The 72,089-nt window shown below is 38.4% G+C and overlaps 1 protein-coding gene and 1 pseudogene across 1 annotated transcript; both read left to right on the top strand.

Moving 5' to 3' along the window:
* The first annotated feature begins 25,906 nt into the window (after window positions 1–25,906).
* Window positions 25,907–29,818, top strand: LOC134757945 (testis-specific chromodomain protein Y 2-like; annotated as a pseudogene).
* Window positions 29,819–31,649: 1,831 nt separating this feature from the next.
* On the top strand, window positions 31,650–33,771 carry LOC129530297 (testis-specific chromodomain protein Y 1-like). Its single transcript, NM_001435451.1, has one exon. The coding sequence runs from the start codon at window positions 31,974–31,976 to the stop codon at window positions 33,597–33,599; it is 1,626 nt and encodes a 541-aa protein (NP_001422380.1). The 5' UTR covers window positions 31,650–31,973; the 3' UTR covers window positions 33,600–33,771.
* The last annotated feature ends 38,318 nt before the right edge of the window (window positions 33,772–72,089 follow it).

Raw genomic sequence — 72,089 nt, 5'->3', positions numbered from 1 at the left:
CCAACGGGGGCAGATAGTCCCACTCAGTAAATATTTCACAAGCTGAGATAAGGAAAAAAAAAAAAAAAACGCTTTCTTTGAAAGAGTTATAGAAGACGGCATAGTATTAAATTTTCATGTGTTAAACACAGACTTAACTTTGATCATTATGAGTTTACTCATTAAAAACTTTTGCACTTAAAATGATTGTATTCAATTCATTGCCGTTAGAACTTTACGTTAAAAAATGAGAGTTTTCCAGGTTTTAATTGAGCACTTGCTTTAAGTTATTGTTCTGACTCATAAAGCTATAACTTTCATGTAAAGATCTGCTTCTTTCCTCAGCAAATAATGACAATCACTTTGCCTGCACTCAGAATTTTGTTGTGAGATGAAGTCAATGAGATGGTGTGTTTAAAATTATGGTGAAAGTGTAAATTCTTCTTTATTTAGTGTAAAACTGAATACCACTTACACGTCAATCCATCTCAGCGGTGGACTGCATAAATTAGAGCACATTGAATTGCAAGTTATGCAGCTACAAACAAAATTAAATGGATCTTCATATACTGACAGATGTGTGATGAAGTACAAAACAAAGTTAACAATATAGTCTATTGTATATATTCATTTGTGTGAGAAAATAAATAAATAGCTAAATATATGGATTACTGCAGGCACAGAGATAATCTCTGGAACAGGAATATAAAATTGGTGATCAGCTAATAATTTTGAGTATATATCATCCTGTATAGTGAAAATATATATATTAACTATGTAAAACAGTTAGCTAAAGCATTTAACAACAGCAGTGTTTGTTAAAAAAACTCATTTGCAAATATGTATTTACCATTTCAATACAATCATTAAATAAATTAACAAAAACAGTGTTTTTTAAAAGCAAATCTTTCCCTCTACATGGATCTCACAATGCAAATGAAGATTTGATCTTTTAAGCAGTGAGTTAGCTGGAAACTCCTACAACGTGTTAAAAAAATACTTACATGGAAATATATATATATATGTATATATATATAATTTCATATTTACTAATTACAGGCCTATACTGAATATGTTTGTTAATTACATATTGAACACTTAGTTTAATCTTGAAATACACTAAGTTTTATGTTACTGTATGTTAATTTGCTTACATTACCTCCCACTTTGAGTTTCAGTTCTGTGTAAGTTTAAACATTGCTACCTTTTTGTGGAACATATTTGGACATTTAGAAGTAATAAAGTGCACTCAAATGTTTCCCTCTAATATCACGATTTTCAAAACCATTCCTCTTTTAGAATTTAATTCAAATAACATTAAGCAACTTCATTGCATACATTTTAAATATAACATTTTATAGCATTAAGTTTGGCCCCTCATTAATGTAACATTTCTGTATTTTTTCACATACGATAAAAACAACTCATGTGTTAAGTTACCAAAACCAGCTATAGGAAACCATTAAAGAAAGGCATCTTCTTCAAAAAAATTGTATTCTCTCACTAAAGTTCTTCTACTTACATACCTGATGACTACGAAATGTTGGGCTAGTTGACCAAAAACAAACAAACAAAAAAAAGTGAGTTACTTCTTTTTCTAAATGAAAAAGTAGTATTTCAAACCAAAGTAAATGAATATTAATGAATAAAATCAGATTTATAATTTAAACTACTCACAGTTATTGCTTTGTCTGTGTCATATATTGCAGTCAAAGAGCCTACTCTCATTTTTAGATTTTTTTACACAGTCAATAGCTGGCGCAACAAGTAGCTCAAACTAGGATTCATGGTAGTGGGTGACCTACATCTTGGAAATGCCTGTTCTGCTGGCAGTTCTTACTTCTTATACATTGCAGGTGAACTATTGATACAGGGAAGATGAAAACATAAATTAATTTTAGGAAGAGAAAGTAATCATAATATTATTTGTAGAAAACCTAAATTAAGAAAAACCTGTTTTCTCAAAGAAAATACCTTTACCTTTATTTGATATAATTAAACATCTCATTGTATCTTCAAATGATTTTGAATTTTCTTACCAAAAAAGATCCTTAAAAAACAACCATTTATGTCAAGAAATGTAATTAGTTCCCAAAGTTATATTTTTAAAGAAATTTCTAAAACCCCAGAGTTTTACACAAAAGAAAAATGACATTCTAAATAGACTTTCTCTATTAATTACATATAAATGGATATACATTCATTTCCAATGAAAAGAGAATGCATTAAAATTATATTATTTTTCTTGACTTATGGGACATATGAAGAAACTCATAAAAGTATGATATAGAAAATGAAGTTTTGCAAGATGGATAAGTTTCTCAATTAGAAATTCATTCAATGGCCAGACATCCTGACTCACACCTATAATCCCAGGACTTTCAGATGATGAGGCAGGCAGATTACTTGACATCAGGAGTTTGGGACTAGCCTGGCCAACATGGTGAAACCCCATCAGCTGTGTTGGTGCACACGTGTAATCTCAGCTAATCAAATGGCTGAGGCAGATTAATCCCTTGAAGCTGGGAAGCAGGGGTTGCAGCATGTCAAGATTGCACCACTGCACTCCAGCTGAAGGCACTGGGTAGGATTCCATCCTCAAAATGAAAGAAAAGAAATTCAATCAACTGAGAATTGAAATATACTACTTATTTACTTTTTGGTGCAGTTTGTCAAAACTCTGATTTATAGTTATTTTATAAAATCTCTTAAATAAGGTGTGGCACACATTCCAAAGTTACTATAACTGCTACAAAAATGAAAGCCTTTTAATTTCAATTTAATTTAATTTAAGTTTATATTAAGTTTCATGATACATATGCAGGACATGCAGATTTATTTCACAGGTAAACGTGTGCCATGGTTGTTCACTGAACCTATTACCCCATCACCTAGGTATTTATCTCTGCATAAATTAGCTATTTGTCCTGAAGCTGTTGTTTTCCCACTTTCTTTATCCAGTCTGTCACTCATGGGCATTTGGGTTAATTCCATGACTTTGATTTTTTGAATAGTGCTGTAATACACATACACAAGCATGTGTCCTTGTAATAGAATGACTTATTTTGCAGGTGCTATACACCCAGTAATGAAATTGCTGAGTCCAGTGGGATTGGCATTCTGAAAGACTAAAAGTGTGAATCACCACACACTTTTCCACATTGTCTGTACTGATTTACATTCCAAAGAACAATGAAAAGCATTCCTATGACTGCACTAGCTCACTACCATCAGTTTTTTCATGGGTATTAACTTATACGATAAAGATAGCCATCAATTTTGCTTCCACAAGGCACAAACATACTTGGGCATTTCTTCCATGGGGGAAAAAAAAAGGCGTTTACAATTGCACTTAATGGAAGAGGCCCGGAATGCTGCTCATCATCCTGCAATGCACAGCAAAAGCTCCTCACATAAAGAAATTTTATGAGTACAAAATGTCAAAATCAGAAATTATGTTTCATTAGAAAGCTTTACAACACAGTGGAAGAGTGCTAAACTGAAGCCCAATGCCGTGAATTACAGAAGTATATTCTCAGAGACTAGATGTCTGTGCAAGTAAGAGGGATAGGGTGTTTCAGTGGAAATACCAGTCTTTCAACTTTAATTTCCAAAAGATTTTGAAATATAATGATTTTCAAATAAGGTTTAAACATTCCAAATTGTAGGAGACTGAATTTTAAGTATTTCAAGATCCAATAGAAGAAAGGCATTTAAACGCAACTAGCTATGCTCCTTTTGTCATGGGATTTTGGGAGAGTCACCTTGCCAATTGAAAACCTCTGTGGCCAGTGGTGCCTTTGCCTGCGTTTTCTCAGGCCTGCTAAGCTAGCTCTACCCACTCTGCCTGACAGGCTGCACTCAGCTTGCATTATGGGCCAGGATTTAACAACTGCCAAGGGCAAACATGAGGTAGAGTGGCAATGGTGTTTGAGCAAGTGTGGGGTCCAGCTGCTATAGACGGCCAGGCCTGCCAGCTGTTGCAAAGCAGGAGATTTTAGGTACCAACAGAAGTGCCATCTCACTGAGATGCAGCAGCTGGACCAGGCATACTGCAAGCAGCTTCCACAGCTGATACTGGGGAATGTAGTGGTGCCCAGAAGTTTCAGGATGCCAGAAACAGCAAAGCCCTAAAGAGGGTGTCACAGCCCTGGTTTTGAGATAGCCTAGCTGTCCTCTTATTTTTGTCTTTCACAATGTGATGAGCAAGAGGCATTTTTTTCCCTGTTTGTGTTACAGTTCTTTCAGCACCACCATTCAGTGATTCTCAAATAATAGTTCTTTATCCAGGAAGAATGAGGTAGATGGACACGTGGAGAGTGAGACATTTATAGACAAGATTTCCTGAGGGACAGAACTCAAAAGAGATCCTGATTGGGTAGCTCTTCTCCACAGGCTGGATGTTCTGATGAGTGTCCAGCTCTCAGCGGAGAGATGGCTTTAGAGTGGGCAGTTTATCTCTACAGGCAAGTTGTCAAGGCTTAGTGTTCAGCTCTCAGCAGGAAAGAAACGCTGGACTTGGTAGCTTCTCCATCCAGCTGGTCATATTATGAGATGTTAAGCTCTCCACAGAGTGAAGATCCTGGAATGGGTAGGTCTACTTCACACCTGGTGGTTCCAAGATTGGCTAAGTGTTCAGCAAAGGGAAGACCCTCGACTGGGTAGCTCCTCACTCTAGCTGGTCATCCCATTATCTCCCCAGCTTTCAGCAGAGACTGTAGTGGGTATCTCCAGCCCACTGCTGATAGTCCTGACATCTCCTAAGCTTGCAGGAGAGAGATGGCCCTTGGGTAGGTAGCTCCTCTCCACAGCTGGTAGTTTGAATAGTCCTCAAATGTGGCTGAGTCCAGGAATATTATTTGCTTCAAAGGAAAGAAAGTGCTTGCTAACTGGATTATTTGGCAACAATGCGTGTGTTTCAGAAAAAAGCAACTGCGGTTCCCATTCTTGTCCATCAGCCTAGAACCTAGACTTCAGGCTGTAACCGGCTTGAAGGTGGAGCCTCAGTGGGGACCAGCAAATTTATCACCAAGAGCCTGTGATGGCTAACACTGAGTATCAATTTGACTGGATTGAGAGATACAGAGTATTAGTTTGGCATGTGTCTGTGTGAGTGTTGCCTAAAAGAGATTAACACTAGGGGCAGTGGGCTGGAGAAGGTAGTTCCACCCTTAATCTGGTGGGCACAATTGCCCTGTAATTGCTCTTCTCTGGAAACCACAGTCATGCAACGACATTTAAATATAATGAGAATAGTTGGATCCCGATGTGATAGGGGTCAAGTGGCACCACTCAACCATCAAAGGTGATGTGGGCACAGCGAAGGGATAGTGGCAGTCAAATAATGTGACTCCTGTAGAGCCTTGCCATTGGTTAATTAGTCACGGTGTTCGTGCAAGTGAAATTGATGGAAAGCTTACTGCATTCATACTTACGTTATACATACAGAAATCGTTGGGTCAAAAGGACAAAACACTGTTCAGAATGATGAAAACAGAGAAGCACAGCCCCTCCATCAATTACCAGGCTAGAGACAGTTTAAAGACCAAGAATCCATCGAATGAAGAGAAGGCTGGGTTCCCTTGACCAAGAAACCCGCAACACAACTGACTATTTATGCAGTGAATCTTTACACCATCTTTCCCCAAGAAGACCTCCAGGCTTTACCAAGGTAATTGTGTACTAGGGAAAGGGAAATAGTCAGACTTTGCAGAAGCTACTGGCCACTAGCTCTGTGCTGATGTGGGTTCCAGGGGACCCAAAATGTTATTGTGGTCCTACAGTTAAAGTAGGAGCTCAGGGAGGTCAGGTAATTAATAGCTCTTTAGCTTATTAGGTCAGATTTACAGAGTGCCCAGTGAGTCCCTGGAGTCATCCTGTGGTCATTTTCCCAGTGCTAAATTGCATAACTGGCATAGATATACTTAGCAACTGGCAGAATCCCACATTTCCATGACTTCCAAGGTGAGGGCTACAACAATAGAAAAGGTTAAATGGAAGCCACAAGAGCTGCCCCTACCTAGAAAAATAGTAAATAAGAAATGATATCAAAACCCTGAGAAGATTGTGAAGATGGGTGCCACCATCAAAAATTTCAAAGATGCTGGATTGGTAATTACCAGCACATCCTAATTCAACTCTCCCATTTGGCCTGTGCAAAAGACAGGTGGACCTTGGATAATCACACTGGAGTATTGCAACTTAATACAGTTGTGAATCAACATGCAGCTGATATTCTAGGTATGGTTTATTTTTTGAGCAAATTAATACATCTCCTGTTACGTGGTATACAGCCATTCACTTGGCCAGTGCCCTTTTCTTTATTCCTGTCTATAAGGACCACCAGAGGCAATTTGCCTTCAGCTGGCAAGGCCAGCAATACACATTTATTAACCTTGCTCAGGGGTATATTAACTCTCTGGCTTCCAGTCATAATCTTACTCAGAGAGACCCTGATTGCTCTTCACTCCTGTAAAGTATCACGATGATTTCATCCATCTCATTGATGAAATTAGGCTGATTTGATGAGTGAGCAAGAAGTAGCAAGCACATTTGAATTATTGGTGAGACATTTATGTACCAGAGGATGTGAAATAAATATGACTAAAATTCAGAGACCTTCTACCTCCGTAATGTTCCTAGAGGTCCAGTCTTGGGAAGGCTGTCAAAATATCCTTTCCAGGGTGAAGAACAAGTTGTTGTGTGAGGCCCCTCTTATAACCAAGAAAGAGGCACAATACCTACTAGGCCTAGTTAGATTTTTGAAGCAGCACATTTTTTATTTGAATATGTCCCACTGGCCCACTTAGTGACCCAAAGGGCTGCCAGCTTTCAGGGGCATCCAAAACAGGAAAAGACTCTGCAACTACTTCAGGCTGCGTTGCAAACCCCTCTACTCTTTGGGCCATATGAACCATGAGATTCAATGGCGCTTGAAATTTCAGTGGCAGATAGGAATGTTGTTTGGAGCTAAATAACTGGCAGCAGTGTCCTGCTCATTAAATCTACTTGTCTTACCATGTTTCCCATTATCCTGAAGGAGCTGGATAAACAGAACGGTTAGGTGGCTTTTTGAAGTTACAATTACAATGCCAACAATGTGACAATACTTTGCAGTGCTCCCACAGGTGAATCGGACCATACACCTCTAGGATTTTGAAGCTAGGCCCTGCCATTTTCTGCAGATAATTAGTATTCTTTGGAGAGACAGCTCTTGGCCCATTGCTGGGCTTTGGTGGAACATTTCAATGTTGGTCATCAAGTCACCATGTGAACTACACTGCCTATCATGAACTTGGTGCTTTCTGACCCATCGAGTCTTAAAGTGGGTTGTACACAGCAGCATTTCATCATGAAATGGATGTGGTATACACGTGGCCAGGCTTAAGCAGGTCCTAAGGCACAACTAAGTTACATGAGAAAGTGGTTCAAACGCTCACGATCTCCACGGCAGCCACCCCATCTTCTCTCCTTCAGCCTATGTCGATACCCAAATGGCCAGATTTCTGACTATATACTGATTCATGGTCCATAGCCAATGGTTTGTCTGGGTGTCAGGCACTTGGTAGATGCATGATTGGAATATTGGTGAGAAAGATATTTGAGGAAGAGGTGTGTGGACGGACCTTTGTGAGTGGTCGAAAGCTGTCAAAATATTTGTATTCCATGTGAGTTCTAACCAACGAGCAGCCTCAGTAGATAAAGAGTTTAATAATCAAGTGGATAAAAACACTGGTTCCAGGGACACCACTCTGCCTCTTTCCCCAGCCACCCCTGTCATTGCCCGATGGGTCCATGAACAAAGTGGCCATGGTGGCAGAAATTGAGGTTACACATGTGCTCAGCAACATGGACTTCCACTCACAAAGCCTGACCTGGCTATGGTCACTGCTGAGTGCCCAATTTGCCAGCAGCAGAGACCAAAACTGAGCCCTCAGTATAGCCCAGTTTCTTGGGGTGATCAGCCAGCTACCTGGTGACAGATTAATTATATCGGAACTCTTTCATCAAGGAAATGGCAGAGGTTTGTCCTCACTGGAATAGCCACTTACTGTGGGTATGGGTTTCCCCATTCTTCATGCAATGCTTCTGATAAGACTACCATTCATGAACTCACAAAATGCCATATTCACCATTATGGTATTTCACACAAGATTTTCTCTGACCAGTGCACTAACTTTACAGCTAAAGAAATGTGGCAGTGGGCTCCTGCTCATTAAATCTGCTGGTCTTACCATGTTTCTCATTATCTTGAAGCAACTAAATTAATAGGATTATGAAGTGGCCTTTTGAAGTTACAATTGCAATGCCAACTATGTGACAATACTTTGCAGGGCTGTGGCAAAGTTCTCCAGAAGACCGTATGTTCTCTGAATCAGCATCCAATATATGGTATTGTTGCTTCCGTAGGCAAAATTCGCTGGTCCAGGAGTCAAGCGATGGAAGTAGAAATTTCACCACTCACTATCGCTCCTCGTGCTTCACTAGCAACATTTTTGTTTCCTGTTTCTTATGATATTATGTTCTGCTGGCCTAGAGGTCTTAGCTCCCCGAGGAAAAGCGCTGCCACCAGATGAAACAATCATGATTCCATTAAACTGGAAGTCAAGATTGTCACCTGGACACTTGGGCCTCCTCCTACCTTTACGTCAGCATTGTAAAAAGGCAGTTACAGTGTTGACTGGGGTGATTGACCTGAACTATCAAGATGAAATCAGCCTACTCCTCCACAATGGAGGGAAGAAAGAGTGTGGCATAAAATACAGAAGATGCATTAAGATGTGTTCCAGAATTACCATGACATGCGATTAAGGTCAGTGGAAACTACAACAGCCCAATTCTGACAGGGCTACAGTTGGATCAGACCCTTCAGGTATTAAGGTTTGGGTCACTCACCAGGGTAGCAACAACAAAAGGAACAGCAACAACAACAAAACAATAAAAACCGCAACCTGCTGAGGTGCTTGAGGAAGACAAAAGCATCGCAGAATGGGTGTTAGAAGAAGTTAGTCATCCATATCCGCTATAAACAAGTGACCAGCTGCAGAAATGAGGACGTTAATTGTCTTAAGTATTTCCTCCTTCTTTTGTTAAAAAAAAAAGTTTGTGCATGTATACACATGTACTAAGAAAATATTTTTTTATTTTCCTTTATCATGCTACGTAAGATTTATTGAGTTCTTATCAACATCTGTGTATTGTAAACTTTATGAAATAGTGTTTGGATTGGGGATTGCTGCATTCCTGGTTGTAAGAGGATAATCGTATTATGTTAGGTGTAATTATTACCTCATTTCTGTCTGCATTTGAAGATTATGTATTATAGCAGGAGATGTGTTTTGATTCGAGTTAACAAGGGGTGGACTTGTGATGGTTAATACTGAGTGTCTCATTCATTGGATTGAGGGATACAGAGTATTAATCGTGGATGGGTTTCTTGGGTGGTTCCCCCCAAAAAATTAACATTTGAGTCAATGGGAAGATCTACATTAATCTGATGGGCACAATCTCATAAGCTTCTAGCGAATATCAAGCAGACAGAAACGTGTCAAAAAGCGAGATGAGACTTGCTTCCAAAGCATACATCTTTCTTCTATACTGGATACTTTTTCTCTCAGACAGTGGACTCCAAGTTCTTCCAGGTTTGGGACTCAGACTTGCTCTCCTTGTTCCTCAGCTTGCAGGCAGCCTATTGTGATCGTGTACACCTCCCCTAAATATTTATATATACATATACACAGGCACACACACGCACTCACACATATATATGCATATATAAAAATATATAAAGGGATGGAAAATTAAACAGTTTGTAAGTATTTTCAAAAAGCATTCTTTTTTTTATTATACTTTAAGTTTATGGTACATGTGCACAATGTGCAGGCTAGTTACATATGTATACATGGGCCATGTTGGTGTGTTGCACCCATTAACTCGTCATTTAACATTAGGTATATCTCCAAATGCTATCCCTCCCCACGCCCCCCACCCCAAAACAGGCTCTGGTGTGTGACGTTCCCCATCCTGTGTCCATTTGTTCTCATTGTTCAACTCCCAGCTATGAGTGAAAACATGCGGTGTTTGGTTTTTTTGTCTTTGAGATAGTTTGCTGAGAATGATGGTTTACAGCTTCATCTGTGTCCCTGCAAAAGATATGAACTCATAATTTTTTACGGCTCCATAGTATTCCATGGCACATACGTGCCACATTTTCTTAATCCAGTCTATCATTGTTGGGCATTTGGCTTGGTTCCAAGTCTTTGTTATTGTGAATAATGCCACAATAAACATACGTGTGCATGTGTCTTCATAGCAGCATGATTTATAATCCTTTGGGAATATGCCCAGCAATGCGGTGGCTGGGTCAAATGGTATTTCTAGTTCTAGATCCCTGAGGAATCACCACACTGACTTCCACAATGGCTGAACTAGTTTACAGTCCCACCAACAGTGTAAAAGTGTTCCTATTTCTCCACATCCTCTCCAGCACCTGCTGTTTCCTGACTTTTTCATGATCGCCATTCTAACTGGTGTGAGATGGTATCTCATTGTGGTTTTGATTTGCATTTGTCTGATGGCCAGTGGGGATGAGCATTTTTTCATGTGTTTTTTGGCTGCATAAATGTCTTCTTTTGCAAAGTGTCTGTTCATGTCCTTCGCCCACTTTTTGATGTGGTTGTTTATTTTTTTCTTGTAAATTTGTTGGTGTTCATTGTAGATTCTGGATATTAGCCCTTTGTCAGATGAGTAGGTTGTGAAAATTTTCTCCCATTCTGTAGGTTGCCTCTTCACTCTGATGGTAGTTTCTTTTGCTGTGCAGAAGCTCTTTACTTTAAAGAGATCCCATTTGTCAATTTTGGCTTTTGTTGGCATTGCTTTTGGTGTTTTAGACATGAAGTCCTTGCCCATGCCTATGTCCTGAATGGTATTGCCTAGGTTTTCTTCTAGGGTTTTTATGGTTTTAGGTCTAACATTTAAGTCTTTAATCCATCTTGAATTAATTTCTGTATAAGGTGTAAGGAAGGGATCCAGTTTCAGCTTTCTACATATGGCTAGCCAGTTTTCCCAGAACCATTTATTAAATAGGGACTCCTTTCCCCATTTCTTGTTTTTCTCAGGTTTGTCAGATAGTTGTAGATATGTAAGATTATTTCTGAGGGCTCGGTTCTGTTCCATTGATCTGTATCTCTGTTTTGGTACCAGTAACATGCTGTTTTGGTTGCTGTAGCCCTGTAATAGAGTTTGAAGTCAGGTAGCATGATGCCTCTGGCTTTGTTCTTTTGGCTTAGGATTGACTTGGTGATGCAGGCTCCTTTTTGATTCCATATGAACTTTAAAGTTTTTTCCAATTCTGTGAAGAAAGTCATTGGTAGCTTGATGGGGATGGCATTGAATCTATAAATTACCTCGGGCATTATGACCTTTTTCACAATATTGATTCTTCCTACCCATGAGCATGGAATGTTCTTCCATTTCTTTGTATCCTCTTTTATTTCATTGAGCAGCGGTTTGCCGTTATCCTTGAAAAGGTCCTTCAGGTCACTTGTAAGTTGGATTCCTAGGTATTTTATTCTCTTTGAAGCAATTGTAAATGGGAGTTCACTCATGATTTGGCTCTCTGTTTGTCTGTTATTGGTGTATAAGAATGCTAGTGATTTTTATGCATTGATTTTGTATCCTGAGACTTTGCTGAAGTTGCTTATCAGCTTAAGGAGACTCTGGGCTGAGACAATGGGGTGTTCTAGATATACAATCATGTCTTCTACAAACAGGGACAATTTGACTTCCTCTTTTCCTGATCAGCTACCCCTTATTTCCTTCTCCTGCCTAATTGCCCTGGCCAGAACTTCCAATACTATGTTGAATAGGAGTGGTGAGAGAGGGCATCCCTGTCTTGTGCCACTTTTCAAAGGGAATGTTTCCAGTTTTTGCCCATTCAGTATGATATTGGCTGTGGGTTTGTCATAGATAGCTCTTATTAATTTGAGATACGTCTCATCAATACCTAATTTATTGAGAGTTTTTTGTATGAAGGATTGTTGAATTTTTTCAAAGGCCTTTTCTGAATCTATTGAGATAATCATGTGGTTTTGGTCTTTGGTTCTGTTTATATGCTGGATCACATTTATCAATTTGCATATGTTGAACCAGGCTTGCATCCCAGGAATGAAGCCCACTTGATCATGGCGGATATGCTTTTTGATGTGCTACCAGATTCGCTTTGCCAGTATTTTATTGAGGATTTTTGCAACAATGTTCATCAAGGATATTGGTCTAAAATTCTCTTTTTTGGTTGTGTCTCTGCCAGGCTTCAGTATCAGGATGATGCTGGCCTCATAAAATGAGTTAGGGAGGATTCCCTCTTTTTCTATTGATTGGAATGGTTTCAGAAGGAATGGTACCAGCTCCTCCTTGTAGGTCTGGTAGAATTTGGCTGTGATTCCATATCGTCCTGGACTTTTTTTTGGTTGGTAAGCTCTTGATTATTGCCACAATATCAGAGCCTGTTATTGGTCTATTCAGAGATTCAACTTCTTCCCTGTTTAGTCTTGGGAGGGTGTATGTGTTGAGGAATTTATCCATTTCTTCTAGATTTTCTGGTTCATTTGCATAGAGGTGTTTGTAGTAGTCTCTGATGGGAGTTTGTATTTCTGTGGGATCAGTGGTGATATCCCCTTTATCATTTTTTATTGCATCTGTTTGGTTCATCTCTCTTTTCTTCTTTATTAATCTTCCTAGCAGTCTACCAATTTTGGTGATCTTTTCAAAAACCAGCTCCTGGATTCGTTAATTTTTTGAAGGGTTTTTTGTGTCTCTATTTCCTTCAGTTCTGCTCTGATCTTAGTTATTCTTGTCTTCTGCTAGCTTCTGAGTGTGTTTGCTCTTGCTTCCCTAGTTCTTTTAATTGTGATGTTAGGGTGTCAATTTTGGATCTTTCCTGCTTTCTCTTGTGGGCATTTAGTGCTATAAGTTTCCCTGTACCCACTGCTTTGAATGTGTCCCTGAGATTCTGGTATGTTGCATCTTTGTTCTTGTTGGTTTCAAAGAACATCTTTATTTCTGCCTTCATTTCGTTATGTACACAGTAGTCATTCAGGAGCAGGTTGTTCAGTTTCCATGTACTCGAGCAGTTTTGGGTGAATTTTCTAATCCTTAGTTCTAGTTTGATTGCACTGTGGTCTGAGAGACAGTTTGTTGAGATTTCTGTTCTTTTACATTTGCTGAGGAGTGCTTTACTTCCAACTATGTGGTCAGTTTTGGAATAGGTGTGCTGTGGTGCTGAAAAAAATGTATATTCTGTTGATTTGGGGTGGAGAGTTTTGTAGATGACTACTAGGTCTGCTTGGTGGAGAGCTGAGTTCAATTCCTGCATATCCTTGTTAAATTTATGTCTCGTTGATCTGTCTAATGTTGACAGTGGGGTGTTCAAATCTCCCATTATCATTGTGTGGGAGTCTATGTCTCTTTGTAGGTCACTAAGGACTTGCTTTATGAATCTGGGTGCTCCTGCATTGGGTGCATATATATTTAGGATAGTTAGCTCATCTTTTTGAATTGATCCCTTTACCATTATGTAATGGCCTTCTTTGTCTCTTTGGATCTTTGTTGGTTGAAAGTCTGTTTTAGCAGAGACTAGGATTGCAACCCCTGCCTTTTGTTTGTTTTCCATGTGCTTGGTAGATCTTCCTCCATCCCTTTATTTTGAGCCTATGTGTGTCTCTGTATGTGAGACGGGTTTCCAGAATACAGAGAGCACTGATGGGTCTTGACTCTTTTTCCAATTTGCCAGTCTGTATCTTTTAATTGGAGCATTTAGCCCATTTACATTTAAAGTTAATATTGTTATGTGTGAATTTGGTCCTGTCATTATGATGTTAGCTGGTTATTTTGCTCATTAGTCGATGCAGTTTCTTCCTAGCCTTGATGGTCTTTACATTTTGGCACGTTTTTGCAGTGCCTGGTACCGGTTGTTCCTTTCCATGTTTAATGCTTCCTTCAGGAGCTCTTGTAGGGCAGGCCTGGTGGTGACAAAATCTCCCAGCATTTGCTTGTCTGTAAAGGGTTTTATTTCCCCTTCACGTATGAAGCTTAGTTTGGCTGGATATGAAATTCTGGGTAGAAAATTCTTTTCTTTAAGAATGTTGAATATTGGCCCCCACTCTCTTCTGGCTCGTAGGCTTTCTGCCAAGTGATCAGCTCTTAGTCTGATGGGCTTCCTTTTGTGGGTAACCCGACCTTTCTCTGTGGCTGCTCTTAACATTTTTTCCTTCATTTCAACTTTGGTGAATCTGACAATTATGTGTCTTGGAGTTGCTCTTCACAAGGGGTATCTTTGTGGCATTCTATGTATTTCCTGAATCTGAATGTTGGCCTGCCTTGCTAGATTGGGGAAGTTCTCCTGGATGATATCCTGCAGAGTATTCCAACACTTGGTTGGAAACCAAGTTTCCAACTTGGTTCCATTCTCCCCGTCACTTTCAGATACACCAATCAGAAGTAGATTTGGTCTTTTCACATACTCCTGTATTTCTTGGAGGTTTTCTTCGTTTCTTGTTATTCCTTTTTCTCTAAACTTCCCTTCTCTCTTCATTTCATTCATTTCATCTTCCATCACTGATACTGTTTCTTCCAGTTGATCGCATTGGCTCCTGAGGCTTGTGCATTCATCACGTAGTCCTTGTGCCTTGGCTTTCAGCTCCATCAGCTCATTTAAGGACTTCTCTGTATTGGTTATTCTAGATATCCATTCGTCTAATTTTTTTCAAAGTTTTTAACTTCTTTGCCATTGGTTTGAATTTCCTCCTGTAGCTCAGAGTAGTTTGATCATCTGAAGCCTTCTTCTCTCAGCTGGTCAAAGTCATTGTCCATCCAGCTTTCTTGCATTGCTGGTTAGGAGCTGTGTTCCCTTGGAGGAGGAGAGGCACTCTGCTTTTTAGAGTTTCCAGTTTTTCTGCTCTGTTTTTTTCCCCATCTTTGTGGCTTTTCCTACTTTTGGTCTTTGATAATGGTGACGTACAGATGGGGTTTTGGTGTGGATGTCCTTTCTGTTTGTTAGTTTTCCTTCTAACAGACTGGACCCTCAGCTACTGCTCTGTTGGAATTTGCTAGAGACCCACTCCAGACCCTGTTTTCCTGGGTATCAGCAGTGGTGGCTGCAGAACAGCGGTGGCTATAGAACGGCAGATATTGGTGTCTGTAGAACAGCAGATGTTGGTGATCCACAAATGCTGCTGCCTGATCATTCCTCTGGAAGCTTTGTCTCAGAGGAGTACCTGGCCTTGTGACGTGTCAGTCTGCCCCTACTGGGGGATGCCTTCCACTTAGGCTGCTCGAGGGTCAGGGACCTACTTGAGGAGGCAGTCTGCCAGTTCTCAGATCTCCAGCTGTGTGCTGGGAGAACCACTACTCTCCTCAAAGCTGTCAGACTGGGACATTAAAGTCTGCAGAGGTTACTGCTGTCTTTTTGTTTGTCTGTGTCCTGCCCCCGGAGGTGGAGCCTACAGAGGCAGGCAGGCCTCCTTGAGCTACGCTGGGCTCTGCCCAGTTCGAGCATCCTGGCTGCTCAAGCCTGGGCAATGGCAGGCGCCCCTCCCCCAGCCTCACTGCCGCCTTGCAGTTTGATCTCAGACTGCTGTGCTAGCAATCAGTGAGACTCCATGGGCGTAGGACCCTCCGAGCCATGTGCGGGATATAATCTCCTGGTGTGCTGTTTTTTTAAGCCCATTGGAAAAGTGCAGTATTAGGGTGGGAGTGACAGGATTTTCCAGGTGCCATCTGTCACCCCTTTCTTTGACTAGGGAAGGAAACTCCCAGACCACTTGCACTTCTGGAGTGAGGCAATGCCTCGCCCTGCTTCAGCTCACACCCGGTGCATGGCACTCACTGTTCTGCACCCACTGCCTGGCACTCCCTAGTGAGATGAACCCAGTACCTCAGGTGGAAATGCAGGAATCACCCGTCTTCTGTGTCACTCACACGGGGAGCTGTAGACTGGAGCTGTTCCTATTCGGCCATCTTGGCTCCACCCTTTAATCCATCTTGAATTAATTTTTGTATAAAGTGTAAGGAAGGGATCCAGTTTCAGCTCTCTACATATGGCTAGCCAGTTTTCCCAGCACCATTTATTAAATAAGGAATCATTTCCCCATTTCTTGTTTTTGTCAGGTTTATCAAAGATCAGATGGTTGTAGATATGCGGCATTATTTCTGAGGGCTCTGTTCTGTTCCATTGGTCTATATCTCTGTTTTGGTACCAGTTCCATGCTGTTTTGCTTACTGTAGGCTTGTAGTATAATTTGAAGTCTGGTAGCGTAATGCCTCCAGCTTTGTTCTTTTGACTTAGGATTGTCTTGGCAATGTGGGCTCCTTTTGTTTCCATATGAACTTCAAAGTAGATTTTCCCAATTCTGTGAAGAAAGTCATTGGTAGCTTGATGGGGATGGCATTGAATCTATAAATTACCTTAGGCAGTGTGGCCATTTTCACGATATTGATTTTTCCTACCCATGGGCATGGAATGTTCTTCCATTTGCTTGTATCCTCTTTTATTTCATTGAGCAGTGGTTTGCAGTTCTCCTAGCAGATGTCTTTCACGTCCCTTGTAAATTGGATTCCTAGGTATTTTATTCTCTTTGAAGCAATTGTGAATGGGAGTTCACTCATGATTTGGTCCTCTGTTTGTCTGTTATTGGTGTTTAAGAATGCTTGTGATTTTTGCACATTGATTTTGTATCCTGAGACTTTGCTGAAGTTTCCTACCAGCTTAAAGAGATTTTGGCTGAGACGATGGGGTTTTCTAGATATACAATCCTATCATCTACAAACAGGGACAATTGGACTTCCTCTTTTTCTAATTGAATACACTTTGCTTACTTCTCCTGCTTGATTGCCCTGGTCAGAACTTCCAACACTATGTTGAATAGGAGTGGTGAGAGAGGGCATCCCTGTCTTGCACCAGTTTTCAAAGGGAATGCTTCCAGTTTCTGCCCATTCAGTATAACAGTGGCTGTGGGTTTATCATAGACAGCTCTTATTATTTTGAGGTACATCCCATCAAGACCTAATTTATTGAGACTATTTAGCATGAAAGAATGTTGAGTTTTGTCAAAGGACTTTTCTTCATCTGTTGAGATAATCATGTGGTTTTTGTCGTTGCTTCTGTTTATATGCTGGATTACATTTATCAATTTGCGTATGTTAAACCAGCCTTGCATCCCAGGGATAAAGCCCACTTGATCATGTTGGATAAGTTGTTCGATGTGCTGCTGGATTCAGTTTCCCAGTATTTTGGTGAGGATTTTTTCATCTCTTCATCAGAGATATTGGTCTAAAATTATCTTTTTTTGTTGTTGTGTCTCTGCCAGGCTTCAGTATCAGGATGATCCTGGCCTCATAAAATGAGTTAGGGAGGATTCCTTCTTTTTCTCTTGATTGGAATAGTTTCAGAAGGAATGGTACCAGCTCCTCCTTGTCGGTCTGGTAGAATTCGGCTGTGAATCCATCTGGTTCTGGACTTTTTTTGGTTGGAAAGCTATTAATTATTTTCTCAATCTCAGAGCCTGTTATTGGTCTATTAAGAGATTCAAGTTTTTCCTGGTTTAGACTTGGGAGGTTGTATGTGTTGAGGAATTTATCCATTTCTTCTAGATTTTCTAGTTTATTTGTGTAGAGGTGTTTATGGTATTCACTGATGGTAGTCTGTATTTCTGTGGGATCTGTGGTGATATCCCCTTTATCGTTTTTTATTGTGTCTATTTGATTCTTCTCTCTTTTCTTCAGTATTTGTCTTGCTAATGGTCTATGAATTTTGGTGATGTTTGCAAAAAACCAGCTCCTGGATTCATTGATTTTTGGATGGGTTTTTTGTGTCTCTATCGCCTTCAGTTCTGCTCTGATCTTAGTTATTTCTTGCCTTCTGCTAGCTTTTGAATGTGTTTGCTCTTGCTTCTCTAGTTCTTTTAATTGTGACGTTAGGGTGTCAATTTTGGATCTTTCCTGCTTTCTCTTGTGGGCATTTAGTGCTATAAATTTCCCTCTACACACTGCTTTGAATGCATCCCAGAGATTCTGGTATGTTGTGTCTTTGTTCTCAAAGACACACCCTTGAGATGCTGTTTGTTGGTTTCAAAGAACATCTTTATTTCTGGCTTCATTTCATTATGTACACAGTAGTCATTTAGGAACAGATGGTTCAGTTTCCATGTAGTTGAGCGGTTTTGAGTGAATTTTCTAATCCCGAGTTTTAGTTTGATTGCACTGTGGTCTGAGACAGTTTTTTATAATTTCTGTTCCTTTACATTTGCTGAGGAGTCCTTTACTTACAATTATGTGGTCAATTTTGGAATAGGTGTGGTGTGGTGCTGTAAAGAATGTATATTCTGTTGATTTGGGGTGGAGAGTTCTGTATATGTCTATTACATCGGCTTGGTGCAGAGCTGAGTTCAATCTTGGATATCCTTGTTAACTTTCTGTCTCATTGATCTGTCTAATTTTGATGGTAGGTTGTTAAATTCTCCCATTATTATTGTGTGGGAGTCTAAGTCTCTTTGTATGTCTCTAAGGACTTGCTTTACAAATCTGGGTACTGGGTGCTTGTGTACTGGGTGAATATATATTTAGGATAGTTAGCTCTTCTTGTTGAATTGATCCCTTTACCATGTGTAATGGCCTTGTTTGTCTCTTTTGATCATTGTTGGTTAAAAGTCTGTTTTACCAGAGTCTAGGCTTGCAACCCGTGTCTATTTTTGTTTTCCGTTTGCTTGGTAGATCTTCCTCCATCCCTTTATTTTGAGCCTATGTATGTCTTTGTACGTGAGATGGGTTTCCTGAATAGAGCACACTGATGGGTCTTGACTCTCTATCCAATTTGCCAGTCTGTGTCTTTTCATTGGAGCATTTAGCCCATTTACATTTAAGGCTAATATTGTTATGTGTGAATTTGGTTTTGTCATTAAGATATTAGCTGGTTATTTTACTCACTAGTTGATGCAGTTTCTCCCTAGCCTCGATGGTCTTCACAATTTGGCATGTTATTGCAGTGGTTGCTACTGGTTGTTCCTTTCCATGTTTAGTGCTTCCTTCAGGAGCTCTTGCAGGGCATGCCTGGTGATGACAAAATCTCTCAGCATTTGCTTTTCTGTAAAGGATTTTATTTCTCCTTCACTTATGAGCTTAGTTTGGCTGGATATGAAATTCTGGGTAGAGAATTCTTTTCTATAAGAATGTTGAATATTGGCCCCCACTCTCTTCTGGCTTGTAGACTTTCTGCCAAGGGATCAGCTGTTAGTCTGATGGGCTTCCCTTCGTGGATAAGCTGACATTTTTCTTTGGCTGCCCTTAACATTTTTTCCTTCATTTCAACTTTGGTGAATCTGACAATTATGTGTCTTGGAGCTGCTCTTCTTGACGAGTGTCTTTGTGGTGTTCTCCGCATTTCCTGAATCTGAATTTTGGCCTGCCTTGCTAGATTGGGGAACTTCTCATGGATAATATCCTGCAGTGCTTTCCAACTTGGTTCCATTCTCCCAATCACTTTCAGGTACACCAATCAGACGTAGATTTGGTCTTTTCACATAGTCCCATATTTCTTGGAACCTTTGTTCATTTCTTTTTATTCTTTTTTCTGTGAACTTCTCTTCTCACTTCATTTCATTCATTCGATCTTCCGTCACTGATACCCTTTCTTCCAGTTGATCAAATCAGCTACTGAGGCTTATGCATTCATCACGTTTTTCTTGTTCCTTGGTTTTCAGCTCCATCACATCCTGTAAGGACTTCTCTGCATTGGTTATTCTACTTAGCCATTCATCTATTTTTTTTCAAGGTTTTCAACTTCTTTGTCATGGGTTCGATCTTCCTCCTTTAGCTCAGAGTAGTTCGAATATCTGAAGCCTTTTTCTCTGAAATAGTCAAAGTCATTCTCCGTCCAGCTTTGTTCCATTGCTGGTAAGGAGCTGTGTTCCTTTGGAGGAGGAGAGGTGCTCTGATTTTTAGAGCGTCCAGTTTTTCTGCTCTATTATTTCCCCATCGTTCTGGTTTTATCTATCTTTGGTCTTTGGTGATGGTGACATACAGATGGGGTTTTGGTGTGGATTCCTTTCTGTTTGTTAGTTTTCCTTCTAACAGTCAAGACCCTCAGCTGCAGGTCTGTTGAGTTTGCTGAGGTCCACTGCAGACCCTGTTTTCCTGGGTATCAGCAGCGGAGGCTGCAGAACAGCGGATATTGGTGAACAGCAACTGGTGCTGCCTGCTCATTCCTCTGCAATTTTTGTCTCAGGGGAGTACCTGGCCATGTGAGGTGTCAGTCTGCCCCTACTGATGGGTGCCTCCCAGTTAGGCTACCTGGGGGCCAGGGACCCACTTGAGGAGGCAGTCTGTCTGTTCTCAAATATCCATCTGCGTGCTGGGAGAACCACTACACTCTTCAAAGCTGTCAGACAGGGACATTTAAGTCTGCAGAGGTTTCTGCTGCCTTTTGTTTGGCTGTGCCCTGCCCCCACAGGTGGAGTCTACAGAAGCCGGCAGGCCTCCTTGAGCTGTGGTGGGCTCCACAGAGTTCAAACTTCCCAGCTGCTTCATTTACCTACTCAAGCCTTGGCAATGGTGGACGCCCCTCTCCCAGCCATGCTGCCACCTTGCAGTTTGATCTCAGATTGCTGTGCTAGCAATGAGTGAGGTTCCATCAGTGTAGTACCCTCTGATGCAGGCATGGGATATCATCTTCTGGTGTGCCATTTGCTAAGACCATTGGAAAAGCACAGTACTAGGGTTAGAGTGACCTGATTTTCCAGGTGTCCCTTTCTTTGACTAGGAAAAGGAATTCCCTGACCCCTTTTACTTCCCGGGTGAGGTGATGCCTCACCTTGCTTCAGGTCACAATTGATGCACTGCACCCACTGTCCTGCCCCACTTCCCAGCACTCCCAGTGAGATGAACCTGGTACCTCAGTTGGAAATGGAGAAGTCACCCATCTTCTTCCTACAGGTTTTGAGCTGATCACTATCCCTAGGATACAATCAAAAAACATTATTTGAATAAATGTTAAAACTATAAACCTTCTTTTAATATGTCAGCTTGTTTGATGGTGATGCCATAAACTAATTCCATAAAAAAAAATCCTGACCTATATGCACAATACACATGTGCGTATGTGTTTCAGTGGTCCATATGCATCTATGAAAAAAAAAAAACCTTTAAAGTACTTATTTTCCTATTTACTTACTTCCAAGGCTCTAGAACATATATCAGAGTAATTATTTAACAAACGGTTACCAATTAGTAAATACTCTTCATTTCTTTAAAAACAAAGGTGTATTATGTCTTCTTAAAAAATGACAATTTAGACTTTCAGAAATATTTAGTAAATAGTGGTTCTGCGATCATTGTAAAATGTACCCATCAAATTCAGGTTTAAATTTAAGTAATCTATAAAGCTTAACTCCCTTAGTGAAAAAGCTGTTACAGGTAATAATAGTGATAGTAAAAGTAATAATAATAAAACAGTGCCAGCACTTTGAAAAATCAGGTCAGTCACAGATTTCAATAAATATTCGTCTTTCACTACAAATTTTAGCTGAACAACTTTGTTTCTACAAATAATGCCAGCTTCTGTGTACAACTTAATGTCTGTCAATGCCTCAATTTCACACTCTCTGCGTTGTTCCAAGAATGTGTCTAAACAGCAGAGCTCTCCCTTAGTATATTAAGCAAACAACATTAAACTTGCCTTTTCCTTTTAGGTGTTCAATGGCATTTTATTAACCTTGGAGAAAAAGCAAGCCCTATATGGGTAGGAGTTCTGCCTCATGGAAAAGGCCCTAGCATCAGCAACAGAGCCTACATCTCAGGCGCTAAGTTGGAACTAAGGAAACGGTGTAAATTTGGATAATTACCATGTTGCTGCTACTTGCTAATGTTCTGAAACAAATTTTTGATTGAAATGAAAAAGATTTTCCACTGTAGAAATTCACCTCCTTTTGGATTTATCTGAACATTTTCAGAAATTGTTCCTATTACAGCAGTTTCCTCATTCATTGATTTTTATTTTCTCTTATTGTCTAATATGCATTTTTTGTGAATGCATACTTTTATTATGTTGGCAAAGAACTAGTAATTCTGATTAAAGCTGTCCACTATGCAAACTTCTATCAAATAATTTTTTTAAAAGTAGGAGATACTTGAATATTGGTTCTACTGAACAACTTTAGCAAAATTGAAAATCCTATAACCCCAGCTATAATCCTTGCAAACTTTGTTTCCATTTGACTCACTTATTGTAATATCCCAGGATCATTCATGACTATATTATGACTAGGATCATTCATGACTGTATTATGGATACACATTGTGCTTTCTGAATGCACAATGTGTATCCATAATATAGTGTGCCAATGCGTCTGTAGGCATGTGTGTTATTTATGCCTTTCACCTGTGTGAAAGATTAGCTCCATTCCCAAATACCATTCATTGAGATTTCTCCCTTGGTACCTCCAAAACAGAGGCTGACTAGGGTTTTATTTTTTCACATTCATGTTTTACAAAAATATTGAAAAAGTAATTGGAAGGAAAAGCAGAGAAATAGAAAACATATCATTTAGTTTCTAATCATTGATTAACTGAACTGACCTTACTTTACTAATGTTTACCCTAAGTTGAATCAATGGAACTTATGTACACTTTTTCAAATCCTTCTGCTTACGGAAACCAAACTTGGACTTAAGAAACCTTCAAAATATAACATCAAAGAGTTCTAAATGTGAGCTTTTAAAAATAATTTTCTCGAGAGATGTTTCAACACTGTTAACTTCTCAAAGGTGCCTGAGACTCAAGATTTTAGGATATTTAGCAGCATTTCTAACCTCTCACCAATAGATGCTAGTAACAACCTTACCAATTCTACTTTGAGTCACAAACCAGGGTTAGGGTGAAATCTAAGGTAAAATCTGAAGACCTATAAAAACCCAAGAAAATCATTGGGTTTTACGTCTATGAGCTCATCCTCTATAATTTCCCCCCTTCTACAGCCTGCTGCAGCCACAGGTAGCTGACTTTTTAAAAACAATTTATACAGCCTTCCACCAGGAATCATTGTACTTATTGATCTTGCTGTATGCTTATATTATTTTCTTATTATTTTCTTTAGATAAGTATTTGAAAGTCACTTTGTAAGCCACTTATTGTATGTTCATTTTACAAAACCAAAATGTACTTTATAACAGAGAATCTTACCTCATACATTTTATACAAAATTGATAATTTCACTTAATAGAAAAACAAAAACTTTATAACATGACCACTAAAACAAAAACCTAACACCAGGGATTGCAAATTGGAAATGTAACATTCACTTTAAGTATTTTAAACAAGAGACAAAACATAAACCTCATAAATAACAATAAACTCTGAAATTAGAAAACACTCAGTGCTTCGTAGACAAAAATAAAAGTAAAACGGCAGGGATGGCAGTTTCAAACCATTCCAAAAAAAAAAAAAAGTTTCAAACCATCAAAAATGGTCTGGACCCTGAAAATCAATAGTTTATATAAACCAAGTAAACATTTAATCCAGAAAGACAATTATAAAATGGTAAAGTTTTATTTTTCTTAAGGATTGTCATATCACCTCCTAGGCACAGATGAAGCTTTCAGAATTGAAATCCACATTGTCAAAATGAGGACTTGATTCCTGCTTCTCAAAAAAGCAAGGAAACCCTTATGTGTGAAATTATTGTGTTTTTTTTTTTGCAGTCTTTCTAGAGGATATATGAAAATTTGATAAAATAAACACTTATTTCTCCTTTGCCTAACTCAGAAGTCACTCTCGGTCGGAAATGCCAGGAATTGGTCATGAACGTTTAAGTTGCTGAGTACAAAAAATACAGTTATCTTTTACACTAGGCAAAAGATAAACAGGAGCAAAAGTTGGAGAGATTTGTATTTGCAAAATTCTGAATATTCAAAAGCAGTTTAATATACTGAAGCACTTAGAAAATCATGTATATGCTTATGACAGGAACATTCTTAAAAAAATGTAAAACAATATACTTTAGCCCTCAAGTTTATCTATAGCTTCAGAGTCAGAAGAAAGTGAATGTCAGGAAAGAATTATAAACAACCCCCCTGAGAGTTAAAGGAGAGTGTTAATACATACCCTGTATTTAAAAGTGATAGTTTTCATATTGCTCTTATTCAAATTGCTAATGGAATGTAAGCTGAGCTTTTAATAACTAACACATTGCATTTCAGAAATAGCAAAAAGCATTCGGAGTTAGCACGTTATGACATTTCAAATACAGAGGTAACACTCAGTGTTAGCACATTATGGCATTTCAAATATAGTTTTCTGAAAACCAAAAACACAAAAACAAACAGAAAGTTTTGAACAATGTAAACTAAATGCAGGAATTAAATGTGTCCCAAATTTTATAGACAAAGAACTTAAAACAACAGTTTTAAGTAATGCTAAAGAGAAATGATGGACAAATGATGAAAGAATAACCTGAGAGCATCAGTGAGACAAATTATAAAAGAACCCATAAAAATGGGAAAACTACTGAAGATATTAAAGGGATTTAACTGCAGATTTGAGCAAGTAAATATTCACTCAATCTGAAGGAATAAAAACTGAAATAACCCAGTCTGAGAAGTACAATTTAAAGAAAGTGAAAAAAAAAAAAAAAAAAAAACTAAAGAGTAAATAGAACACCATGCGTTATACTGGTACGTGCATTATGAGCATCATATAAATGAAGAAAAACAGAAGCCAAAAACTTTTAAGGCGAAAATGACTGAACATTTACTGAACTTAAAAATCACAATCTGAAAGATGAAAGAGGACAAAAATCTTCAACCACAATATAGTCAGTGATAGCCATATCAGAAAACATTATAGGCAATCAAGAGCCAATACAAAGAAAATTATAAAAGCAGAAAGGGAATAGCAACTTGCTATGTACAAGAAGGTCTCGATTAAAATAAACACATGATTGTTCAGCTGAATCCATGGAGTCAGAAGGTGGTGGGATAACCAAGTTTTAAGAAAAATGCTATGAAACCTGAAATATATAACTGGTAAAATGAAACTAAGAAAACATATATAGATAAAGAAAAGCTAAAGGAAATTGTGACTTAAGCTTCTCTATAACAAAATGCTATTGCTCTTTCAACCCTGGAAAACTTAACTGCTAACGAACCATCTGTGTGCACAGATAAAATCAGAGAAAGTAATATAAATTGAGAAGGATGGAAAACTACAAGAGCAGCATATTTTTATACTGCTGACCTTAAACATTAAATTATTCACACAAGTTAGTATTCTTCATAGTAGGCTATTTTACTTTTTCAATAATAATTGAAATCCCAAGTACACCTAATAGTAATATGAAAAATACAACAGCAGTTTTTAAAAATTATCCAGATTTTTTAAATGAGCAAAAAAGAAATTGAGGATCAAGCAAGAGAAAGAGCATATAGAAAACATGTAAGTCAATGTCAGAGTACGTAATATTTTACTTGTAAGAACTGTAAATGTGAGCTCTTGCTTAAAAAGGCACACACTGTTGCAAGTGTACCCTTAAACGAAGGAGTCACTTTTGTGACTTCTATGCAAGGCATACTTTAGGTGCAAAGACAAACAGGTCAAAGTAAAATAATACTAGATTCTGGGAAAGTTCTGCAATGCACAAGGGATCACTGTATATCCGTCTCTTCAACTATACAATGGGTGCAGTGGCAGGATTAGTATGATGCAATTACTATAGAATTCCGAGTCTACCTGAAGGTTTACAGCTTCCAAAAAAAGATTTGTAAAGTAAATAAAAATTAAATTTTATCAATTTTGTAGCACAGATCAACAGCAGCTACTTATTCTTTAATCACCACCACTGTGGGATGCTGCCTTGCAAATATTTCTGGAGCAGCTTACAAGAGCCATGGCAAACAGAAAGGACCCTGTCCTCCAAATCTCAGGAGGACTCATTTGCCGATTGCTGCTTCTGCTTATGGAGGTCCCGACAGAGGTGAATAGTCATTATTATATTCCCCAAATATTATGCAGGCTCTTTGTCCCTCTGTGCAACCAACTTTCAGTAGATTTAAAAAGTGAAAATATTTTTTCCTGATTGTTCTTCTTTTGCTCTTAAGACATTTGTAGACTAAAACATTCAAAATTAATCATATATATATATATATATATACACACACAAACACACACACATATATATATATATATATATAATGAATTGTGGTTTTAATGATATGTGCCCCAAAACAATGTGCCTCAAAAGAGACCCAAGACGAAGCTCAGTACAGCTGATTTACAGGAGAGAAAGAGCCTTTTTAATGAGTAAACAAAACTCTACCAACCCATAGAAGTAGAAAATCTTATTTTCAATGTTACAGCACTTTAAAATTTAAATGCTCTTTTTCAGCACCAGCAAAATCACAAACCACAGAGTGAAACAGAGAAGTATGGCTCATTTTAATAACAACTACAAAATAATTACGAGAAAATAAGCTTTTTTTGACAGCCCAAATGGCAGCCTTACTAAAATATAATATTTAAAATTAAGCTACATAATAAGCTAATAGAATGAACAAAAGAAGCACAAACAATTACGGACAAAAATTATTAATCAAAAGAGTAAAATTATTTTAAAACCTAAAAAAGTCTAGAGATAAACCACAGAGTGAAGCAGAGAAGTATGGCTCATTTTAAGACGTAAAAAAAAACTATGGTCTGAAACTTTTTTTAGACAGCCCAAATGGTGATCTTACAGAAACACAACATTTAAAATTAAGTTTCACAGTAAGCTAATAGAAGAAACAAAAGAACCACAAAAATTATGAACAAAAATTAATAAAAAAGTAAAATTATTTTGAAACCTAAAAAAGCCTAGGGATAAAAAGAAAAAAATATTCACTACAGATATTTAAAAGCAGACTTGAGCTGGGGGAAGAACAAACTATCAGCAAACCAAAGAAAGGGTGTTGACATAATTAAGTTAGGAAATGATAGAAAAAGTATAAAGCAATGGGAATAAAGCCTAAAATGCCATGGAACGCTATCAAGAAGCCATATTACGCATACTGGAAGTTCAAAGGATGAGAAAAAGAATCGGGAAGACTATTTAGAAACAATAATGTTAAAGAATGTCAAAGGCAACAAACTCCAAGTAAGAGAAACTCAAATAAACAAACTCAAATTATATGATAATTAAACTCTTCAAAAGAAAGACAGAGAAAATCCTGAAAGCAACAAAAGAAGTGGTTAGTTATGTTACTGGCTGGTAACCCTCAAAAATAATTAGCAGATATCTTATCTGAAAACTCAGAGGACAGAAAGCAATAGATTAACATATTCCAAATGATGTGAGAAAAAACTTTTGAACAGAAATCTTATGTTCAAAATATTGTCCCTTATAAGTGAGGGAGAAATTATGACGTTTCCAGATAAAAGCTGGGACATTTTACCAGTAGACTATCTTTTTAAAAAATGCCTTATGGGATACTTCACGGTAAAATGAACAGATAATAAAGAGCAGTATGAATGAATATGTATTAAGGTAAAGATAAATATATAAGCTATTATAAAACATAAAGAATAACAGTGTACACCTCCACAATGTGTTTCCCATGCAATTTAAAACACAAATATATTTAACAAAAATACTATCACTAACTTGCGTTTTTGACATACAATGCATAAAGGTATCAGTTTGAGAACTCAATAAGGAAATCATGGGGGTGGAGTTATACAGGGTTAAGGGATTCGTGTGTTATTGAAAGTCAGCTAGTATAACTTTAAAAGTGGAATACCTTTAGAATATTCAATGTAATCACAGTATCAATGACAATTAAAAAAGAAAAAGAGTAACAGACAGGTAGAAAGCTTTCTGTACTACACCAGAGAGTAAGAGATGTGGATTTAGCTACTCTCACTTGAGGCTACTAAGCCAGTTATCATGCACCATGAGACAAAGCCCAAGCTTTCCCACCAGGGTGTAAGTGTGGAGAGCCTAAAGCCCATAGCATAGCAGGTATTTCAAACAATTTTCACTACATCAGTGGTGATGAAATAGAATAGGCTCATCCATACGCAGAACCTGGTAAAGAACTGGAGGCAGAAAGAAGTGGCTATGTGGAGACGCAAACGGAACAAATTTGGCACAGCAACTGCTCCAATCCTGTGTCTTTCTTCCTGGCTTTCCAGGAGTTTGAGGTTGAAACTATTGTTGACAAAAGATGAGACAAAAATGGAAAGACAGAGGCCAGGCACAGTGGCTCATGCCTGTAATCCCAGCACTTTGCAAGGCTGAGGCGGGCAGATTACGAGTTCAGGAGATGGAGACCATTCTGGCTAATACAGTGAAAACCTCTTTCTACTAAAAATCATAAAGTTAGCCAGGCGTGGTGGCAGGCCCCTGTAATCTCAGCTACCCGGGAGGCTGAGGCAGGAGAATCGCATGAACCCAGGATGTGGAGGTTGCAGTGAGCCGAGATTGTGCAGTTGTGCCACTGTACTCCTGCCTGGGTGATAGCTCAAGACTTTGTCTAAAAAAAAAAAAAACAAAAAACAAAAAAACAAAACAAACAAACAAACAAAAAAATTTTGGTGTTGGAAAGGTTAAGAAGAAACAGTATGACACTTGGGAACCAGAGCAGTACTGGTCAAAAATGTATACATGACTTTAACAGATGACAGACTGAAAAACAGAAAAAGTAAAAAAGTGGCATGGACCAGAACAACGAGAACTTTTTCAAACAATACCAGAAGATGAACTTCTATGTCTATCAAGCCCAACTTTTCTAAGAATACTCCTAAAACGCTAGTGTCTGGCCAACACCACAAATTCAAAAGCAGCCAGTTGCGTTCTGCCAGCCAGAATGTTAGCAGTAATCCAGGGTCACCTCTGTCCGACCCAAAGAATATGGAGCTACTGTGTTCAACTATCAAGAAAGACACTTGCCCCTTACAACCCTTTTAACAACAAGAACACAGTGAGTAGCATTCAGGAACTCTAGAATCTGGACCCTATTGCAGCAGATCAGCAGGATACAGTGGTCTTCAAGGAGGAGGAAGGGAAGATCATCAGGGCTTTATCAGATCCCAGGGCAGGACAGTGTGGAATAGAGAGCAAGACCCAGATTCACCCACTATTTTCTCAGAGGTCTGGCTCAGTTATGGCTTCCATGGCTGCAGACTCAGCTACCAAAAAAGGTATAGTGGTATTAATGGGCCAATCGGCAGCCAATGGAAAAACAGATGTGCATACATTAGTTGCAAGAGTGAAAGTTGGGCAAAGAAATGTTACTGACAGTGTCAGAGACCAGCTTTTTATCCAGAAGATGTACCTCATCATAGGCCTAGCAGAAAGTGCCAGCACATACCGTGATATTGCAGTGACGAAAGAGGACAGATTCACCCAGATGTTGCTATAAACCAGATGGACATAAAAAATGTACTGAATATAGAAATAATTAAAGAAATGGTTAGTGCTCTGAATAGGGCTGCTGTGGGTGGCAGCAAGCTTGTGCTGTTCAGTGCAGCTGGAAGTGTCTTTTGCTGTGGTCTCGATTTGGGGTACTTTCTGAAGTATTTAAGGAAGGACAGAAACAGAACAAGCCTTGAGATGGTGAACACCATCAAGAACTTTGTGAATACTTTCAATCAATTTTAAAAGCCTATTTTTGTATCAGTCAGTGGCCCATCCTTTGGAATAGGTGCATCCACACTGCCTCTTTGTGATTTCTTCTGAGCTAGTGAAAAGCCTTGGTTTCAAACCCCTTATATGACATCTGGACAGAGTCCAGATGGCTGTTGTGTTACTTTAGTTCCTACTTGAACTTTGCATCATCCAGCCTCCTTAATTATTGTGGCCATGAGACATTACTTCATCCCTTGATTGATCCAAGGCCAAGGTCTCAGGCCAAGCTGTCACTTCAGCTCCTTCTTGGTCCAGGGCCAAGTTCCAAGGCTGAGCCTTGTAGCTTCTACAAATCATCACTTCAGCTCCAGACGAACCCAAGGCCAAGTTTCAGGGCCAAGCCGAATAACGTCTACTCCAAGAACACTAAGCACATTTCTTTACTTCTCTGCCCTTAGAAACCATAATGCACAGCCTCATAGTAGGTAAACCACTCACATGCCACCCCCACTGTGAAGAGTTTTTTACTTTCACTTATAAAAGTTTCGATTCAGCCTTTTTGCACCCATCCTCCTTAATTTTCTTGGCCATGAGACAAGGAACTCTGTGTGACACCTCACAATTAGAGATTTCTAGATTGTAGTGCACTAATGAGACTGCAATGATTGAAGTCTGGGAATTGAGCTCTGGGATGCATCAGCCTTGCGAGACCAACTGACACACTCTCCCCACACTGTGATACACACCCTTGGGGTCAGTCAACCATATAGTGGTCACCAATGGGGTCTGAAAAGGGGCAAGGCAGATTTATACAGCCTAGAAACCTGAGGGACACCATCAAGCAGCCGTACATATGCATTTTGGAAGTTCCAAGGAAGAGACAAAAAATCATGGATACTATTTAACAACACAGTCATAAAGAATGCAACAATTTAAGACAGTAAGTAAGCACCCAAGGAGCTCAACAGACTCCAAGTAACAAAAACTCAAAGAAACAAACACAAACTTACCTGATAATTAAACTGTCTAAAATAAATACAAAGAGAATCTTGAGGATTTTCAAGGGAAGCAAGGGAAGTAGCTAGTCATGTAAAAGGGACCCTAAAAATAACCAGTGGATCGCTTATCTGAATAACCACTGAAAAGCAGTAGACTTCTTATCGGAAAACTAAAACGATAGAAAGCAGTAGCCTAATATATTCCAAGTGATGTCAGAAAAAACTGTCAAGCCTAAACATTATGATCCACCAAACTGTCCATCAAAGGTGAGGGACAAATTATGACATTCCCGTATAAAAACTGGCACCTTTTACAAGTAGACTACCCTTTAAGAAATGTCTTATGGAGTACTTCAGGGTAGAATGGACAGACACTCAAAAGCAGTATGAACAAACAAAGATTAAGGTAAAGATAAATACATGAACAAATATGTAAGATAAAAAATTTGGCCGGGCGCAGTGGCTCACACCTGTAATCCCAGCATTTTGGGAGGCTGAGGTGCGTGGATCACGAGGTCACGAGATCGAGACAATCCTGGCTAGCACGGTGAAACCCCATCTCTACTAGAAATACAAAAAATTCGCCGGGCCAGGTGGCAGGTGCCTGTAGTCTCAGCTACTCGGGAGGCTGAGACAGGAGAATGGCGCGAATTCGGGAGGCGGAGCTTGTAGTGAGCCAAGATTGCACCACTGCACTCCAGCCTGGTTGACAGGGCGAGACTCCATCTCAAAACAAAACAAAACAAAACGAAAAGAACAATCAACAATGTGCACCTCCACAGTTTGTTCTCCACATAACTTAAAGCACAAATATATTTAATAAAAAAATACCACTAATTTGTGTTTTTGTCATAAAATGAATAAAGGTATAATTTTGAGAACTCAGTAAGTGAAATAATGGAGGTACATTATACAGGAGTAAAGGTTTTTTATGTTACTGAAGGTAAGCTAGTGTAACTTTAAAAATGTTATAACATTAGAATGTTCCATATAATCGTCATAGCAACCACAATTAAACAAAGAAACACAAAAGAGTAACAGGCAGGAAGAAAGCTTTCTGTACTACACCAGAGGGTTGGGGCTGTGGATTTAGCTACTCTCACCTGAGGCTACTGGGCAAGCTGTCATGCACCGCCGCCCAAGCTGTCCCACCAGGCAGTAAGTGTGGAGAGGTTCAGGCACATGGCATAGCTGCTATTTCGCACAATTTTCACTACACCAGTGGTGACAAAATAGAAGAGGTTCATCCATACACAGAACCTGGTGAAGAGCTGGAGGCAGAAAGAAGTGTCTATGTGGAGACGCAACTGAAACAAAGGTGGCACAGCAACTGTTCCAATCCCGTGTCTTTCCTCATGGCTTCCCAGGAGTTTGAGGTTGAAACTATTGTTGACAAAAGACAGGATAAAAATGGGAATACACAGTATTTGGTTCGGTGGAAAGGTTATGACAAACAGGATGACACTTGGGAACCAGAGCAGCACCTCATGAACTGTGAAAAATGCGTACATGATTTTAATAGACGACAGACTGAAAAACAGAAAAAACTGACATGGACTACAACCAGTAGAATTTTTTCAAACAATGCCAGAAGAAGAACTTCCAGATCTACAAAAGCAAACTATTCTAAGAACTCCCCTAAAACGCTAGTGACTGATAAACACCACAGGTCCAAAAACCGCAAGTTATTTGCTGCCAGCAAGAACGTTAGGAGAAAGTCAGCTTCAACTCTCTCCGACACAAAGAATATGGAGATAATAAATTCAACTATCGAGACCCTTGCACCTGACAGCCCCTTTAACCACAAGAAAACTGTGAGTGGCTTTCAGAAACTTGAGAAACTGGACCCTATTGCAGCAGATCAGCAGGACACGGTGGTCTTCAAGGTGACAGAAGGGAAACTCCTCCGGGACCCTTTGTCACGTCCTGGTGCAGAACAGACTGGAATACAGAACAAGACTCAGATACACCCACTAATGTCGCAGATGTCTGGCTCAGTTACTGCTTCCATGGCCACAGGTTCAGCTACCCGAAAAGGTATAGTGGTATTAATAGACCCATTAGCAGCCAATGGGACAACAGACATGCATACCTCAGTTCCAAGAGTGAAAGGTGGGCAAAGAAATATTACTGATGACAGCAGAGACCAGCCTTTTGTCAAGAAGATGCACTTCACCATAAGGCTAACAGAAAGTGCCAGCACATACAGAGACATTATAGTGAAGAAAGAGGATGGATTCACCCAGATAGTGCTGTCAACTAGATCGACAGAAAAAAATGCACTGAATACAGAAGTAATTAAAGAAATGGTTAATGCTCTGAATAGTGCTGCTGCAGATGACAGCAAGCTCGTGCTGTTCAGTGCAGCTGGAAGTGTCTTTTGCTGTGGTCTTGATTTTGAGTACTTTGTGAAACACTTAAGGAATGACAGAAACAGAGCAAGCCTTGAAATGGTGGACACCATCAAGAACTTTGTGAATACTTTTATTCAATTTAAAAAGCCTATTGTTGTATCAGTCAATGGCCCTGCCATTGGACTAGGTGCATCCATCCTGCCTCTTTGTGATCTCGTGTGGGCTAATGAAAAGGCTTGGTTCCAAACCCCTTATACGACCTTTGGACAGAGTCCAGATGGCTGTTCTTCTATTACATTCCCCAAAATGATGGGTAAAGCATCTGCCAATGAAATGTTAATTGCTGGGCGAAAGCTGACAGCACGGGAGGCATGCGCCAAAGGCCTGGTCTCTCAGGTATTTTTGACTGGAACTTTCACCCAAGAGGTTATGATTCAAATTAAGGAGCTTGCCTCATACAATCCAATTGTACTGGAAGAATGTAAGGCCCTTGTTCGCTGTAATATTAAGTTGGAGTTGGAACAGGCCAATGAGAGAGAGTGTGAGGTGCTGAGGAAGATCTGGAGCTCAGCCCAAGGGATAGAATCCATGTTAAAGTACGTTGAAAATAAAATTGATGAGTTTTGATTGTCAGTCTGTCTGCTCAGGACACAAGAACTAAGGGGCAACAAATGCACCATGATATTTAAATTATCACATCATTTTTAAGCACTGTAGCTTTACAAGGAGTAATAAAACAGCTTCTTTGCCCAAATGTGATTATTTTATGCACACCTAAGCCCAAATATAAAAACAGACTGTTGGGTACTAGACTCTTCTTGCAAGCTCTAATATGTATCTATGGCTACTACTATATATAAGACCAGAGTTGTGTTTTATTAGATGTTTATGACAGAGAATCCTGTAAGAATGTTGATTTTTTCTTATTTTTATATCCTAGAATACCTCTATTGGGATATAAAGCAGCCTTAGCTTCCCTCCCAGAAAGACACAGAACTATCAGAGATGGTGCCCTTGACTTTACAGTGGCACAAACGCTTCAGAGACACACAATTATAAAAGACTTATCTTTTAGAATAAATACTTATGGCACAAAATCCACTGATGATCATTCTCCTAAACTGAACACGTGACTAGAATTGGTGGTGAGATATCACTTGATTTTCTTTTCCTTTATAAATGTCTAGTTCTTACCCAGTTAACAAAAGAAAACTTTATTGCTCTAAAGTAAAACTTGTTACACCACATTAGTGAATTATGGAATGATTTTGGTGGAAATATCCAGGTTCTAATGTGTGGAATGTGCAGATTTAGGTTACCTTAGTGTATGTTCTAGTTAATAAGTTAAAATTCTGGACACATTATTAAAGGCTGAAACTTCTTTCAAAACAAACACCCCTACACTTTGTATGACCTTTACAATTATCAGTGTCTCTTTTTAGGAACACACCATTTTCTAGAACACTGTACGTGCTCAGTTATGCAAAAGCTCTATGAACCCTGTCTTGTTGGTTTTTATCGAGGCTCCATTACATAGGCATAATTGAATAATCCACTGGCCACTGGTGATGAATGTCATCTTTGTCACAAGATCTCTAGGGTGTCACTTCACCAGCCAAGAATCTCTGTGGATGATGGCACCTTTGTGCAAGTTTCCCTTGAGCCTGCTTTTCTAATTTTACGAACCCATCTTACAGGCTGCACTCAGCTCAAACTATGGGTTTAGGTTTTGTTTTGCTATGGATGCACCAGGCACAGAATGGAGGCAGATGCATGAGTGAGTGTTGGTTGAGTCCAGCCACTGCACACAGCTTTGCCTGTTATCTGTGATGAGGTAAGCAGGTCAGGTGCTGGTACAGGTGACAGCTCCCTGCAAATCTTTAGGTGAATCAGGCATACCACAAGCTTTCTCTGCTGCAGGCACTGAAGAATGCAGTGGCATCCACAAAACAAGAAATGCCAGAAAATGCAAAGACCCAAAGATGTCATCCTAGCCCTGGCATGGGAAAGGTTTAGAGCTGGGGTATCTAAAGGTCAAATGTCCTGCTTTCTTTTTACTTTTTGCTTTTTTTTCTTATCTGTGGGATCACTATGACTTAAATTAGGGTTTTCAAAGGGCTCTGTCTCTCTTTCTACTGGAAATTAGCATCTTGTCTTTTCTTCACTCTTTCTCTCTTTGACTGCTTTTTATTTACTATGGCATGCTATAGAAGAAATGCATTTTGGCCCAGCATCTTTCTGTTGACTGTAGGGCTATTTGTCAGAAGCAGTAAGATTTTGGCTTAGCAATAACGTAACATCTTCCCATTTAAGATCAAAAAAAGGGCTAGATATTAGAAAGGCTCTATATATTTATTGATGTATCAGAAAACTTCCCCAGGTCTTACTTTATTTGTTTAAGGTACTGCAATGAAAAAGAAACTTGCACTTTACTGGCACCTCATTCATTGGGCATTTCCTGTAGGGGTAGTAAGGAACATGGAGGGTTGGATGTAAAAACTGGAAAAGCTGATGATGATGTGACGAAAAGATTCTCTGCATCAAGAAGATGAGAAAGCCTGTGGTAACAAATGCGGTTTTGAGTGTTTCCAGGGAGAATGTTTCTCTGACGTTTGGGAGTTGTTTCTTGTGGGCTTTTCTGATATGACTGCTAAGAAAGCAGGAACAATTTTACAGTATTTACAAAGATGTGGGTTGTTTCACAGGGCAAAAATCCTTGCACATAGGAAATTTCAAACAATGTGCTTTTGACTCTCAGAAACTATCTAGGTCTCCAATAGTATTGACAAAGAAAAGCTACACAGTTGTGGTGGATTATTGGTAAAATTTCTGCAAGCAGAGAAACAGCCTGAAATATCAGGCTGCAGACACAAATTTAAGAATCCTGCACAATCCTGTGGCCCAAGCAAATAATTTTTTTTAAAAAGCCCAACTTTGTGTGTGTGTGTGTGCTTAAGATATGCCCACAGCTACTCAGATAAAAACAAACAAACAAGACCCCGCATTAAAATGTTGTGTCTTTTGTGTAACCAGAGTGCTTCCAGGAAATAGTCTCTCTCTTTTTTAGAACATGTACATATTGGACTCCAATGTGTTACAAAGGGTACCTTATATTACTAAACATGCTTCAGACTCCGAGCCAAATTTCCGTAAATTATCATTTAAGACTCTGGTCCCAGGCCAAGGTCCTGGGCCATGCTTTCCCTTTAGCTCTTGTGTGGCTCAGGGCCAAGTTCCTGAGCCAAGCTGAGTCATTACATCAGCCATTAATAGTTCCAGGCACAAGGACCCAGAAAAGATGAGAAGTGCTTTCTTCAAAACTAGTTAGTACCTTTTCTTCCTTCTGAGTCCATAAAAATATCGGACTCTTTCTCAAAGTGGGCAACTGACTCTACTCCACCAGAAGTTAACATATTAAACATTTATTGTCATCTCGCCTTTTGCATTCCTAATTTTTAATTTTCTTGAGATTAAAAAGATCTGTGTGTCACCTAAAAATGAGAGACTGATACATTGTGGTTCACTGGGGGACAGCAAGGTTTGTTTTTGGTTCATGGACTTGGAAAGGCCTTAATTAAAAAGGTCAATAGGGGCTGGGCATGCTTCATGACTGTTATTGAAGCACTTTGGGTGGCCAATGCAGGAAGATCAGGAGGAGATCAAGATCGAGATCATCCTGGCTAACATGGTGAAGCCCCCATGAAGTCTACCAAAAATACAAAAAATTAGCAGGGTGTGGTGGTGGGCACCTTTAGTGACAGCTACTTGGTAGGCTAAGGCAGGAGAATGGCATAAACCCGGGAAATGGAGCTTGCAGTTAGCCAAGATCATGCAACTGGACTCCAGTTTAAGTGACAGAGAATCCATTAGAAAAAAAAGTGAATAGGGGTGCCATTCCAAACTATTTACATTCATATCTTCAGCTTGTCCTCTATTTGCTTTCATATCTGCAGCTTGTTCTCAGTTTTTGTTTGTTTGTTTTTGTTATTTGTTTTTTTCTTTTTTTAATTTCTGGAGAGCAAACAAAGCTCTGGACCAGTGCCAGGTAACATCCAATGGATTGCCTGCCATTCTTACAAAGCTTAGGAGAAAGGGATTCTGGGAGACACACTGGCAGTCTCCTTTCACCCTCCACTGTTGAAAATGTTGCCTCTGTTCCAACTGTTTTCTTTCAGAGAGGATCCAGCTGTCACATAGGACTGAAAGGATATCTAAGTTAATTGAAGATTTCTGGTTAAGACCATACCACGGTGTTACGTGAAGGCCTCAAAACTAACTCGTTTCTGACAGCCCATCAGAGTGTTGCCACCAAAAATTCCAGGCTTTTCGGTGGCATTTTGTTTATTTGTTTTTTTGTCATTGTGTGGCTAATGCCTCCTATTTCTTCTTTGTATGCAATGTTGAGACCTGGAGATACAAGCTTACTGGTAAAAGTCAGTCAGTAGAAATATAATTCAAAGAGTTGCTATTTTTTTTCTTTCAAAAGAGGAAGAATTCAAAATTGTGGTCTAGAAATTTTTATTTGATAAGGGTCTTTTTGTACGCCGATGATAGACATTCATGACACTGTAGGGAATGGCATACATTCAAATAAATTTTCCCTGTTTAGTGGGTTATTTCTCTTTAAAAAGCTCAGCACAGCCATATATATCTAAACAGTTTCTTTGTGAGACACATCTTCTTTTTTCTGCAGAGACACATAATGTGGGGACAGGTGATAGAGCATTAACCTTCCCTTTCTAAGTTTTGACTATATAAACCTGGGATTCAGCATTTTCATGGAATATTTGAGAACTTAAAATGAAACTTAATGAAATGAGGTTTTTCTCTTGGGGAAGCCTTGTCTGTACTTTGCACAAAACCCTTGGATTTTAATTCCTCTCCCTGCTAGATCTCTCTAACTCTGTGCCCTATCAGTAAACAGAAAATTTCCACTTTCAATAATCAGAAAGAAGGTGTCTTTGAGAGACATATTTTAGCTAAGTGCTGTCTTATGAAAGCCAGCCATACAAGCTTTACTTGTTTTGAGGCACACCTTCTTCCTCCAGCAGCACTGACATTTAAACTAACAGAGAATTTTATGTTTCAAAGTCAATCGATCTTATTTCCTGCAATTTCAGTATTTTTTCTAAGCCATAGCAAGGGAAGCCATAAATAGTATTAAAATTCTTACTCTATACAAGTGTCTTGCTAGAATCCAATGACTATATAATCTTTTTTTTTAGGCTCCCAAGTTACTCTGGGTATCTTCTGGGTTGAGTAGGCTTAAGAAATCAACCAAGAGTCACCAGTAGAGAGAGCTAAAGCCTGTGCAGGAAAACGTTACTTGTCCTGCTGTCTAGATCCCCTAGAACTGTGGGTGAAGGTTTAGCTTGCATCCATGTGGGACACCTATGTCAGTCACCAGACTCAGAAAAGACAAGAGGAATGCAAAAACAAGGAATATCCTATCTTTTTATTCAGTCAGGGCTATTTCAAAAGGGGGAAAAAGAGAATAGGAAATTTTTTTATTTATTTCTTTAGAAACTTCACAAACTGTCTGCAGTACGCACCTCTCTAGATTACATTCTGAAACACAGAAATTTCATTGACTGTGAGACTCTGAAAAATGAAAGTGGTTTATTTATGTATTTATTGCTCAAGGGCATGACAGCCCTACCAGCTCCAGGACAGACATGCCTGGTTTTCTGAGGGAAGTGTTCGCTTTAGTACTATTCAACAGGTATATCTTTTCTTCAGATGGCAAAGAAAAGAGTATGATTTTTTTTTCTTTTTTGGACAACCTTACTTTGACTTGGGAGACAACCCAGATCTTTCTAAGTATTGTAAAAATGACTCCGCCCTCTTGGCAGTCATAACAGGCAAGTTTCAAAGAGATAATTCATTAAAGTCAGAGACAAGCCCCTGAGGAACACTCAAATGTATCTTCTAAATGTCATACCTGCCACCCTCATTTAGAAGTTCCAATAGCCATTTCATCATCTTGTCTTGTTGTGCCACTAAGGAAAACCCAAACTCACCGTTGCCCCTGTAGAAAATACTCCATAGATGCGATACTAGTATAGCAGAAGTTTTCTTCTCATTGCAAGGACTTAGACAAAAAAATGAAAAAGATAAGCAAATGTCCTCTGACGACCCTGGTGGATATACAGAGATATTTCAAAATCTAACTCAAGTGTTCAATCATACCTGAATAGATGATACATTACCGCTAAACCAAACCCTAACTGTTGCCCTAAAGCAGGCAACTTTACAGAGAGCAGAGTTATCCATGGAGGAACCACATGTCTTTTATAAAATCTTGAAAAAGGGAGGGTGAAAAGGAATAAAAAATGTTGAACTGATAACAGAATTCTTGTTTGTAATAGGAAAGGACGGAGTGCTGAAAACTCGATTGGAATCTTATTGATCCTATAGAGGAGTGAAAAAAAAATTAGTGAGCCTACTGGAAGGCTTACAAGTGAAGAGGACAAAACTTCATAATTACTCTAAACTATTCATAATAGGTTAAAACCACAGAAAAATTATAGAGCCTTTTTAAAATCCTGAGAGAGGCTTTAGTGAAACACATGTTCCTATCTCCCTATTGGGTTACGATAAAGTTAATCTTAAGAGAAAAGTTTATTACTCAAGCAGACCCTGACATCAAAAGAAAACTGCAAAAATGTGTCATAGGTTCAGATAATATTGTTCTTTTAACAATGTACCAAGACGTAACAGCCTTTCTTTCATTTGAGATTACACTAAGAGTCTTTTATTTTACATTTAAGAAGATTAAGGACTGTAGACAAAGGAAACTGTTCAGAGTAAAGTTTAAATAAGTGGCAAAAGAAGCTCTCTGCCAGCAGAGATAGAAGCTTGAATAAGTTGTCCACTGGGGTTTAAGGTTTTTATGGCCTAAAAAATAAAGATATATACTGAGTTTGCAAGCTGTCTTGGAGAATGTGTGACTTAGCTTTACCCTGGCCCAGGACCTATTAGACAGCTTAGCCCAGGCACTTTGCCTGGGAGCAGTCTGAAGTGGTAATTTGCAAAGACTGCTTAGCTCGGTACAGGACCTAAAGTAAAAGCTTGTTCTGGGATGCTGGCTCAGGACCAATCAGGGACTGAAGTGATGATTCATATGGGTTGAGCAACCAGTAAAATACAAAAGTAAATATTTCATCCAATACCCGCTAGATCCCACTGCGTTTATGCCCACAAAAAACAAAAAAAAAACAAAAAACAACTTTATTTTCTGAAAGCCCTCTGAATATACAGAAAACAACAAGCCTATGCCAGGCATTGGTTCCCCATCTGAATGAGTGGGAGGTTTGTACAAGATTTTATCTGAATGGACTGAAGGTTCTGTTATCTGTGTTGCTGCAACCATGCTGTGAGGCACAAACTTCTGTGTTAAATCTCTTACTGGTACACACACGTTTTTTTTTGGTCTGGTTATTATGTTATGTTGGAATCAGGCCCTTACTTGTTTACTGCAGGTCTTCCAGGAACCCTTTCCTTGCTGTTTACATGGGAAAAGCTGGCTAAGTTGTCTTTGTCCTCCCTCAGAAATGAAAACTCTAACTTCTCTTAGGAGATTGGGCATTGGTCTTTCTGGATACTTTCTGCTGGAGAAGAGTGTTGTGTAGAAAACAGTATGTAGGATCTACTGAGGGTTGGTTTAAGCGTTTGTAGAAGAAACGCCTGTTAATGCATGGTTTTATTTGCATTACGTTTTAAAGTGTGATAGACTTTAGGCACAAAAAGAAAACCAGTTTGGATTATTAGAAAAAGCATATCACAACTAGACAAGGAGAGTAAGAACAACTGAAGTACTTCAAGGCTGCTGATGTGCCCGTATAACTGAGGCTATATTTACACCCGTTAAGATTTTGTTACATGAGACTTGGATTTATTTAGCTTTCTTGATTTGATCCTTTGAAACAAAAATTCTGTTACAGAAACCCTATTTTCTTTTATGACCTGCAAATATTTGTGGAATGAGTTCCCAGAATTAGAATGTTGTTCTAGATTTCTCTATTACTCATATCTTTCTGTTTTCCAAGAACTGTAGCTGGACCTCACCAGTTGTCTCACAGAAAAAAAAAAAAAAAAAAGGTTAATTAATATTGTACGAACATCTTGAAAACAACGTATGAGATGAGAAGTTAGTGACAGAGGTGTGACAGGCTGTGAGACATCTATATTTTTTCAGTCCTAATTTTTGTTAAGAAAAAATTATGGCAACAGTTAGTTGTTGGCAAAACAGACTTGTCCTATACTTAGCCAGAATATTTTTGTACAGTGCTGTGAGAAATACCTTTACATGTGCTTTCCTCATGGGCTTTTATGAATCTATATTCTACAAGGAATCTTAAATAGGACATTATAAAGCTGAGTCCAACTACAGGTTTGACCCTTAGATACATATTATTTGGATAAACTCCTCTATTTTTTTGAGATTCCAAGTGCGTGTGGTTCCTAGGCCTGATAGAAAGCGGCTTTTTTTTTTTCCTCTTACTGCAGATTGGAAAACCTGTATTGGGACTGTGTAAACAAAGTATAAGGCTGCATTTCTTAGGGGGCTTTTATTGGTTCTAGAAGTCAGATGTAAGTCATTAAAGAAGGCACACTCTTCCAGTCAAAGCCTTAGAAAATCAACCAGCTTATTCTATTGGGTTATGTTGCAAATGAAAATACATTTTTGTTGCACTGAGTAAAACAATTATATTGTTGTAAGTTAAGAATAATCACACATACTTTCCGAATTTTAGAGGAAGTAGGCACAGAGGAAAAAAGCATCTTTCGAGTTTTGCTAACAGGAGTATACCAATTGACAGTGCTAAAAGCTGTAGCTAGTTTAAAAGAAAGTGCACTTGACTTTAAAAAACAAAACAAGAATTAGAAATGTTCTAAAACAAAGGTAAAGAGATTGTTTCATTCTTCTGTTAGTTTAGTCTATTTTAACATTTGTCCTGTTTGACATTTATAAGCATTTTAGCTATTCCAAAGTTCTGTACATTTTCCTGTTATAAAAAAACCTACAGTTGAGAACAGCTGGCACAGTTCTACAGCTAATTATAAGTCGTTATTCTTGATGAAGATTAAATGTCTGTAAATGACAAAATGTCTAGTGTGGTTAGAAACAGAATAGGCAAAGACATTTGGTTACTTCCGTTGTTTACAATAGTTTAACATAATAACTTTAAATAAAAATGGTAGCACGTATTCAGATATTAAGAACATTAAAAACCTCATGTGGTTTGGAGCCCTGTGTTAATGTTACCCACTAAAATATATTCTGAAAAAAATAAAATATTACCATCAAAATCACATGTATTTAAATGTGTTTTATAATCCTGTTTAACTTTTTCTTTTATGCCCCAGGGACTCTCTGAGGCATCCAAAATATAGGGTTCAGAAAATACATCCTTGAAGTTAAAATTTTATTCTGGGAAGCCTGCCAAATATTTTAGAGGATTAAGACACTTAGTGTTATGAAATCCAATTCCAGATTTCCATAAATCATTTGTTTTGCCAAAATACAGTAGGTAGAAATGTTTGAAAGGGAAGAAACACTTTTATCAGCCTTCAATATTACATGATAATCTCTTTCAGAAGGACAAATTTTGCCCTTGTAGTTGTCTCCTAATGTTAACCCTCAGCTTAATGAAACCTTATGTAAAATTATTTTAACCTTAGAAAGTTTGACAAAGAAGTGAGATTTTCACAAACTTATTACAACATTTTAACAACCTTTTGCAAATTTGCTAAAGAGAAGATTAATGTTTCAAGAAATTTTTGTTGTGTTTTCACTTCAATGCTTAATGGCAGAAATAAACATAATACCCTTTTCAATCTAGTTACTAGGTTCACAGAGTTTTCTTTTGCAAGATTAATTTTTTTGCAGTATTTTTCACAATTTGTGTAAACAGCTTTATTTTAGTTAATTAAAGAAAATTCTTTAGCTCTAGGCAAAATGCACATTTCCATGCCTTTCTATAATTTATTCTCACTACAAACACATTTTACTCTTCTACCACACCTGGAAATTAAATTTATATACAGTATTCTCAATTACACATTATAATAATATCTTTTAACATGTAATAACTTGAATGTAAAACCTGGTGAGTTTATAAAATTACGGGCTGGGTGCAGGTAAAGTATGATTTATTACAGCATAGTTATAGGAGTGGTTATTTTTATACATCTTCAGGCCTTCGGTGGCTTTCGTTTTTCATAAGTTAAAGTCACATGAACTGAGAAGTACAACAGCCTTCATTCCTTTGGAAGCAAAATATTTAGTTCAACTACCTATTCTTCACTAAGTTAATTAATTAGATTTTTAAAATATATACATAACACATACGTAAACACAGAGAAAACAGAAGTTCCAGGAGTTATAAAATTTTATTTGACTAATTTTCCAATTGGATTATTGACCTCTTGCTGGGGCCTTTAAGAAATGGGCTATGAATAGTTTCCAGGGCCTAATAAAAAAAGCCTCACTGATGCTGGGCATGGTGACTCACACCTGTAATACCAGCACTTTGGGAGGCCCATGTTTGGAGATCAAGAAGTCAAGAGATCATGGCCAAAATGGTGAAACCCCATCTCTACTAAAAATACAGAATTTTTTTTTTTTTTTTTTTTTTTTAGTTTTTTTTTTTTTTTTTTAATTTTTTTTTTTTATTATACTTTAAGTTTTAGGGTACATGTGCACATTGTGCAGGTTAGTTACATATGTATACATGTGCCATTCTGGTGTGCTGCACCCACTAACTCGTCATCTAGCATTAGGTATATCTCCCAATGCTATCCCTCCCCCCTCCCCCCACCTCACAACAGTCCCCAGAGTGTGATATTCCCCTTCCTGTGTCCATGTGATCTCATTGTTCAATTCCCACCTATGAGTGAGAATATGCAGTGTTTGGTTTTTTGTTCTTGAGATAGTTTACTGAGAATGATGGTTTCCAGTTTCATCCATGTCCCTACAAAGGACATGAACTCATCATTTTTTATGGCTGCATAGTATTCCATGGTGTATATGTGCCACATTTTCTTAATCCAGTCTATCATTGTTGGACATTTGGGTTGGTTCCAAGTCTTTGCTATTGTGAATAATGCCGCAATAAACATACGTGTGCATGTGTCTTTATAGCAGCATGATTTATAGTCCTTTGGGTATATACCCAGTAATGGGATGGCTGGGTCAAATGGTATTTCTAGTTCTAGATCCCTGAGGAATCGCCACACTGACTTCCACAATGGTTGAACTAGTTTACAGTCCCACCAACAGTGTAAAAGTGTTCCTATTTCTCCACATCCTCTCCAGCACCTGTTGTTTCCTGACTTTTTAATGATTGCCATTCTAACTGGTGTGAGATGCTATCTCATAGTGGTTTTGATTTGCATTTCTCTGATGGCCAGTGATGATGAGCATTTTTTCATGTGTTTTTTGGCTGCATAAATGTCTTCTTTTGTGAAGTGTCTGTTCATGTCCTTCGCCCACTTTTTGATGGGGTTGTTTGTTTTTTTCTTGTAAATTTGTTTGAGTTCATTGTAGATTCTGGATATTAGCCCTTTGTCAGATGAGTAGGTTGCGAAAATTTTCTCCCATGTTGTAGGTTGCCTGTTCACTCTGATGGTAGTTTCTTTTGCTGTGCAGAAGCTCTTTAGTTTAATTAGATCCCATTTGTCAATTTTGTCTTTTAGCTGGGAATGTTTGTGTGCACTTTTAGTCTCAGCTAATCGGGGGCTGAGGAAAGCAGAGCCATTTGAACCCAGGAGGCAGAGGTTGCAATGATTCAAGGGTGTACTGCTGCACTCCAGCCTGGTGACAGAGTGAGACCACACCTCAAAAAAAAAACAAAAACAGAAACAAACAAACAAACAAAAAAAGCAGAGCTGGAAGAGACAGCCTTTCATTTTCAGAAGTATTATTCACTTCTGATTCCAAGAGCTACGTAAGAAATGCAGATTTCTCATAAAAGATGATTGGTGGTGTCTCTTCTCTTAGCCTCAAGATGTCCCTGACCATCAGCTTTTATCCAAGAACCTTTTATGCATTCACCAAAAGTGTCAAGATAGAGTGGAGAAAGGCACCTTAGTCGACTGAAAGAAAAAACATTTTCAAGGAAACAAGATTCATGAGGAGAAAATCGTGAACGTCTTGAATACATGTATAGCATAAATCTCCATTTTTAATTAATCCGATTGCTTTCTAAGAGTGTTTTCATTAATTTAACTTTACAGAGAATATCAAGAGAAGTGTCTATTATTTATTTCACCGGTTTACACCACTATATGTTCACAATCAGGTTCAACAGCTCAACTTTCCCCTGATAGAAAGCCGCTGGGTTCAGGCAGGTACACGCTTTCAAATGTGCTGCAGATCCCTTCAGTAGCAAAGCTTGATATTTAAGGAGGTGACTGTCAGTTCGCAAGACACTTTTTTAAGGAAACACAGTACTACTATGCTATGTAGTGTAGAAACAGATATGTCATTTTCATGGTTAACCTGATGGTTTCTGGCACCAACAATATCACTGATGCCGCTGCTCAGCGGTAAGTTGCCCATTTTTTTTTAGAAACCAAGCTAAATTTCTTCCTTAGGTAAACCACTGGATGTTGATCTGGACCTCGAGCCTCATCCATAATTTCAACATCTGCTTTCTCTATTTCTGATACATGGAGATTAAGTGGCTTTACTATGAAAAAACCGAGGGCTTCTGCTTTAAGTAAGGTTCATTTAACTGGTTAAATTTTTTTGAGTATTAGGTTATTAAGTTAAACATGAGTTTTATCTGCTTTAGTTTCTTCTATGAGGTGGTATAAAAGATGAGCTACTTCTCCGTACTGAGGTACCTGCCATCTGAAAAATCAAGTACTGCCCAAGAATATTCTTAACTGTTAAGAAAAATGGGCTGAATTGTTTCATGACCTTGTACATTGGTCTCTTCTGATAAGAGCAGATCCAGCTACTGTACTGAAGTCTGAGAGAGCTGAGCTTTAGAGTTTGAGACCCAATAGTCTTTTTATTTTTAATTTTTGTCAGATAGTTTAGCAGAGCATTAGTACATTCCCAGGAAGCCCATCACAATCTTGCTATTATTGTTAGCTCACCAGTACACAAACACATAACAGTCTCTACTTATCTAAGGTAATACTGGAGGTTTCTTTTCTATGTTTTAGAAGAATAAAGATCCCAGACACATTTTAAGAAGGCTAAAGAGCACTAAGGTTGAAGAGAAAGTTTAGTCAGTGAAATAAGAAAGCTTGATGCCAGCAGTGATGTGGTCAAAATGGGTTAACCAATATGAAACTTGGATTTAGGGTTTTTGTGTGTTGTGAATGGCAAGAAATACACTTTGTCTGTGGGCTGTCTTAAAAAATGTGTGACGTAGTTCGACCTGGGGCCTAAGATCCCAGCCCAATCACAAAGCTTAGCCTGACACTTTGGTCCAGTACTTAGTAGCTACAGTGAATATTCATAGGGGATACTCAGTTTAGACAACCTTTCAGAAGCTGAAGTGAACCTATCGCCTAGGATTTTGTCCAGAACTAATCTGAGGCTGAAGTAATGATTCATAGAGGTGGAGGTCACAATCCAAGAAGAAAAGAAAATTGTTCCCTGGAAGGCACTTGCTCCCACTCTCCCACTCTCTTTATGTTCACCAAAGGAAAAGAAATATTTCTGGAAGTCCACTGATTATAAAATGGATAAATGCATTTCTATTTCAGGCCTTGTTTTCCCATTTGAGTAATCTTGAAGTTTCTGCAAGTTTCTGAGTGAGCTGGAGGTTCTTTTATTTGTGCAACTGCAGTCATGTCTTCAGACACAACTTTCTGTTCTAGTTCATTTATTGGTGTCTGCTGCTTGAATGTTTCTTTCCAGGCTGATTTTTATCTTATGTGGAAATGAAGCACTGTTCAGTGGGCTGAGAAGTTTCTGGAGACATTTCTCTTTCTGTCTATAGAAGGCAACCTAGCGAACTCTCTTCACTATTGGAGGAGGAGAACCCTGGATTGGAGAGAAGAAGAGAGAAACAGCCTCTAGAATTTAGAAAAACATTGTTATTGTTGTTGTTGTTTAATTTCCATTTTACCTCCAGAATTACTTGAGTCCTGTAGATCACAATGGCTTGTAGAGCTGGGGAACCATTATTTCTGCTGAACAATCTGGGAAATACACACTGGACCTGGTGACCTATGGCTCTGGGAACACTTCTACTTTCACTGGTCTCCCCCACAGGCTGGACAAAGTTGAGATATATTTTTTTTCTGCCTGAGCAATTCATTTGAAAGTGTCCTAGCTTGTCACACTAGTAGAAATCAGCAGGTGCATCTTGGAGATTCTGGATCTTGTAGGCCTGTGAAGTGGCCAGTAATGCCTCTTTCATTCTCTTGTGACTCCCCTCTTCTTTCTAGGTCTCCTCTTCCCAGTTCTTGTTTTAAAAGATAAAAAATCCACCCCAGAAAGTTTTTCAAAGTGATATCTGATCCCACGGCCTGCTTCTGTAGTTTTGTTCTGATATTAGAGGATGGCTGAGAAATAAAGTAGTATTTTAAAATTGTGTATCCCTTGATTGAATTAGGAGATAGAGACATATGTATTGCTAAAGCTTCTCTCATCCATTCCAAAGAATCTGTGAGATTTTTTTCTAGTTTCTGATTTCAACAAGAACAGTTCAGAATAATTAAGAAATTTTGTTCTGGTTCTTTTGAAGTCTGCTAATATGCACAGTAGAAAGTGTTTTTCTTTTCTATTCATCTGTAGGTTTACCAAGGCTTCATTTGGGGTTTTCAAACAGCACTATTTTTCTTTCTATTGGAAATAGTAATTATGTCTTCTTTACTCATCCATTTTCATCTTTCACTTCTGTTTATTTTTTGACTGACTATAGGATGTCTGTTGTTCATCTTCAAATTCCTTTGCTGTCTGTAGTGCTGCCTGTTTTTCAGCAGTAGTTGAAATGTGGCTTAAAAGTTGCACTGCATTTCTGCACATAAGAGGAAACAGCTGATTTAAATGTTGCAAAGCCTGTCCATGTCTATCGGGTTCATCAGGGAACTGTCTTAAGTCCAGCTTTATGTATATAAGTTTACTGCAATGAGAAGGAAATTTAAACCTTAGTAGCACCATATTCATTGTGCATTTGTTATAGGGGCAACAGTAAAGTTGGAAGTTTCCTGGGCTTGCACAACAAGAGGTGCTTTTATACGACTATTCTGAGTCCCAGTTAAAGGAGTCAGATAGGGCACTCAGAAATTGCATTTGACAGTTCTCTAGAGATTTCTCTCTTTGACTTTGGAAAATTATGTATTGTAGACTTACCTTGTATGGTTCCCAAAGGCACAGGGGTAATTTTACAATGTTTACAAAATCTAGGGTTTTTTTGAAGAGCAAAAGGAACTAGTTGTTAGATATTATTGAAATTATGCTTCTTTGAGAAGGCCTGTCCTCCTATCGGGAACATGGCCATATGGCCGCCTTGTTGCCAGTTGAATATCATTATTATTGTTTATAAATTTAGAGACTCAGGGTCAATGGAGTCCCAGTGCTTCCAAGGGCACTCAAGGGGAGTGCAGTCTACAGATGCTTTGTTGCCATCTAGAGACAGAGGGTAAACAAGGTGTCATTCAGATGACTTCCTCCTTTTGGTGTTACCCAGGATAAATAGAAAGTGTTACAGTATCCTTTTTCATCTTTTTCCTTTGTCTCATCTGTGCCACCAAAACTGAAATAGGTGCTGCTCAGAAATGCAAGCATAGCCTTTGCACAGATATCTGGAGGAGCTAGTCAGAAGCACTAGCCACACTCACCTGTGCAAAGCTGTAGCTTTCTGTTCTCCTTTTGTCCTAGACCCACTGAACCCCAAAGGCTTGAAAGTTACCCCAGAGGCCTTGCAAATGTTATGTAGTAGTAAAATTTGTTCTAGATATTTTAATAGAGGAAGTGTCTTCATACTAACTTTGGCGTTTGTAACTATGTTCCCAGTGAAACATCAGAATCTCAGAGAATGAGACAGATTGACTTTCAAATATTTTAAATCCAACATTATTGCAATGCAGAACAGGTGGCTCAAAACTGTAGAAACTGAACGGGTGAATGGCCCTTCATTAGACGGGGAAAGCAAAGAGGCTAAAATCTGCTCTTTAACATTGTTTTTCTCCCAATAATTAATAGTGGAGGCTGCCTGTTTAAAGATAGGACATGGGGGCTAATCGCTGATGGCAGAATGTAAATGGGAAAAGAATTTCAAAACTGTAAGTTTTGGACAATGGATTCACAAGGCTCCAGGTAGAAAATAAATCTCATTTCACTAGGGAGTGATGTTAGAAATGCTAGGTTAAAATTTCAGACACAATATTATCTTTATTCAAAAGTTAGAAAGAGAGATTTTGGGTTAGATAGGTTGTCTCCACTAAATACCCCCCAACAGGCAAAAGTTAACTTGTCTCATGATGTAACTTTTATGTGAAGGAAAATAATATCTTTCTAAAAAATTCCAGATAAAGGAAAGAGTATTTACTTGCAGTCAAATCCCTCCCATACAGTGCCATGATTATCTGTTATTGAGGGACAAAAAGGCCCTTTTATAGGTAACAATTTATAGTGAAATCTTGAATTCCCCTTGTTTCACAGAAATCACAAAAACAAACCTTTTTAAATTACACTACTAATTACTGAGACAAGGAGTAACTGTCTTAAGCAAACCTGTATACCTAGTATACCTAGGCTGTAAAAACGCCCACAACGCTGCATAGAAAAAAATATGAAACATATTATAGCTGTGAAAAGAAAAAATTTTAATTCAATAGATAAAAATAGGAAGTCCTTGTGTTAATGGCCTGATGAGTTGTCACAGACCAGAATTAGTCTAACGATAATCAGATAAAACTGAGATGTAGCCTCAAGCTGAAACTTTTAGTGTCCCTGGGGTCTCCTCTAAATCTCATGTGACTGCCAGGCTCTTTATGAAGAAAAAGTCTTGAAATAAACTAGACATTTTTGAAATGAATTTGGAAGATTAAAGTCTATTTTTACCATTCTGATGAATTGTTTCCTTCCCAGCCCATGCAGAAACATATGTATAGTCTCACCAATGCACCAATATATGTTGCAGTCTCACCAATGCACCAAGATGTAAGAGTATCCCTTTGTCTGTAATTATACCCAAAGATCTTTCCTTTAATAAAAAAAAAATAAGAAGCTGAGAAACAAAGTTGAGATTAAAGAAAAAAACAGCACAAGAAGAAAGCTCTCTGCCAATCAAAAGAAGGACTCAAATGTGTTTCCCACTATGAGGTTGGGATTCAGGGTTATTACAAACTAGCAAGAGAAAGAAATGTTTTTAGTCCGTGGGCTGCTTAGAAGACCATGCAATTTAACTTGGCTCAGGGTCTTGGCCTGAGAATAATTCAAAAGCTTAACCCAAGAAATCTGCCTAGAAATAATCAGGAGGTGTAATCATAGTTTATAGCTGCTGCTCAGCTCATCCCATGACCTATCAGGAGCTGACGTAAAACCTTGGCTCAAAAATTTGGCCCAGGCTTAATCAGGAACTAAAACAGTAATTTATAAAGGCTGGGCTCACAGTCCAAAAGGAAACAAATGTGCCAACCAGAAGCCACCAGGACCCACTGTGTTTATGCCAAAAAAAATGGACAAGAAACTATCCTGGGATAGTTGGTTCCTGGGAGCCAACCGATTACACAAATACAAGGGTATTTTTGAGCCATGGCTGGTTCTCTTATCACAATGAGCCAGAGTTTGCACAAGACTTTTCTCTGAATGGACTGAAGATTCTTCTGTCTGTGAAAATACGGATCTTGAGATACAACCCTCTGTGTCAGTTATCTTGTTGGTGTCTGCAGACTGATTTTTTTAAGGCTGCTTATGTGTTAAATGTAAATGAGAAATGAACCTGCAGAATGGTGGTTTTCCAGGGACCCTTTCCTTGCTGCCTCTCTAACTAAATCTAGCTTTTTCATCTCAGTAACACTGTAAAGAGCCTCCTGAATGTGGGTACTTCAGACTTTACAATAGGAAACATGAGGAGGCACAAAAGAAGAAGAGTAAAGGCAAGAGAAGAACAGAGACTCTAGCTAATGCAATACAGTTTTGTAAAAATCCAAGTCCCTGAGTGGCACCTGCTAACTGCCATCAGTGTGGCAAGACAGGACACTTTCCCAACAAATGCTGAGAAAACAATAGAAAGCCACCTCAACACTCTCCAACCAGTGGTGGTGACCACTGAAGGGTGTGCTGATTAATGAGACATACACCACTAAGTCCAGAACCAGTCTCACAAATGGTCCAGCAAGACTGATAGTTCCTGGAGATCAATTCCCCAGCTCTAACAGCTGCCATAGTCTTTGGGTTCCAAACTCTTCAAAATCCTTGGATGATTCTGAAGGTGGAAGAAGGGAGGAAAGTAGACTTCCTTCTCAAAATTGGAGTGGGTGTCTTTGTTCTGCTTTTCAATCTAGGCTTTCTCTCCTCCCATAATGTGACAATGATGGATGTATCAGCAAAAGTCCTTTATAGAATATTTTCTCAGCCCATTAGTTATAGTTGAAACAACCTTCTATTTAGCCATACCAATTTAATAATTCCTGAAAGTCCCACTTTATTACTAGGTAGAGATATTTTGGACCATATAGAAGCCTCCATATGAATGGCTGCAGGATAATCTCTTTGTCTCCACTAAGTGGAAACTAATATTGACTAAGAAGCATGGGATGTCCAGAGAAATGTTGCTGGGCTACAACCACTGTAGGCATCTGTATTTACCTTAAGGATTGCACTATTTTTTTTTTCTGACCAGAGACATTATTTCCCAAACCAGAAGGTAGAAAAGGGCTGGAAGTCATTATAAATAAGCTATAAAACAAAGGCCATTTTAGACCCTGCAACAGTCTTTACAAAACCCCCAAATATCAAGGAAGGTCACTTTTTAACATGTCCAGAAATCCCATTTGCTTGGACCTCAAGAAGGAAAATGTTTAACCAAGTCATAGGTATTAGGGAACCAGCCCCCGATATTTCAACCTCAGTTCTTTTCTATTTTCCATAAGTGGCAGCCCGTCTGAGAAATAAAAGGATAGGTTAGAAAAAAAGAAAGAAATTTTAAAGCTGTGTGTCTGGGGGAGACATCACATGTCAGCAGGTTCTGTGATGCCCCCTAAGCCAAAAACCAGCAAGTTTTATTAGCAATTTTCAAAGGGGAGGGAGTGTACAAATAGGGTGTGGGAGACAGAGAGCACATGCTTCAGAGGGCAATGAAAGATCACAAGGCAGAAGTTCAGGGCAAAATCACAATGTCAGGGTGAACCTAGAATTGCTAATGAAGTTCCATGTCCTGCTGTGCATGCAGTGTCATGATAAACATCTTAACAGGGTTCCAGATCAGAGAACTGGTCTTACTAGAATTCACCAGGCTGGAATTTCCTAATCCTAGCAATCCTGGGGGTGCTGCAGGAGGCCAGGGTGTGTTTCATCCCTTACCTGCAACTGCATAAGGCAGACACCCCTAGAGTGGCCATTTTAGAGGCCTCCGCCTGGGAATGCATTCTTTTACCAGGGCTGTTAATTACTAATATTCCTTACTGGGGAAAGAATTCAGTGATATTTATCTTACCTGTTTTTGGCAATAAGACAAATATGGTTCTGTCCTGCCCAGCTCCCAGTCAGTCAGACCTAATGGTTATCTCCAATGTTCCCTGAACATCACTGTTATCCTGTTCCTTTTTCAAAGTGCCCAGATTTCATATTGTTCAAACACACATGCTTTACAAACAATTTGTGCAGTTAACACAATCATCACAGGGTCCTGAGGTGACATACATCCTCAGCTTACGAAGATGATGGGATTAAGAGATCAAAGTAAAGACAGGCATAGGAAATTATGAGAGTATTAATTTGGGGAACTAATAAATGCCCATGAAATCCTCACAATTTATGTTCTTCTACCACAGCTTCAGCAGGTCCCTCTGCTTGGGGTCCCTAATTTCCTGCAACACATCAGTATTTGGAAGTAAAACCCATGGTTGTGCTTGGCTTTAAGGGGTTTTATCAGAGTTTCCTCATGAAGAAAAGTTTCATCAAAACCAATGTACAAAGCCTATTTAAGAGCAATTATTTGGCCCACAGTTTATGCCAATAGTTATTTTAACTATTAAATTATAGACCATTTTGCTGTCAACCCAGGCCTATTAAATTTGTTTTTTACAGAAATGAACAAGGAAAATAGAAAAAAATTGTTTCAAATCTTACATTGGCCATTGTCTTCTAGTCTCATTAGTTGTCTTTAGAATTTGCCTGTATTTTAAACTAACCCTGTTAATTTCTGTGAGCTGGTCAGAAAACTCCAGCTACAGCTAAGTAGAAAACATAAAAAAGGTTAACATTTTAAAGTATGTAACAATATTTTCTTCTGGGCAATTATTCTACAAATCGTGCCAGGTAATGAAAGTATAGTGTGGACTCATAGTTAAGGGGTGTTTGTCTTTGTGGGGATAAGACTAAGGACACTAAGCAAAGCTAAGCCCTATGAATCCACAATTCTCTGGCATAATTATAGCCCTCAGTTTTCAGGGCATGTGAGCAGCCTCAGAATTTTTAAGTTGTTTATTGCCTCATCTCATCTCATTTTAAAACACATATTTTTATAACCCAATTTTTTCTTCTCACATAGAGGAAATCAAATTCTAAATGGTACTGGAAATGAAACCACTTATGAAAAACCATGCGTCTGTGAAACCTTATCCTGACCTCAGACAGAGCTCCAGCTGTTGCGTTTCATTGCACTACCCCCCTCCCTAGCGGGAGGTAGCTAGAAAGATCAATTCTGTCTAACAGCAGTTAGTTAGGTAGTAGGGTTGTTCTCTCCCTAACAGTAAAGAAAAGTTAGGTAGTTGGGGGGGCCCTTGGTATAACTTCTAGGAACAAAGATCCAGCTTACTGAAAAATAGGCTACAGACACATATTAGTAAACTCACACAAACCTTCAGCCCACTCACATGAAGAAACACAGTCCGACATAGACAGAACTTTGTTCTTTGTGCACAAATATATGCTCACAAAGATACTGATTGAAAAACAAGAACAACAAGAAAACACCCTTGTCTTTTGTATAAGCAATGGACTTCCAAAATTAGTGGCTTTTTTGGGGGGTGAGGAAAGTACACGGTGGGTGACAATAAATTTTAGTGGGCACTTTTCTGGACATGCTTTGGAATGTAACCTGAAGTGGTATGAACCACCACGTCAGCCTCTGATTTGTCATGGGTAGAGGTGGTGAGCCAAGCTTTCACATCAGCACTTGTTTTGTCCCAAGCAAAAGTCCAAAGCCAAGCTGAGTAATGCTTTTTCCGAGATCAATCATCACATTCTTCCATTTCCCAGCACATGAGGACCCCAAACACCAGGGTGACACCTGACAACCAAATTGGGTTTCCACCGTGGAGAGCCATTTTAATTTCCTTCTTAAACTTCAGCGCTAACTTCACTTTGTGTGCACGTTCCTCAAGTTTTTGGACCCCAGATAAATAACTCTTTGTGATGTCACACAGTGAGAATTTGCTACATGTGGTGAACTGGTGAGACTACAATTGAAGCCTGAATTGAGCCCTGGGATGCATAAGTCTTACTTGATTATCTAAAATCTGGCCCTGTAATGCAAACTATGTCTCCGCAGGCATTCCACCTTCCAGTGGTCACCACCACTGGCTGGACAGAGTTGAGGTGGCATTGTTTTCTTTTCTCTGCTGTTCTTCCTGAAGAGTCCTGGAGCTTGCCAAACTTTCAGCAGTTAGAAGGTCCAGCTCAAAACTCCTGGAGTTTGTAGACCTGTAATTCTGTCACTAATGCCTCTGCCTATCTCTTACTTTTTCTGCCTTTCCTGTGCCTCTTTGTGGGCCCTGCTGTAAAATACCAAGGATGCCACCCACAATTTTTCTACTGTGGTATCTGGGACCATAGTCTGCTTTTGTAGTTATCTTCTGATTTAAAGTTTGAGTAATAAACTTGCCTATTAAGATTACCTGTATTTTATTTAAACCAGGAGATAGAGAAGATTGTTTCAAAAAATCCACAGAATCCTCTCTCAGCCTTTCATTAAGGCTGGAATATTTTGATTTGGTTTTTATTTCAATATGGCCAGTTCTGATTAATTAAGAGGTTTGATTCCAGTTTCTTGGAAGCTTTTTAACACGCACATTAGAAACTCTTTTTGTTTCCACTCTTCCATAAAATCAGTAGGTCTTTAGTTATGGTTTTTAAGGGGCAATGTCTCCCTTCTTATTGGAAATGAGGCTTCTGTCTCTTTTCCCATCATTTTTTTTTTTTGGACTGGTTTTCTTCTTTGCCTGGATATATTAAACATGCTATTTGTCTCTGAAACTCTCTGTTGCCTGTGCGGCTTCCTGTTGCTCAGCAGTACTTAACGTTTGTCTTAGGAATGACATAACATGTTGCCATGTAAAACCAAACACTTGGGTAACATTTTGGAACACCTGTCTGTATTCATTTGAGTTATCAGAATACTTTTCTAGGCCCCAATCTATCTGTTTGAAGTCTTATAATAAAAAGAGAACCAGTAATTTAGATGCACCATGTTTATTGGGCATTTTCTTTAGGGGTAACAGTTTAATGGAGGGTTGCTTGGGAGAGTTGAAGAAGATAAGGATGATAAAGTGACTAGAGGAGTCTGTGGATGGGGGGCGCAGGAGAAGCTGGAACATCTGGAAGTTTCTTCTGAGGGTTTCCTGTAGGTTTGTTTCTCTGACTTTTGAGAATTGTTCACTATAGAAAAGTCTGATATGCTAAGAAGGCATGGTCAACATTACAATGTTTACAAATATCTGGGTTGTTTGCAGGACAAAGAAAATACTTCAGATAATTTACCTTCCCACTTAGAGAAAATATCTAGATGTTGGATAGAATTGAGAGAGAAAATTTAGGTACATAGGATGGATTCTTGCTAAAACTACTTTGAACAAAGAAACAGGCTAAAATACCAGGCTGCAGGCAGATTTTTAAAAAAACCTGAACAAACTTGCAACCCACTCATACAAAGAAACAAAGCCTAACAAACAAGTATTTTTGCACTTTTTTGTTACCTAAAACGTGCCAACAGATAATCTGATAAAAGAAGAATATTCTGCATAAAAATATTTTTCTTCTTAAATAACACACATACTTCCAGAAAATAGTCTCTATTCCTTTTACACAGGGAGCTTCAGTGTGCTTCAGTGAGCACTTTTCTTCTTCTTCTTCTTCTTCTTCTTCTTCTTCTTCTTCTTCTTCTTCTTCTTCTTCTTCTTCTTCTTCTTCTTCTTCTTCTTCTTCTTCTTTCTGGATATGCTTTCTACTGTGAGCTGAGCCACTATAAATTTTTACCTCAGCTACTTTTCAGTCCTGGGTCAAGTTTCTGAGTAAAGCCAACTAGTACTTTTTCAAGACTAGTGAGCACACTCTTTTCTTAATTCATAAAAACATCAGAACCTGCCTCATAGTGAGAAACACATATGTCTCCTATCTGTGCTGTGAACAGTCATTTTTTTCCCTGTTAATTATTCAATCTGACTTCATTACAGTGAAGAAAAAAAAAAGTCTGATGATACTTCAAAGTAGCAGACTGACATGTATAGTGGCATGCCCACATGACTGCAAAAGTGTACATCGGAACACACTGAAGACCACTGGGTAAAAGAAACAGAGACTATTTTCTGGAAGAGAAGCGTTTTTATGCATACTATTCTTCTTCTTTTATCAGATTATCTGTAGGCATGTTTTAGGCCAAAAAAAATTACAAAAGAGTTTATTTATAAGGCTATGTTCCTTTATATGAGTGGACTGCAGGTTTGTGCAGGATTTTTTTTTTTAATCTGCATGAAGCCTGGTATTTCAGTCTGTCTCTTTGCTTAAAGTAGTTTTAGCAAGAATCCAGCCTATCTACTTGACTTTTTTCTCTCAATACTATCCAACATCTAGATATTTTCTGCAATTGAGAAGGCAAATTGTCTGAGGTACCATATATGTCAGATTTCTTTGTCCGGCAAACAACCCAGGTATTTGTAAACATTGAAATGTTGACCATGCCTTCTTAGCACATCAGACTTGTCTATAGTGAACAATTCTAAAAAATCAGAGAAACAAACCCCCAGGCAACCCTCAGAAGACACTTCGAGATGTTCCACCTTTTCTTGTGTCCCCTAACAAGGGACTCCTGTAGTCACTTTATCATCCTCAGATTCTTCAATTCTCCCAAGCAACCCTCCACTAAACTGTTACCCCTAAAGGAAATGACCAAAAAACATGTTGCCTCTAAATTCCTGATTCTCTTTTTATTACAAGACTTAAAACAGATAGATTGGGACCTAGAAAAGTATTATGATATCCCAGATGAATAGAGAGAGGCTTTCCAAAATCGTACCCGAATTTTCATTTTGCATGGCCACATGTTATGTCACTCCTAAGGCAAATCTTAAGTACTGCTGAGCAACAGGAAGCCACACAGGGAACAGAGAGATTCAGAGACAAATAGCATGTTTAACATAGCCAGGCAAAGAAGAAAATCAGTCCAAAAAAAAAAAAAGTGGAAGACAAACCAAAGCCCCATTTTCAATTTATATATATTTGCTACATGTTCTGAGAAAGCAATATATTAGAATACTGAGTAGGAGTATAGGAGCACTTCTTCAAATTATTTGCTTTACTTTTATTTCTGAGGATTTTGTCCCAAGTTTATTTTTCCTTTTTGTACTCAAGAGCAAACAACACTGAGCCAGTGTCAGCCAGTTCAAATCAATAGGATGATTTCCAGCCTTATAAGACTCAGGTGACAGGCCAGATACAGAGAACTTTGACAATCCGCCAACATCCTCAGTTGATGAAAACTTTGGCTCTGTTCCAACTCATTTTTCTTCACAAAGCAGCTTATGCATGCAGAGACTTACAATCGGTCTTGAGACAATTGAAAGTTTCTGGCCAAGGCTACAGCTCAGTGTTATCTAAAGCCTTCTGAACTAAGGCCAGTCAATGACAGTCCATCAGGGTGATGGCACCATGAATTCCAGAATTTTCTATTTTATTTTCTTGCCTTTCCGTTTATGGCAATCATGTCTCTTATTTTTTCTTTTTACTCAGTGTTGCAACCAGGAGATAAATTCTTATTGGGTGAATTCAGTTGGTGATTTAGTAATCAGAAATATTATTCAAATGTTGCTGTTTTGGTGGTGTCTTGGAAACAAATGAAATTCAAGGTTTTAGTCTAAATTTTAACTTGGTAAAAACCTTTCTGTGAACCAGCGATAGACATTTAGAACACTGTAGAAAAAAGTTTTCTTACCCCGAGTGAATACTTTCTTCTGCGTTTTTTTCTTCTCCTTTTTCACTGTCCTATTAATCTAAGAGGCATAGTGTAGGGAACGTTTATCAAGCCCTAACCCTTCTTTTCTAACTTTTGACAGAAAAGTGTTTGTAATCAGAGTTTTCATCTAATATTTCAGATCCTACAGTGCCATTTAGTAAGATAGGATTATTCTCTATGTAGAGCCTTGTCAGCCCTTTGCCTAAAATGTCTGGTTTCCAACTTTCTCCTCCTGCGATGTCTCAATAACAAGTATAAGACTCAATGTCCCATCTCTAAGCAGAAAATCTCCACTTTCAACAGTGAAAAAGAAGCTGCCCTTGACAATTTACAACCTCATTGCTGATGTTTTTATAAAAGAAGGAAAGGAATGGAATCTTTTTTTTTTTATTTTTTGAGGCAACCATTCTGCATCCAGCTACATTGATATCTAAATAAGAAGAGCATGTTAAGTTTCAAAGTCAATCCGTCTTATTTATGAGGATGTCAATGTTTTGCCAGGACCATAGTAAGGGAAAAGAGGGATAATATAAGGACTCAAACTCTATTAAAGACTGTTGCTTCACTGTAACTGCCGCATAATCTTTCTTAGGCTTCCCACGTACCTGGAAGTTTTTGGGTTGAATGGACTTAGGACAAAGAAGGAATTTTACATACATATATATATATAGAGATATATATATATATATATATACACACACACACACACACATACATGTAATTAAGAATTATACATATACACACATATACATACGTGTATATATGTGTGTAATATATGTGTAATATATATGTATATATGTACGTATGTATACATTTATGTAATATATACACATATATGTGTGTATGTGTATATATATACACACATATATAGGCAGAGCATACATATATACTTATATATACACACACATATATGTGTGTATGTTTGTATATGTATGCACATGTGTAATATATATGCATACATATGTGTGTGTATGTGTATATGTATATACATATGTATACACGTACCATCTATATACACATACCAGAGCGCATAGATACACATACATAAACTCTGGGTATTACATATATGTTATTACATACAGGTATACACACACATACGTATATGTGTGTATGTGTATATGTATATATACACACAACTATACATATATACACACATATACATATATGTATATGTATACCCACATACATGTATATGTATATATAGACACACATATACATATGAATGTGTGTATATATATATGAATGTAATACAAACACATATAATACCCAGAGTTTATGTATGTATACCTATACACACTGGTATGTGTATATAGATGTATGTATATATACACATATCATATATGTGTATGTGTATATAGATGTATATATATACACATATCATATATGTGTATGTATATATATATATGTGTGTATGTAAATACACACACAGACAATTTAAAATATTAAGTAGCATGAACACAAGTGTAAAGTTTCAGCAAAATTTTAGTATATAAAAACAGGCCATTTTGCCTGCAAATTTCTACATGATCTGAGAGCTATTAATGCACAGATTAAACCAATAGGTGCATTACAGCAAGGTCTGCCATTACTGGCAGCCATTCCAAGTGACTCACCTCTCATAGTAGTAGATCTTAAAGATTATTTCCTTACTACACCCTTACGTGAGAAGGATAAGCGTAGTTTTTCCCCAAATCATGCTCACCGGTCCTACGCTACTTCAGCATTTTGTAGGACAGTCCATAAAGGAGCCCCGTAATATATTTCCTACTGCCTACATCATTCATTATATGGATGAAATTCTTTTGGCTGCTCCAATGGAAGAGTGATTACACCAAATATCGAGAGAAGCAAGACAGGAGGACATCTCAAAATCGTTCAACAAAAGGTAGAAACAACCTTCCCATACCAATACTTAGGCACTATTGTTACTGAAACAAATGTTCGACCTCAGAAAGTAGTCCTCTGTAGGGACAGATTACAAACCTTCAGTGATTTCCAACAACTATTAGGAGACATAAATTGGCTGTGCCCAATCCTAGGTATTGCTACTCATCAACTCAAACACTCAGACCATCCATGGAGATTCTTCACTAGGAGTAATGGGCTTAGGAGACAAACCCGTTGCTCCAGCAACTTACTAAGGAGGCTGAAGCTGAGTTACACCTTGTAGTGCAGATTCTTCAGCAAACACACGCATCCCAGCCACAGCCTCAAAAGCCTTTGGTTCTCTTTATTCTTTCTACCCTCCATTCTCCAAAAGGACTTCTAGGCCAGATCATAGAAAAACATATAATTTTGATACAATGGCTTTTTTTGAAATTCAATCAGAGAGTAAAATCTCTGCAAGTTTATCTTTCTTTAACTACTCATTTTATAGCAAGGGGTAGGGGTAGATCAAAAATGCTTAAGAGATATGATCCAGACAAAATTACTGTTCTCCTTTTAGAGCCAGTCTAAAAGTATGAGGAAAAATATTGGATTCCCAACAACAGTTGCATCATGGGAATTGTTGACTGTGTGTCAAATTGCTCTTTCAGATTATGTAGGAATAATACATAAACTTCATCAGACAATATTTTGCAATTTTAAAAATTCAACCTTTCAGCTTCCCTGTGATTCTTCATCACAAGCTCACTTCAGGCAGCCAGACCTATTTTACTGATGGCTCTTCCAAAGGTTGCAAAGCTACTTATAGTACTAATCATGCTCCTACAATAAAAAAAAAAAAAACAGAGTTTCAGCTCAACGGTCAGAACTAATGGAACTTAATCAGGTTTTAAAGCTCACTGGTTCGTCTCTTATTAACACTCTCTATGATTCAGCCTATGTTGTAAATGTAGCTGGTCATATTGGGACTGCCACTATTAAAAGCACCCTAGAACCAGAGATTTTCAACCTGTTTCTAAGGCTTCAACAAGCTGTTTGCTCTTGTGCTGCTTTTTATATTTCTCATATCTGCTCTCTCACACAACTCCCTATACCACTATTTCTAGATAATAATAGAGCCAATACATTGATTTGTTCTACATTTCCGCAAGCTCAACTTTCTTATATATTACTGCATCAAAACTCTGTCTTTACTCATATGTTTCATTTGCCTAACAGCCAGGCTGCAGCCTGTACAAGCCCGTCCTACTTGCCAGCATGTCACTGGAGTCACACCCATAGAAGGCTGTAACCCATGAGACTTAGCTTCAAATGAAATCTGACAGATGGATGTTACTCACAAAGCTGTCGTTGGCAAGCTTGCCTTTGTTCATGTGACTATAGACACTTATTCTCACATGCGGCATGCTACATGCAAACCAGGTCAAATAGCTGGTTATTTACAATGACATTGCCTGTAATCATGTGCTCATGTGGGGGTTCCTAGGCAATTAAAAACTGACAATGGACACGCTTATGATAGTCATGCTTTTTAAAATTTATTACAGCTATGGTCAATCACTCATAAAACAGGAATTCCTTACAACCCCCAAGGACAAGGAATTATACAGCAGGCAAATTGAACAGTATGACGCGTGCTGAAAAAAACAGAAAGGGGAAAGAGGAGACCTGTTACCACCTCAAACAAAATACATTTACTTTTACTTTAATTAAATTTTTTCACTTACATAGTTTAAATTTTTTGTCTCCTGGTACAGATAGTAAGACTATGGCAGAATGACACTGGCAAATGTTATAGGGAAAAAGGAAAGTATACGCAAAGATATTATGAAAATCCCCCTAAGGACAATGGAATGGCTCAGTAGATTTACTGATGTAAGGACGAGGGTATGCTTGTGTTTTTACAGGAGATGGATAAACTGTGTGGGTGCCCTCAATGTGTTTGTGACCATGTAAAGGGAGATTGGAGAGAGCCACGGATCCCAACTATGGATCCGGCTCTTTCATTACAAGCCATGAGTCAGTTGAAATTGATGGAGCACCAGGGTCAGGCAAACAACCCTGACCTCAGGTTTATGGCCATGCTACCTGTAACATCCTGGGCAGTAGGTTTTCCTTGTGCAGAGACAAAAACATATTGGGCATATATTCCCAATCCCCCAGTATTATGGAGTGTAATATGGAGTGACACTCCCCCTGACATCTATCGTGATCATGGAGGATGGGCACCAGGACCCCAAACACCCCCTAACACACAGTAATTAGACTCTCAGAACAATGATTATCAATTATGCTGTGCCATTGGAGGGACTTCCTTTATGCATCGCCCAGAGTACATCACTCAACTGCAGTGGCCTTGCAAATTAATCCCAAGTATGGTTAAGTTACCATGGAAAAATTATGTACCTATTAGGCCTTAGCTTTATTAACATTATTGGTGTAGATACTAACCACTCCCAGCCACATCCCCAAAATTCTATTAATTATACAGAATGGGATCCCTTTGATAATTCTTACCCCCCTCATTGGACCCAGTGTCTTGGCACCCTAGCTACAGAACAGTTCATGCTAATGGGAGACATTATTTTCTGGGTCCCTGTGGTCACTTAGATGGGAGAGATGAGACTCCGACCTCATGGCATAAACTTCGCTGACACTGGTTAGCATCTCTTCACTACATTGCGCTGGGATTCAGTCCCAATCTGCAGCAAGTTTCGCTTGGCATGGAACAGGATTTAGCCCAATTTTGCCTCAATGGCATTATCAAGGAAAGAAACGTACAATTCAGGAGTCGATAGGGAAGGCAGCACTCCACTATATGAATGGCAGCATTTGTGTTCGAACACTATCTAATTATAGTAATTGTGCTGAATGAAGTTGCAAAGTTACCTTTGTAGAAAATACTACCACTCAATTTACATTTTGTGTTTTTAAACTTATGTTTTTCTAGCAGCAAAATGGACCAATTCCAGTTAAACGATGCCCAATTGACTTGTGATTCCTGTCAACTGTATTATTCCCTTAACCATAGCACAGTACAAACATATAGCATATCCACCCTAGTACTTTTAGGTTTCAATCCCAGATTATGGATTCCTGTAAATCTGCCTGAGCCTTGGGTGGCCATCTCTGGTTTCCATTTTGTAAATCTTTTTCTTACTCAGCTTACTCATTGTGTTTGTAAAGCCTTAGGCATGAAAATAATTGTGAAAGTCTCCTTAGGAACACTAATAACTTCTGTTGTGGCATCCTTAGTAGCAATGTAGAGCTCCATTCAAACAGCTCAATATGTAGAAAGTTGGATGTGTACAGCCGACCGGGCATGGATGCTTAAAAATAAACTCAACACTGAGATACACACAGAAGCAACAATGTTAAAGACTACAGTTCTGTGGCTAGGAAAACAAGAACAAACTTGTAGTTGCAGCAGCAATTGCATTGTCATTTTAAGCATACTCATATTTGTGTAACTAATTTGGAATAAAACCAAAGTGAATATCCATAGAACCTTGTAAAGGTCCATTTACATGGGGCTTTCACATACAATGTTACCTTGGATATTAATGATTAACAAAGTAAAATTCTTTTTTTTCTTTTTTTATTATACATTAAGTTTTAGGGTACATGTGCAATTCTTAACTTGAATAAGCATACTCAAGTATTTCAGTCATCTCTGAAAACTTGCACAAAATTCCAGCACGGTGTAGAGAACCTTAACCCTTGGACCTCCTCCAAACATCACCTCGATGTCTTTTTTGTGATTATCGGAGTAATGTTATTATGTCTCTGTTTTATGCTCATTGTCAGTAAAAGCAGCTGGACCACCAAACAGCAATTGAGAGCTGCACAGCCTGCAATCACCTGTACTCAGTTAATGCAGAAACAAAATGGAGATGTTGGAGGCCAAAAGAATAAAGGTTGTGACCAACTCAATAATGACTTGAGGGTCTATGGGCAGAGAGCAAACTGTTCTCACGAAAGCAGCATTTTGATAACCTGACACACCACGTCTGGTGTCAGAAGGAATACTGAGGGCAGTCATGCCCCAAGAGCAGTATTCCTTGTGGTTATATACAGGAACATCTGAAATCTGTAGTACAAAGAAGGCAATTATGTGAGCCTGTGATAAATCAAGCAGCTGACCAACAATTTTACCTTTCCTCCCTGTTGATTCTGCCTAATCAATATGAAGGCCTGTACAAGCTCAGGCTCTTTGCTGACTAGAAGAAACGAGCCCCCAACCCCTCTTTTAAAGCAAATATTGTTTGTCTTTGTCTTCATTTCTGCATTCAACCCCCTTTGTTTCATCCCATAGTAACTGACTGCCACACTGTCTCTATTAAAAATACAAAAAAAAAAATTGGGCTTGTTGGCAGGCACATGCAATCCAAGCCACTCAGGAAACTGAGGCAGAAGAATCCCTTCAACCTAGTAGACAAAGGTTGCAGTGGGACGAAATCACAGCTTTGCACCCGAGACTAGGTGACAGCGTGTGACTCCATCTCAAAAAAGGCAAAAAAAAAAAAGAAGAAAAAAATATGTTCAGGTGAAGATAATCAAAAAAAACAAGGTGCAGGCTGAGAAAAATTTAGGTAACACATCTGAGAAGTGCCTTTCAGTTAAAATGTACAAAGAAATAAGATGACCAAATTAACGATAGAGAACTCAGTAGATACTGCACCAAAAAAGATACAAAGATGGAAAATCTGGCACACAAAATACTGCTTGCTGAGCCCCTGTTACTTCTTCTGAAGGCTGAGGCTCCAAGCCATTTCCTGAGGAGCAACAGTGGCTGCCACAGTCACAGTGGCTCCAAAGACCATCCCCACCTACCCCAGCTCTACCCTTCCTCCAGGTTCCAAGGATTCCCCAGACATTGAGCATGCTCACCTGGAAAGAGCCAGAAGCTGGATATTTTATTTCTCAACTTTTCTTAAAATTCGGGATACCAACAAGTATCCTTTGGTTGGAAATTTTATTTTAATCCTAACAATCTTGAGGCACTGACAAGTATTAGGAAAGATGGCTTTCAACCTACAGTTGTCTCCATAAAGAAGTAAAAGAATTGGCATGGCCAGACCTGGTGGTTCATACCTGTAATCCCAGCACTTTGGGAGGTAGAGCCAGGTGGATGTCCTTAAGTCAGGGGTTTGAGATCATCCTGATCAACATGATGAAACAAGCTCTCTACCAAAAATACAAAAGTTAGCCGGCGGTGGTGGCTGAGTCCTGTAATCCCAGATCCTCAGGAAGCTAAGAGAGGACAATTGCATGAATCCAGGAAGCTGAGGTTACCAGAGGTGAGATCATGTCATTGCACTCCAGCTATGGGAACAGAGGAAGACTCCCATCTTGAAAAAAAAAAAAAAAAGGAAAAGGAAAAAAATGATTCCATTACCTTTTAGGCAGTTGTTTTAGAAAGTTTGGTACAATGCACTAATATTTTGGTATTCTCAAGACAGAAAACACAGTGACAGTAGTAAGTAAAAACCAAACAGCAAGTCATTAAAAATTCATGGGATTAATTTCATCTGTCATTCTTTCTGGCTTTTATTATTTAAAATGTGTAATGTTGAAGTAATCAGACGTTTTACCTCTGATATCCAAACTCAAAAAGAAACAACAGTTAGTAAAACACTATTAAATGAATCTCAGTCTTCTAATTTGATTCTGATGCAGTGGAATGTTTTGTGAAAGATGAAAAGCTAACAGGCAAAACACACGTGATTTCAAATTTTGGCCTACTTTTGTAGGGGCAGATTTAAGAACCAAAACCTTCATAGTTCTGATTTTTGTATTTTTGTCAATCATTCAGCACTGCAAGATATGTAGTGAAACTGAGATCAGAGCTTTTTGTCAATTCCAATAGAGACTAGTTTGTACTCTAGACATTCCTGTTGCTCCCTTGAAATCCGTAAAGAAATCACTTGAGTGAAAGGGACTTTTACACAGTGAAAAATCACGACAATACACCACATTCTCTTATTAGCTACAGTTCACTCTTTTCTTGTAGTCACCATAAGATAAGAAAAAATAGCAAGATAAACGACTATGTGGACTAGAATAACTTTATTAGTTTTTACCAGGTAAAGCATAGAGTACTTTTTTAAAAAATTGGTTTTCTGTGGCACAACACATGTATGCTTTTTGGCAGCAATGATAGATTAATGAACAAATGATAACAAAAAAACAATGCTCAACAACACCTTCCATTCAGGTAAGGCAAATTGAAATAAAAGTGAGAGCATTAAACAGCTATACTATATCTGAATTTCTTTTTAAATGGAATCAAAACTGCAACAGGAAATCTCATTCATTGCCAATGGAATGCATAATGGTACAGCAACTTTAAAATATGGTTGTCTTCTTCTGCCACAGTTTGGCAGTTTTTTCCAAAGGCAATCATGGTCTCATCATATAGGCTAACAATTGCACACTTAGGTATTTAGACAACTGATTTGGAAACTCACATCTAACCCAAAACCACATGCATTTATGTATAACTGCTCTCTTGACAATGGCAAAATACTTGAAGGAATCAGGATGCCTTTCAATATTAACCAAGCCAGGTAAATTCATAAAATGAAATACTATTCATCAAAAGAAAAGGAGTGATTTATGAAGTCACGCAAAGCCATGGATGAATCAGGCACACTTGAAGCTAAGTGATAAAGGCCAGTCTGAGTAGATGACATATTGTATGATTTCGTTTCTATTACATTACAGAGAAGAAATGTTTACAGAGATGGTAAACAGACAAGGTAATTTACAGTTGTTTTTAGTGGGCAGGTAGTGAGTTGAAAAGGAGAATGCAGTGATGGAAAGGAGCACAAATGGGCCAGATGAGAAGGGAATCACTTTGTTTGATGAGATCATGCTGGGGATGTGGAAGAGTCAGGAGTGTGTATACCAGCATGAATAAATAAATAGGCTTCTACTCATGATAGGAGAAGAGCATCTTCTTTCATGACACATGCAAATATTTTAGGGTGATTTCTGAGGAAGCTTTCGTCATAATTGGAAAAACATACGTAAACAAATGTGCCATTTCAAACATTTTTTAGTGTATAATTTGGAAACATTAACTATTTAACTATGCTCAAATTGTGCAACCATTGCCACCATTTCACCATCTCACCAGCAATGTACAAGGGCTCCAATTTCTCCACATACTCTCAAACTTTTCCTTAAAAAATAAAATAAAAAATTCCAATGGAGATAAGGTGGTAATCTTATTCTCATTTAGGTATTCATGTATTAAGTGGCTAGTGATGTTGAACATCTTTTCATGTGCTTTTTGGCTGTGGATCTGTAAATGATTTCTTGGCTATATTACTGAATGAACACAAAACATAAGAAAATATAGATCAACTGAACTTCATCAAAACTAAACACTTTTGTGCATTAAAGGACACTGTCAGCATAGTGGAAAGAGAACCAACAGCATGCGACAAAATATTTGCAAGTCATATATATGGTATATGTTCAAATCAACCACTTGGATCTCTCCCAAGGGCACTCTCCATTTTCTTACTGTAAAGCTTTTTAAATAAACATCCATGTCTGCTGGGAAACTTTTCTCAGTCTCCTTTGCTACTTTATTCCCCTCAGTCAAATTCTTTCTTCGGAGGAGGGAAGAGTTTAAGTTACTGCAGACCATGATAGATTTGACACCAGTAACTCAGATAACTTCCACTGGTAACAGGTCGAGGAGCTGCTGGACAGGGTGGCGGGAGTTCATGTCTAGTATGTGGCTGGCCTGGCCCCAGGCAGTTCTGGGCTGTGGACGGACCAGAACCCCATGCTACAAGCACACTGTGGAAACAGAGCTCACATTGCTGAGAGAATGTTGAGGAAGAAATTTTCTCTTTTTAGTGAGGCCAATTTTCTTCTCATAATATAAAATTAACTGTTTGTTAATGAATTCCTTAGTGGTCTTTAGTACATGCATATTTGTGGGCAACTACCATATCTTAGTTCCAAATTATTTTTATCATTCCAAAAGTAAATACCCTACTTATTAAGAGGCTCCTACCCAATCTGTCCTCTTTCTGACACCAGCAACAAGTGATCTGCACTTTTTTCTCTATGAATTTACTTATTCTAAATATTTGTATAAATAAAATCATACACTATGTGACTTTTGTCTTCAGCTTCTTGAGCCAAAATTGCTTTGAAGTTTCTTCACATTGTAGCATTAGAGCTGTCATCCTCTTCAACAGCCGAATAATATGCCATTCTATGGACATACTACATTTTGTTTCTTACTTTTTGCTGGTGGACATTTATTTGGTGTGTTTCCAGATTTTAGTTATTGTGAATGCTGCTATGAACATATTATACATGTTTTTCTTTGAATACCTCTTTTACATTTTTTGTATATACAGCTTGGAGTGGATGCTGTGGGTCCTATGGTAATTTTATATTTAGCTTTTGCAGAACCACCAAACTATTTTCCACAGCAGCTGCAGCATTTTACTTTCACATTTTCCCACTTCCCTTCTTTTGGGCCTTCCAGAGACTTCCTCAAAACAACTGCCATTCTCAAACACAAGCTACTGTGGATTTGGTTAGCTCTGGGTTGATATTTAGAAAAGCTGTGGCCTCAGAAGTCAACTTCCTTTGGCTCTTAATCTATGAGGCTGCACAATGAGCATTAAGATGGCCCTGAGCTTAGACCCAGAAAAGTTCTGGGTGCAATGCTCAGTCCTCCCTTCTGTAAAAAAGAGTGATGACTTAATACACTAGCCAGCTGCCCAGTGCCTTCTGTAACCCTAAACTTAATCATAACATTAACCTTAACTCAGCCTCTACCCCGATTCTAAGCAGGAATCCCTAACACTAACAGCAACTCTAAGCCACAAACTTGACCCCAACATCAACCCTATGCCTAGCCACTCACCAAAATCTAAACCCTAAAACAAATCCCAACTCTAAATCCTAAAGCTAACAGCTAAACCTGAATTTGACCCTGACCCTGAAAATAACCCTAATCCAAGTGTAATGCAAACATTACAGAAACCTGAACTTAAGCTCTAAGCCTAAATCCTTAACCCTGAAACACGAACCCTAAGACAAAAACACTAACACTAAACAAAAAACCATCTCTAACCCTGAAAAGCTAACGTTAACCCTAACACTAACAACAACCCCTAAATCTAACCCTAAATTCTAACTTCTAAACCTGCTTTTTGAGCATGATCATAACATTCACAATAAGTCTAATACTAACCCCTGACCCGAATGCTAAAACTCTTATTACAACCCTAACCCTACACCAACATGACACCGAAACCTAGCTGTTACATAAAACCCAAACCCTAATCCTAACATTAATCTTTAGGTCAACGCTAACCCTATACCTAATCCTAACCCCTGACCCTAAGCCTGACTACTAACATTAACTCTAACCCTAATGTGTTACTGCAATCTGTACCCTAATGCTCACCCTAACACTAGTTCTAACCAATAATTGTAACCTCAACTGTAATCATATTAATAAACATAACCTTAACCCCTTAATCTAAATTTAAACACTCACCATAACTATAACCCTAAAGCTTAATCTACTCTTACCCTAACCCTAAAAATAACATTAAAGAATAATTCTAATCTGAATCCTAATTCTAACACTGTGCCCTATCTGTAACACCAACAGACCCACAACCACTAAACTCCAACCTTAATACTAACCCCTAACACTAATTCTATATCCTAAAGCTAACTCTAACCCTGAATTTTAACCTGTAACGCTGTAACGTAAATGCTGTACGCTAAACACTAAACGCATACCCTGTAACACTAAACATAAAAGTTACTCTATCTGGTAACCTAAATGTAATCCTTCCCCTAAATACTAACCCTAACACTTAGCCCAAAATCTAACCTTGAAAACATAACCCAAAGCAAACCCCTTATTTTTAAATGTAATCCTAATGTTAACAATAAAACACTGAAAAACTACACCTAACCACAAACTCAACACATAACCCTAACAATAACACTAATCCTAACTGTAAAAGCATGAAACCTGAACTTTAACATTAAAACCAACCTAACTGTAAACCCATTAATAAAAATAAGCCTAAATCATTACTCTAAACCTAAAGCCTAAAACCTAACTATAATGGTAATCCTAAACCATAAACTCTAACTATAACCTGTAACTGTATCCAGAAACCAAAACCCTAACCCTAAATGCTAAACTAAACCTTAGTCCCCAACTGTAACACTAACTAAAATGCTAATCCACAACACTAATCCTAAACCCTAACACTAACTGAAAACTCTATCTCTAATCCCTACCCCAAATCCTAACCCGAACTTCAACACTAACACCAACCCCAAATGTATGCCCTAACAGTAAGCCTAACACTAAGCCTAACTCTTACCACAAATCCTAACCCTTTTACCCTTAACTTAACCCTACCCCTACATGAACACCAACCCCAAACACAAACATAAACCTTACCTTACACTAAACAGAGAATCCTAAGCCCAAATCCTAACTCTAACTATAACACTAACCATAAACAATGCCCTAAACTTTAGCCAAACCCTAAACACTAACTCTAACACTAACACGTCATCAAAAGCCCTACTCTAAGCCTAACACTAACCCTCAGCCTAATCTTTAGCAAAACGCTTTAACCATCATCCTAACCCTAACTCAACCACAACCAGGCACCCAATGTTAAACCACAAACTAACCTTAGACCCTAATCCTAAATTTTAACACTAAACCAAACATTTTAATTATAACTCTAACAATAAGTATAACACTTGCCCTACTTTTAACCCTCATCCTGAATCCTAAACCTAACCCTCACCCAAACTCTAATTGGAACCCTTACACTACCACCCAAAGCTAACCCTAATTCTAACTATAAATCCCCAAATCCCAAAAACACTGAAGGTAGCTTTAACTACATCCCATAACTCTAAAACTCACATTAACACTAACCCTAATACTTTTATCCTAAGAGTAAAACTAACATAATTCTAACATAATCTTAACCTTAGCACTAAACCTAAAAATAACTCTTATCCTAAACACTGAACCTAATCATAACCTGAACCCTAAATCAGAAAACCTAACCCTTAACACTAACCCTAGTCCTAAAGCAAAATCTGTAACCCTAATTAAACCTAAACCCTAAACCTAAACCTAATCTTAGCCCCTAACTCTACAAAAACCTTAATACTAACACTAACAATAAATGCTAACCCCTAACGTTAACACTAAACAAAACCCTAACACTAAACCCTAACCCTAACCCTAAACTCTAAACTGAACCCTAAGGGTTACCATAATGGTGACCACTAACCTCAACCTCAACACAAACTCAGCCTTAACAGTCATGCTAAACTTAAATCCAAAACCCTAACCATATGCCCAACACTATCACTAACATCTAACCATAAATGCTGAACACTATCATTAACAATAACCCTAAACCCTAACCCAGAACCCTGAACTCTAACCCCACATGTAACCCTAAGCCCTATCCTAATGCTAAACACTAACCCAAATACGGAAATACTCCAACACTTACCCTCACGCTAAACCTTAATACTAACCCTAACCCCAGCCAGGACCCTAATTCCTAACCTCTAACTGGAAGCCTATCTTTTTACCCTAAACCTAAGCATAACCCAACCCCAAACCTAACCTCTAACCCTGATTCTGACCCCTAACCCTAAACTCAACCCTAACCCATAAACCTAATCTTAACTCTAACTGGAACCATAATCCTACCACAACACTAAATCTTATTTCAAGCCCAGCCCTAACCCTCGATCTAATCCTGAACTTTTTCTGCAATTGTAAACCCTATCCCAATCCTCCGTTTCTATTCTATCCTTA

This window comes from Gorilla gorilla, chromosome Y, assembly GCF_029281585.2.
Source record: "Gorilla gorilla gorilla isolate KB3781 chromosome Y, NHGRI_mGorGor1-v2.1_pri, whole genome shotgun sequence".
Lineage (NCBI taxonomy): Eukaryota > Metazoa > Chordata > Mammalia > Primates > Hominidae > Gorilla > Gorilla gorilla.
This window is presented reverse-complemented; position numbering and strand designations above follow the sequence as displayed.

Coding starts and splice junctions, on each gene's coding strand:
- LOC129530297 (NM_001435451.1), top strand. CDS start 31,974: ATGGCTTCCCAGGAGTTTGAGGTTGAAACTATTGTTGACAAAAGACAG.